The sequence below is a fragment of the Rhododendron vialii genome, chromosome 4a (assembly GCF_030253575.1).
Source record: "Rhododendron vialii isolate Sample 1 chromosome 4a, ASM3025357v1".
NCBI classification, from domain to species: domain Eukaryota; kingdom Viridiplantae; phylum Streptophyta; class Magnoliopsida; order Ericales; family Ericaceae; genus Rhododendron; species Rhododendron vialii.
The window spans coordinates 1,089,085-1,144,460 of record NC_080560.1 but is presented as its reverse complement, the minus strand read 5'-3'; the positions used below and the strand labels follow the sequence as shown (position 1 = coordinate 1,144,460).

Sequence of the window (55,376 nt, the reverse complement as noted above, 5' to 3'; positions counted from 1 at the left end):
GGGTGTTGGGTTTGTATGGATAGACAAAAACCGCTCTGTCTATGTTATTTTTCTTTTTGTATATGACTTTAGGGAAATCAATCTAGAAAGAATCAAATTAAAAGCAAATATTGAAGGGAAATGATATTGGCACTCAAAAACTTGATGCAGACACTCCAAAAAACAAAGGAAAGTGGCTTTGGTGTTACACTGATTTTGGAGTGCCTACATCAATTTTTGGAGTGCCAATATCATTTCCCATATTGAATTGAATGTAAGGGAATCAACTTTAGACAGAAATCAATTATTGAGTTGACTTAAATTCAAAAAAATAATCAAATTTTTTAATGAAACAACCTGAAAGCACTCAATTGAAATAATTTACCGGTCATAAAGTTAGGAGGTTTGTATTATGAAGTATGCTCTCAATTGGACGGATATGATTTATTGAAAATTCGATCCGATGGTTGTAGAGGGTGTTGTTTGTATGAATAGACAAAAACCGTTGGCTATGTGTTTTTTTTTCTCGCATATGACGATAGAGAAATCAATCTAAAAGGAAACAAATTAAAAGCAAACATTAAATTGAATGTAAGGGAATCATCTTTAGACGGAAATAAATTATTGAGTTGATTTAAATTCAAAAAAATAATCAAATTTTTTAAGGAAGCAACCTTGATTTACATAAGCAATAAACAGGGTCTAATCGAAACGTCTAATAAGCAAAGTCGAATTCTACAAACTTTATTCATAATCTTATCCCAAAACTCAAACCAAATTCATCTGAACAGAAAAAGGTGCTTTTTAACCACACAAAGGAGGAAAAAACCCTCAACTCCCGGTCTTCTTCTAGTCCATTTAGCAGGAATTTAGGCCATTCTCTGATTCCTACAGCACTGCTAAAAATCCTATTGGTACCGACGGTACCATAGGGAAAATGCACTGACGGCCACCGGACGGCCGATCAGAGCCGTCCAAAAATTTTAAAAAATAAAACCGAGTGGGCTCACGTGAGAATAAATGGCATCCGAGGTGTGTAGGGTACTTGATTCGAGCACCCCTTTTTCGTGTATATACACGTATATACATATATACACGAAAAAGGGGTGCTCGGATCAAGTACCCTACACACCTCGGATGCCATTCATTCTCGCAACGGCCCACTCGGTTTTATTTTTTAAAATTTTTGGACGGCTCGGATCAGCCGTCCAGTGGCCGGAGACGGCCGTCCGGTGGCCGTCGGTGCATTTTCCCTACGGTACCGTCGGTACCAATAGCAGCACTCGCTAAATTTAGCCATGATTCTAACTTCAGAAACTACTGGTGCTGCTGGAAACATGAATAGGATCCACAAGTGAGGCACTAAAAAGGTGCACCCCCTGTGATAAAGGCTTGTTATAAATAGTGGTGGCAGCCTCCATTGTTCACTTGAGGGCCTTTGTCATATACTTTCTTTCTTGTTCCACGGAGGGAGAGCTAGGGAGAGATGGCAGATCACATCCCTCCCTCTGAACAGAAGCTTCATTCCGATGTCGCCGTGACCGGTAAAACCCATATCTCTCTCACTCCTAGCTACCATGTCTCCTTGCACGTAATGATTTCATTGAAAACGTGAAGAGCAGTAATGTAGTGATATTCTAGCCGACTGTCGTCTTGAAATTAACGACCATGCCAAGCAACGGTTAGGTTGTGATACGAGGCCACTCTACCAGTTAATTGTGCTGCATACCCAGAAAAAAATTCATGAAAAGATGTTCAAAATGCAATATCATCCAGATGTAACATAGGCCCAATTGACTAAAACTTGCATGCATGCTAAATTACAAGAAAACTACACACAATTGAAATCTAAATTTCGCACAACAGATTCAAATTGAAAATAGTAGCATTTTGAACGTAGCATTACTGATTGTTGTGTTTCAAAATGAATGTCAGTACTACCTACTCAATATTCTGCACGCTTGTTTACCAAATTTCCAGTCTTTACGGTTTTCCATGCAAACACGGAACGTTGTGAACACAATGTAAGATCTTGCAGGAGATGAGGAGGTAAACGATAATCCGATTGAGGAAGTGAGGCTCACAGTACCGATCACAGACGACCCAAACCAGCCGGCCCTAACATTCCGAACATGGGTTCTCGGGCTATCCTCGTGCATCAGTCTTGCTTTCGTGAACCAGTTCTTTGGCTACCGAGAGAACCAGCTCTCAGTAACATCGGTTTCAGCACAGATAATTACCCTGCCATTGGGAAAGCTGATGGCGGCCACGCTTCCAACAAGGCGATTTAGCGTCCCCTTGACAAAATGGTCATTTACTTTAAATCCAGGACCCTTCAATCTCAAAGAGCATGTCCTGATCACCATTTTTGCCAGCTGCGGTTCCGGTGGTGTTTATGCTGTGGGCATTATTACCATTGTCAGGGCCTTCTACCACAGGCAGCTCAATCCCGTGGCAGCATTCTTGCTCGCCCAAACTACTCAGGTACCACGGGATTTTCTATCTCGTCTTGAATACTATTTTGTATCCAAATCATTCCCATGGAAGATCCGGAATCCATTTATTTTTCTTTCCATAATAGAAGTTGACATCGTTTACCATGAAATGCAGATGTTGGGGTATGGCTGGGCTGGGCTGTTCAGAAAATACCTAGTGGATTCCCCCTATATGTGGTGGCCTGCAAACCTGGTCCAAGTTTCTCTATTCAGGTAAAGCATCAAAAATAGAAAGGACATGGAAACAAATAAGTGTTGTCAAACGCTTCATTGTCGGTTTCCAACAACACCAAAACAGAAACAGAAACAGAAAACGAAACAATTCTTCACCAAATTGACCACAACTCTCGCTCTTTCCATTAATAAAATCGGTCTGAACGCATTGCAGGGCATTACACGAGAAAGAGAGAAGAGGAAAGGGAGGACTTACCAGGCTGCAATTTTTCCTGATGGTGTTTGTCTGTAGCTTTTCCTACTATCTAATCCCAGGCTACTTGTTCCAGTCCATAACCTCTCTCTCCTTCGTTTGCTGGATTTGGAAGGACTCCGTCACCGCCCAACAGCTGGGATCCGGCCTCCACGGCTTGGGGATAGGCTCATTCGGCTTCGACTGGTCCACCGTTGTCGGCTTCTTAGGCAGTCCTTTAGCCTACCCAGCCTTTTCCATAGTGAACACCCTCATAGGATTCTGCTTGTTTACTTATGTAGTGGTTCCAATTGCATATTGGTCCAACGCATTTGAATCCCAGAGATTTCCATTGTTCTCCTCCAAGACTTTCGACTACACTGGTCATAGTTACAACATAACAAGAGTTTTGAAAGAGCAGGCCTTTGATCTTGATATACCTAGTTATGATGGGTATAGCAAAATCTACCTCAGTGTCTTTTTCGCCTTCGCCTATGGGTTGAGCTTTGCAACTCTTGCATCTTCGATTTCGCACGTGGCCCTTTTCAATGGAAAGTAAGTTTCTTCCAGTTTTTGGCAATGTTAGTTTCATCAAAACAGGCTGACATAGACGGCTTTCGAGTAGCTAGTAACACTTAACAACTACCTCATATAATTCTCACAAAGAAAAAAATCATGTTTCAGATCCATTTACCAGATGTGGAGAGGCACAACGCAAGCAATGGAAAGGCAGATCGGTGATGTCCACACAAGAATTATGAAGAAGAACTATGCATCAGTTCCCAACTGGTGGTTTCACATTATCTTGGTCGTGATGCTAGCTCTTTCCCTCCTTACGTGCGAAGGTTTCGGCAAACAGCTCCAACTGCCATGGTGGGGAGTTTTACTGGCTTGTGCCATGGCTTTAGGCTTCACATTGCCAATTGCAGTCATAACAGCCACAACAAACACGGTACCACAATCCTGCCCATTTACATAAAGTCCCAACTATTGTCCTTCAAGAAAGAGCACACGTATGCACCCACAAAAATTTATTTTCAACTGTAATACCAAGAAATTAGAATGGATAGATCACCCATTTGCTGAATTGAATGTTTTCTCGTTAATGAGCAGCAACCGGGGCTAAACGTGATCACGGAGTTGGTTATCGGGTATCTGTACCCGGGGAAGCCTCTTGCAAATGTTGCTTTCAAGACCTATGGCTATATTAGCATGGTACAAGCAATCTATTTCGTCTCGGACTTCAAATTAGGACACTACATGAAGATCCCTCCCAGATCCATGTTTACAGCACAGGTATCAATTGTTTTGGACTTTCAGTTTTCTCCATTTGTGTTTTCTGTTTTAAGTTTTATTTTTGTGATATTTTTTGGACGGAAGTACAACACAATTTTTGGACAATTCAATAAGAAACTTAAATACTCGTGGTCTCCGGATCATTTCGTTTTTGTGCGATAAACAGTTCTGAATGATACTATCCTTTTGGTTTTTTCTACAAGGCGTCTTGGTTTTTGAAAATATTCCAAAAAGAGTTTTACGGTAGCAGTTCGCACATTTTCTGTAGAAATGCGAATTGATAACAGAAAAGAAAGAGACAATAGGAAGTCGCGAGAGAATCACCGCAAAATTTGACAACTTCTGGGTGTTTTTTTTCCCCCCATATGTTCATGATCACCAGTTAGTTGGGACGGTGGTTGCTTCTTCTGTCTACTTCAGCACAGCGTGGTGGCTCCTTACGTCTATCGGAAACATCTGCGACCCATCTCTGCTTCCAGATGGGAGTCCGTGGACTTGCCCTGGGGACGAAGTGTTCTACAATGCTTCCATAATATGGGGAGTTGTAGGTCCCCTCCGGATGTTCACAAAATATGGCAACTACGGTTCGATGAACTGGTTCTTCCTCATCGGATTCCTCGCTCCGTTTCCAGTATGGCTGCTATCACAACAGTTCCCAGAAAAGAAGTGGATCAGGCTAATCCACTTTCCAATTCTATTAGGGGCAACAACGGCGATGCCACCGGCAAGAGCTGTGAGCTACATCACTTGGGGAGCTGTGGGTATTTTCTTTAATGTTTATATCTACAGGAAGCACAAGCAGTGGTGGGGCAGGCACGCCTACATCTTATCAGCTGCTATGGACGCTGGGCTCGCATTCATGGGAGTAGTCATCTTCTTCGCACTCCAATCCAAGGATATTATCGGTCCTGACTGGTGGGGTCTCGACATGGACGACCACTGCCCTCTCGCTAAGTGTCCTACAGCACCAGGGATACAAGTTAAAGGGTGCCCTGTTTTCTAAGAATCAATGTAATAATTCATTCCCAAAGCTTGATGATGCTTGACAATAATGGCAGACTGGAGAAGATGATGATGATGATGATGATGATGATGAGAGAAGTGTAATTAGTCCAGAACTGTGAATGTATATATATTGCATCTAGTCGTTTGATTGTTTTTCAGTTAAAATTCAGATCCAACTCCATACCCATAGTTCTTGAGTTTTTTTGTTAAACATAATAATGTCAGAGGTTTGTAATGGTAATTTGTGAGAGTTATATTCCATCAACAAAAATTATCCACATCACTCAGCATATGTTATTGGAGTATTTTGAAATGATTCAGCTGCATACCTGATGTGGTAGCATTGTAGCAAGAGAATCTGCTGCCAGTGCCAGCAAGAGCTACAAACCTTGGTAGCAGGATCATTCTAATGGATTCGCTTTCAAGACGGGAGCGCCGAGATATCTGGGAGCTTGCTCTCCTCGAGACGAGAACTCGCTCCTAACTAAGATGGGAGCTTATCAACCGTTAAGGCAGTTATTCTCTTACTTTTAAGGGAGTAATGCCATTGTGAAAATAAGAATATGAAAATCAATCAATCAAGAAGTTTTGCAAATTGGAAATATCTGACTTCAATTAATTATCCTTTAAGATTAAGAAAAATCTCAATGAATATCACTTGTCCTGCAATGGTTAAGTATTTAAAAATATTTTTTATATGTATTCATATATAATCTATATAAGCTCCTTAGCCACTCCCAACCTTAGGAGTTTCTAGGTGATTCCACTTCCGCTCCCGCTTCGTGCTACTAAGCTACAAACATCTTCGAATCAATGGAACCTTTCAATTTTGAAAATGGCGATGGAGGTTTCATTTTCCTCCAGTGAGGCCAGAAAGACGCAGCAAGAAGAACGGCTAAAAAAGTCAAAACGAACCCGCGCACGACCACAAAATAAAGCTGGTAACGGGAAGTACCGGACAACTTTTCCTGGACATGGCCAAACAGCCATTGAACAACTACTACAACCAGAAAGGGAGATATCAACGTGCCCTCCCTATCTTCACCTGCAACTCGAATTGGTTGCAGCCTTGCAGGTTAGGGAAGTTAAGAAAGAACGTAAAACTCGCATGGATCCGACTCTCTGGTAGTCGCCAACTACAGCTTGCACTTACAACCAAATAAACAACCATCTCTGGCTACTATTATCCATGTACAATCAAACCTTTAAAAAAGTTGGCCTTAAATTGGGTCGGTATCAATTTTTCAGCTATTTTCTGCTACGAAAGCCAATAGATGACCACACCCACAGCAGAGTGAGATAGGTAGCAGCTGCACATTCTTGCCCTCACGGTCACTGAGAGGCTGATTAGCGGTTACGAAACCGTGCCACAATGCAGGTGAGCATAAAACTTGTCACTGTGAGCATCCAGTACTTATCCAGCGGATGCGGATCTTTCATTCCACAACGAAGACCGAAAACTTCAACTAAAGCATTCATAAATCAAAAGACAAAAGTTTATAAATAAACAATCTTCAGCTGTCAAATATTCGGTTCGTACATCCACAAAATTCCCCAAGAACCATGAACTCTCTCAGCTGTCAAATTTATGGGCCAAGGTCGGCCAAAATTGAAGCACAAGAAACTACTGAGAATAATCAGTGATGAAAAACTGCACGTTGTGCCAGATGCTCATGATTACTTGAAGAGTTCTGGATTCAGCCAGTCCCTGCAATAGAAACGAAATGCAACCTTAATCATGCCAAAGTAAATTGAATGGATTGCTGCCAAGCACAATGGTGTATGGAAATCGACTCATGCTCTTACTTGCTAATGTCATCGAGGTGGTCATCAAAATCAACGATATCCTGCCATTTCTGAGATGAAATATAGTCCAAAAGAACTATATTTGCTGACGGTTCCTTGATGGCCAATCGGCTGCTTCCATCTGATCCGACTTGCTTCCAACTCTTGGATGAATCTCTTGTATAAAGCTAATTGATGAAGAGGTAATCAAAATAACAAATCTTCTTTGGAAATAATTGCAGTAAAATTGACAACAAACATCCATGACTGCAAAGATACATCAGCTTTCCAATGTAAACAAGTCAATCGGGGATGCCAGCCCAGATGGTCTGCCAAGAAAAAAAAATCTGCAGCAAGGACAACTGAGACTACAATGCCAAATGACAAAATAATTGAATTGTCGGCAAACTTATGCGAAACATCATAATGGATTTTCAGAAACAACCCAAGATAGATGAGCAAGGATAAGTTGAGAATTGAGATGACATAAAAGACAATAAATTAACACTGCTGCGTCTGCATGGAAAAGGGGGTTGAAATACATGACTGTATAATGCCCCAGGTTTAAGAAATCCAGCAATCTAATCCACAACAAATAATGGGTAAGTGTAGCAAATTCTGTTAATAAAAGTGTTTTTCACGAGCTCTAGAGGGAAATGGACCAAATGGTGGGGAGCAAATCCAAATCACATCCAATTTTCTATGAAAACCATGGAAGATTCATATAGCTATATGCAATCACCTATTAACTTGCAACTTGAAGTTTCCACAGGGACTTCTGCAAAAACTAATAGCAAGAGGAAACACCCCTCATGGTATACACTACACAGTGCCCAATACCAGTTTATATTTCTACCAGTCCAAGATTATCCATGTCTTTAATGGAAGGGGTATTTTAGTTTTCACACATAACTTCTAGGAAGTAACCATCAATCAACAAGTTGAACAATGAACAAAGAGTGGATGAAAATGGATGAGCTAATTAAATGTAATGGCATCTACAAGTCCAGCCAAACCACAACTAAACCCTTCAACCGGCCAACATCCCCTATGAAAACATGAACTGAGATTCAAGTAAAGTCACCTGCACCACAGGGCTCCTGTCCTTCCCCTTTGATAAAGCCTCAAGTTTCTTGTTATCTAACTGAAATTTCACATAATAAAGGTACAAATAATATAATCAATAAACAAGTACTAATAACTGAAGGGCGGACCTAGTGCACACAGGTAAAGCTAACCCATTGTTGCCTGCAGGTCACGGTTCAATTCTTGAAAACAGACTCTCTGCTTGTAGGAGTAAGACTGAGTACATCAACCCTACCCCAGAGCCCGGAGATGTGTGAACTTTCGTGCACTAGGTACGCCCCTCTTTAAACAATTACAGAGAATTATGCATAAATTGACAATTATCTTGCAATTGGAAACCTACCAAAAGCAAAGCTGCTTGAGGGAAGTAACGATGTATATGATCCCCGATGTTCCTAGCAACATTACCTAGCTCGATGTCGTCGAACCTCTCGTTTGCGTGGAAATAACCAACTATATCCAAACCTTGAGCTCTATAAAACTCCTCGATCTGCTCCAATCATCCAAAACAAATCCATTGAAAAAGAAAAACACTACTCCCTCTATCCCAAATTGTTTCCCTCATGACCAGTCATACAATTTTACGAATAAAAAAAAACCAAGTATTCTCGTACATAATTCTTTAAGATTTCTTTAATTGTACGATTAAAAAAAAACTTAGCATTCTCGTACGTAATTCTTTATGATTTCTTTACCCCATATAAAATAACTCATAAAATTAAAAAAATAATGCATGGAATAACTCTATTTTTTTTATCAGAAAATTCTACAATTTATCATTCTTTTGCACCTTTAAAATTTCTTTACACCATATTGAAAAATAAAGACCTCATAAAGAATTTTAATTTACTATAATTTTTTTTAAATAATGCACGGAATAATCAGGAAATTGCAAGAATTTTCATAGGAGTATATCACGAAGCATTTTAACTGGTGCAAGAAAATCCAAAAATAAATAAATAATGCAAGGAATAACTTTATTTTCCGATCAGGAAATTGAGTGATTTTTCATAGGGGTGGGCATGCCCGACATGAAAAACAAAATAAATTCATATAATTGAGCTAAAAATAAACATTTTTATGGGTAATTCTATACATTAGACATTAGTTTGATAAACTGTCAACTAAAAAAAATAAAAATTTAGTGAAAAGTTGGACTTTTTGACAGGACAACACAACCCAAAAATGACACAAAAGATTTGATGAGTCTTTTGATGAGTTGAAAAATGTTGTGGGATTTCATAAATAAGATTTTGATACATAACACGAAAATGACACGAAATTAACCGAAATTAACTGTTGCCCACCCCTAATTTTTCATAGGAGCACGAAGTATTATAATTTGGTGCAAGTAAAACAAAACATAATACACGGAATAACTTTATTTTCCGATCAGGAAATTGCATGATTTTTCATAGGATCACGTCACGAAGTATCTAACGTAGTGCAAATAAGTCAAAAATAAAAACACGGAATAACTTTATTTTCCGGTCCGGAAACTGCACGATTCTTCATAGGAGCAAGTCACGAAGCATTTAACGTAGAACAAATAAATAAAAAATAAATACACGGAATAACTTTATTCTCCGATCAGGAAACTGCACAATTCTTCATAGGAGCACGTCACGAAGCATCTTAATTTGGTGCAAATAAATTCAAAAAATTAATGCACGGAATAGATCTATTTTTCGATCAGAAAACTGCACGGTTTTTTGTGGGGGCAAGCACTTTGGGACGGAGGGAGTAAGATCCAAAAGTGTTGTGAGAGAGAGATAGAGAGAAGAGAAGATTGAGACCTGAATTAGGGCGATCTCGAGGGGAGGGAGGAGGCCGATCTGGGAGTGGAAGAGGGGGACGGACTCGGTGATTTCTACGACGTCGTTGTTGTTGGCAGAGAGGCGGCCGAGGAGGAGGCCGTTGACGGCGGAGGTCTTGTGGTTTAGGGCGTGGAGGACGAGCTTGATGTAGGCGTTTTGCCCGATCTCGTAGCGCACGTCGCCGCCCATTGTTGTTCAGCGACTGAGGGTGGAGTTCAAAGTTAATTACCCTTGCGAGAGAGAGAGAGAGACTGCGTTTGTGTTCGGTGGGACTGTGTTCCGACTGGCGACTCCGTTCTTGTGAACTTAACTTAAATTTAACTTACGGAGTAGTTTTTTTTTAATTTTGTTCTTCTTATTTAAATTTTTTTTACATTTATTAATTTTATATCAAACTTTTGTATGTTATTAATTCAATTTTTTTTGCATTAATTAATTTTATATCAAACTTTTGTATGTTATTAATTCGTCTCGATGAGAGAAATCGAAAAATTAAAAAAAAAATTACTTTTATTTTTTTTTGCTATAAACTCTCTTCGAGAAGAATCAATAACCCACAGAAGTTTGATACAAAACTAATAAATGCGAAAAAAATTTAAATATGAGCAAAACTCACAGATTTAAGTTAAGTTTATAAGAGCATCCACAATGTGTGTGCTAACTAGTGTTTTTTTTTTTGTGTGTTAAAACTTAGCAAACAAAAATGTATTTTTTTTGCCACAATACTTGTGTTAGTTTATGTGCTAGAGTGTCTTAAATCGCGTGCTCGCATGTGTGCCAAGTTTGGAAACCATACCAGCAAACAATAAGTGAGTCTCACCTCTATAATTCAAACTCCAACCATGTCTCACCTCTATAATTCAAACTCAAACCATAAAATATAAATATCCACCACTCATAATACAAACTTGTTGGGCCTATTTTTATCCTAACAAATATTTTAACACACAAATTTATCAAACTCATTGTGAATGTTCTAACACACTTCTATGTTATAAATATCTAACACATACTTGTGGGATCCATTTTTATCCTAATACATCTTTTAACAAACATTTTAACACACAAATATACCAAACCCCATTACGGATGCTTTAAGAACGAAGTCTCAACGAACGGCATTCATTTTGTGTAGCAAATCTCATGAATACTAGAGAAACATAGGAAATGACGACGTTATCAATGTTTTTTGTCTTGTTCACTTCACTACTCTACTCAAAAAATATCTTTCGACTCAATTATTACTCATATTTTTCTATCATTACTCACATTCCTCACTCTATCTCTCTCCCCTTTTTACGTATTTCTCTAGTCATTACTCTTATTTTTCTCTTCACTCATTATCAAAAAATACTACTTAAATCACAAACCAAACAAAGTATTAAATGGTTTTTACATCTCACACAAGTGATAGTAGGACCTTACTGTGGCCCATGAGAAAATACATACGAATAAATGTGCACTTGAATGTGTATCTAGGATTTTTTATTTTTTTATGTGTATATTTTGTACTACAATGTTTATTAGGGTTTTTTCACCTCGCATTGATACGCAGTCATCATATATTTTTTTTTTAAATCAACATTGTGAGTATTGTGTCGACTAGTGTGCTGATTTTCCTACCACCGCTATCAGTGAGATATTGGGTATCGAAATTGACAATCGACTGATAAAGCACAGGATTCAGAAATTTTTCATACAAATTGCCCCTATTAATTTTGAATCTCATATCATAAACCTATACAAATGCGTGATACAAATTGCCCCTGGAAAGTTTTTCCCTTTCCCTCTGTACAAGTGACTGTTTAGATTAAAATGACATTGGTTACATTGGTACGATATATATTATTTCAACCAACAAGAAGGACGGTAATGTCTATACTATTTTAGGGAATACGTACAAAATCATTCTCAACTATAACCATTTCATTTCTTTCCTCATGAAACCCATCCATCCAAAGGGGGGGTTGTAAATGCTGGAACAATGAAAAAAGCCTCACGCAAAAGGGATAGGGAGGGGGAGGGGGAGGGGGAAAGGAAGAAAACAAAGATGGTCCATCCTTTTAGGAGCATGGCTCGGTCATTCACTTTCTCATGTACTCGCAGCTTGGCTAAGAAGAGAGGTTGGTGACAAAGAGAGGTTCTGACTGGTCACAGAGCAAGCCCTTAGCCAGAAGCAACCGGGGGGGCGCTGAAATCGAATTTCCAACCAGTTACCCAGAAATGGAACTGAATACTTCGTTTGGGGGAAATCGAAATTGATTTGTTTAGCTTTTGAAGTTTTAACCTACTTGAATTAGGTATGGTTGGTTATTGTTTCATTGGGTCAGATTTTAGTCTTTGTTAGTACTATTTTTTCGTTCAAGTTAGGCTAGGTTACCTTCTGCTGGCCCTCTAAGAGCATCCCAAATGGGGATGTATTTTAGAAGGGGATAGATAGGTATTTTAGATGTAAAAAGTGGTTAAAAATTAGTTGGATGTAAAATAGAACCCACCCCTATCCAATGGTGAGATGTAAAAAAAAGATGGATAATTAATTAACTTTCCCTCCTCCTTAATTTTCCTCAACTTTCTTAATCCTAATTCAAATACTACTTCCGTTGAAAAATAATTTTGGTATCCGGTAATCGATGACTTAAAAAAAAAAAATTACTTCCGTCCCATATTTTGTTTTTTTCCTGTTTCTCATCTTTCTCAACTTTACTCTTTCTCATCTGTTCTTTCTTTCTCTATCTCTACGAACATAGACAACCCCCCCCCCCCCCCCAAACTAGACGACCTATCTCACTCTCTGGTTCGTAGAACCCAGCCCTCCTCTCCCTTTCTCTAAACCGAACGGATATCACAGCCTGCGAGAGTTGCAGAAGGGCACAGCCGGCGGCATGCATCTGCGCCGTCCATGGATCGTCAAGAATTGGGGTAGGAGACGGTCATCTCCAGATTCCGACGTGTTCTACCAGATTCTGGCGTGTTCTTCCAATTTTTGACGACTTTCCGACGAAATCAGGTAACCTCTGGCTGTCCAAAATTTTGGTACAATCGGTGATGACCTGTCAATTTATAGCTGCAGCCAAAATGGGATGCAAATATACATCTCCCTTTCCATTTGTGCTATTTTTCATCTTCGAAATTGTTATTTTACATCCCCATTGGAATAATTTTTTTTACATCTGGGTGCTATTATAACTATAGCACCTGGTTTTACATCCCCATTGAGATGCTCTAACGGAGATGACGGTCCTAGTTAATAAGTTGAAGAATTTAGACGGCTGGGCTTTAATTGAATAATAGAACAATAATTTAGGAGTAAAATTGAAGTTTAAGGAAGTTTGGATGTCTATGAGACATTTTGTTTATTTGGGTACTAAGAGCATCTTCAGCTTTGACCCATTTTAAGACTCAAATTTAAAAATGGGGCAAAAATCTCTTTCCAATCTTTGACCCAAACCCTTCCTCATTTTGGGTTTTACCCATTTTTTTGCCCAAATCTGAAACAACTTTTGTATTGACCCATTTCTCCAACAGCTAATTAGAGAGAGGGAAAGAGAGAGATGTGTAAAATTTGGGTTTGATGGTTGGAGATGTGTCTACCAAAAATGGGTTTTTACCCAAAATTTGACTCAAATTTGAGGAAAAATATGGGTGAAGGCTGGAGATGCTCTAAAATCCCTATGCATGGCCCCAATCACTTATTTGAAATTTTAAGCTAAGAAATAATAGATTTACTGAAATATAAAAATATATGATATGGATTTTGTTTGAAATTTCTCAATGAGATATTTTAAACGATGAAAAAAAATCATAAACCTATTATTTTTAAGCTTGAAATTTGTAAATAAATACTTATTTTTTAAAAAAATTTCTGGAACGGACAAAATTCTTTATCTATCTCTTTTCACTTATTACACTTTAAAATCTCAAACCTGATCAGGTTGAAAAGTATGGGGGTATTTTGGAAAATTTTCAAATCTCAATAGTAAACTGTTAAAACACTTTCTTCCTTTATTTTCCAAAATCCGGAATTTTATTAAAGCTTGCAAAGGGATGGGGGAAAACCCTAAAAGCGAGCCCCCTGTATAAAATACCCCACCGGCAGTCTCTCTCTCACCAGGGGCAATTGTCCTCTCTCTCTCTCTCTGTACCCTTCTCCTCCATACCCACATCATTGTTGTGTCCTTTCCCCGAAACAAACCCTAACCCTTCCAAAACCTCCGCCTCCCATGCCGTCATCCAGCTCTGTACATGCACATTGATGTTTGTTCGACACACATGCGCGCACATACACGCCCATGAATGTTGAATAGTTTGTAGGGTTGCTTGACCAATCTCTGCAGTCCTCTCGGTTCCTATCTCTCTGTCCTGCGAAACATGAGCAGCAGCAGCAACAGCGGCGGGTCTAGGGTTTTGATTCCGAGCAGTGTACGGAAAACGATCCACGACATTAAGGAGATCGCGGCGAAGCACAGCGATGAGGATATTTTCTTAATGCTCAAAGAATGCAACATGGATCCTGACGAAACCGCTCAGAGGCTACTGTATCTTGGTATAATTCGTATCTTCTCTGTTCATGTTTATACAAGTATACATGTATATGTGTAATGTAGGAGTAGTCCCCTTTGGCTTAAATTTTCCGTGTTTAAATTTACATATTTTGTTGTTGTCTCTTAATTTTTTACTGATTCGGGTCAAGTATTTTAGATTAATTGTTCGTCTTGAGGGATGGAATATACAAAGTAAAAAATTATGACAAGAAAGTCGCATAAAGTTCACTTTAAGTCCAAAAAAAATCTGAAAAAGACAGTTTTCACTGTTCACTGTCCTCGTGTCGTGTAGTCTCATAAGAACTTTTTCTCAACTTTGGTGTATATTTTCGTACCTTCTTTTATTCCTTTGTGATTCCCCGCATAGAGGCGAATGACTAATGTAAAAATTATGACAAAAAGCTTAAAAAGTAACTAAAACGAAAATAATAGCAACTGCCTTTGAGAGCATTTAATTTAGACTAAACTCACTTATACTTTTTATTATTATTTTGTTTTTCGTTTTCTGCCTGGTATGGAATTCTAGTAGGGCACGTTTGATTTCTGGAGTAGTTTTAAGCAATAAGTGGATCCACGTATAATGGATGAGAATTCACGGAGCATGATTACTTATACTATGTATGGTTTGCATGGGACAAAGAATACAATGAAGGAAAGTCGATTATTTTGGATTTTTGGATATAGAGCGGTGATGGTCCAGAGGGTGAACTAGCTATTACCACTTTCCTGATGATATTAGCTTAGCTTAGCATAAATATAGGACTAAATGAGTGAATAGGAAAGGGTCAGTGGCTTATCGCGTTAATTATCCTGTTCAACGTACGGCAGTTTAACTAATTTGCCTCAATCCCTAAATAGTTATTCTACGGACAAATGAGGCCTTGTGTATATGATATGGTGTAATTTTATGGCTAGGGTCGTCACTGTTTTGCAGGCCATTATCTCGGCAATACTCAGCCAATTTGTTGAATGTTGTGTTGTTTGGCTACAAGTTATCTTGTATGTTTTTATTTTGTTTTCACTTGTTGCTGTTAGGAATCCCGGTCTTTTTGGTATATTTCTGCCTGGCCTCTTTTTGCTTCTTTAAGACTTGTTATCTCTGCCTTTAAGTTGTCTGATGGCTGTTATATATTTTACAAGAAACTCCAAATTGTGTTGGAATTGAATGGATGGTTCCATTTTTGTGTTTTACATCTTCAGTTGGCTCATTGTTGATCCTGCAAAATTAGTATTGAGACCACATGGCATTGTGTTTTGTCACAAATCCACGAAATATTCGTTAATTCTTGTGATTGGATTAATGTATGCATTTGTACTTGTCTGTGCCGGCAATTGGCTGTTACATGACGCAGCTAGTTTTTGCAGTTCATAATCCTGATTGTTGGGTGAGGTTTTTGATCAGTATGTTTGTATCTCCACAAGATAAGCTTGGATTTTTCTGCGCATACTTTCTTTTGGTTGTGTATTTTTTCTTTGAAGGTTTTGTTAGGTAACCTAATGCTATTTAGGGTGTTGTTGGAGAGCTGAATGAGTTGTTAACGAAGACATTAATACTTAGTTGAATGGCGCTGTATTTGTAAGATGTCGGTAAACCTTTTAAAGGGCTTCAACTTTCATATCCGAGCCTTGCAATAGTGGAATCAAAGTCGGGAGTATCAGGTGTCCCCCCATAATACACACCTTAAACCTGAGTACTTGAAGAGTTGATGTAATGAATGGATAGCAAGAAAATTTACCAGAAAGAAATAAGAACTGTTCACTGATGAATTGAAAGAACAAACTTATGTATATGGAGAGAGAGACTATGATTTATCTCCCGATGTGCCTTGCCTTCCACATCATAATAGTTTTCCATTATTGTAACCTTGGAGATCACTAAATAAGTAGCCTATGGTGTCATTAAAATATTAATTAGCCTATTGTATCAAGTATCAACCATCAAGTAGGCTGTGTAGTTTGTTTTGTCAAGTGATTACGAGAACCTGGGTTTGCACTTCACATATCTTTTTTGTGCCATGCAGCATTATCTCAATATATCTTTGGGAACATGTATTATGACTTCACAAAATCTTGTGTTTCCATCCTTTATATCATTTATTCTGTTCTTTGAACTCTCCAACATATGGAAGTGGTAATTGGTCTTGTGATGCATAGGGATTATCTAACAGTTACTTGATTGTGAAACTTGTTTTCTCCCGGAAAATTCTTGAGGATAATAATGTTCTGTTTGATCTTGCAGACACATTTCAGGAGGTCAAAAAGAAACGCGATCTCAAAAAACCGGTGAGCTGTACTACCGAGCACTGTTTCTTTGTGTTAAAGACCAAGCAGATATTCCTTTCCCCTTTACTAGTAGAAGATGACTTAGTTTGAGGTTTATAGTTGCTGTTCGTTTGTTTAGTTTTGACTTCTACGCCTGGGTTAGTGGCAGACACTATCAGACATCAGCATAACTCTTATCCTTTTATTTACAAAGTGGTTAGAGGGCTGATGAAATGTTCACTTGAATTTTATAACCTTCTGCGCGACGGGTTTTGGTTCTGTTGTTGGTCCAAATAAGTAACTTGTGTCCATACTTGGCTTTGGGGCGCCGCTTCACGAGTTTTACTCGTGTTCGTCAGCTCTCAAAATTGAAATATTCTAAAGCTTCTTGATGCAGCCTAATATACTTGTTCAAATATGTGTTCTTCTGTTAGTTGCTATTTTCATATCTGTTTGAATCATTGGTTGATTACTAAAATTCTAGCTAAGACTTCGACGCTATCTGACGGGTAAGTGTCCTCATATACTGTATATAGTTGATTTGTAGCGCCGTAATTTTTGTAATACCGGTTATATCATCCAACTTGGAGAAAAATTAAAGAGAATCCATATGCATATTTTGGTCTCCATTTGGGATGCTAATGCATTTCCAGACAGCTTATTGTTTTTAGGTCTAGCCAGCTTGTCCGTCAATTAGTTAGTGTTTTATCAATGCAGAATGTGAACAGCAGAATATCTGAAGAATCCAGGTGGAGAATGGGAACACAGGGGCGGGGGTTTAGGGGTGGTCGAGGACACTATTCTTCCACTATTTATCATGGTATGCCCACTTTCATTTGAACTTCAACTTACCCATTTCTGTTGGATTCATACTTGTTACCTCAGATCTTAAAATTTGTTTTTCTTTTCCCTGGTGCGTCATTGATTGGTGCCCTTATAATGGTGTAATTTAGTTTTCAAAAAAGTTGATAAGGTGAATAGGGCATAATTCATTTCTTTGGGGTTAGGCATTTGAGCGACTTCAAGATCCACGTTGATGGTGACTGCTTTAACTTATCTAGCCTTCTGGTTGAAGCAATGACCTCCCTAGAGCTATTTGTTGTAAATTACTAAGTTCACATTTGACACGTTACTGGCAATTGTAGATGATGAACCAGTGGTTGAGGAGAAATCTCAAATATGTTTGCCTTCTTTCTGCTCTTTTAAAAGTTTTTCATTATTGCCCGTTTCATTCTGCACATGGAATCACTGTGAGAAGCAAAATAGTTTGATCTTAATATCATCTTGCATTTGATGCAGTTGATTATGTGTCTTAGAGGGTGAGACCAAGAGCTTCTTGTTTTTAAGTCCTAGTGTTACAGATTTTTTTCAACTTAAATTTGCAGTCTCTGATATCTGCATATCAAAATATTATTCCCCCTTCTCTGTTTTTTCTTATCTTATGTGTTTTGCGTTTGCATTTTGTTGGCCTATCACTACTAGGTGCCGGTGGTGGAAGGAATGCGAGTGCCCCAAAGGAAAATGGAGTCAATAACCGCGTGGAGAGAGGTTTTAACCCCCTTCCGACAGTTCCAGAGAAAACAGAAAAGAACACGAACTCTCGTGTCACAATGTAAACATGTTGATTTGAATTTCAAGTTGCATCATCTTCATTTATTTAGCCAAATGACCCATGACGTTGCAAAAACTTTGTGCTTCAATTTGGAGTTTGTTTTATGTTACAGTTCTTCAAACATTTCAGTCAGTGGGCCCACAAGTATTCCGAATGGGAGTTCTGGCCATGAGCATGCCCTCCATCAGTCTGCAGGTATTACATGTAATATTTGTAGAGGTATATATTGGTTTTGGGTGCTTGTAAACAATGCCTATTTACAAACTTTTTCTGTCAAACAAACTCCCCCTCCTCTCCCACTCTTGTGGCTGGTGTTGGAGTTGAACAAGGGAAAGGGGTCATCCGCATTTTCACCTCTTGGCCTGCTTAACTAACTCTGTGTTTGGTGTCTACTTCTCTGCTTCAGATCCTGTGGTGGTGCCGCCTCTCAATTCCCGAAACCCTGGTGTTGGTGCAATCAAAGACGAAGTAAGCAGCCAAAGGATTGCTTCCAAATCTGGTGCCAGTTGCCCAGCTGTGAACGGATCAATTGCGGAACATACCATAGCAAATAGTGTTCAAGCAACCTTGGGAGATGTGACCTGTGTGAACACAGTGCTACAAGAATCCCTGATTTTCGAAAAGAATGAGCCTTCAGAGCATTCTCAATCATCACCTACAACTACTTCGGAAGTCATCTCTGTCATAGATGGCCAATCATCCCAACTCGTTGGCCTCTCCGAAGGTATCATTATGTCATCATTACACTTCACATATTTTCCTAGTAATTTTGGAAAAAAGGTGTGTTCTCACCCACATTTCTAATCCTGAGCTTGTGTGTGTTTTTAATTACTGTATTTCTTCGTCATCTAATAATATTGCAAAGAACTAAATAATTAAATCCCAGTTTTTTCTGTTGAGTCATGTTTTATCATGTTCTGCTTCTAGTAATGAATAATCAATAACGAGTGCTATCACTGCTATGCTTTTTTTTCCCTTTTATCCAGAATGTTAAAAATTGTGTATCTTGGATTTATAGTCAGTCAAATGTTTTTTAATCTTGACCTTTGTTTCCACTTATTGAGTATCACATGAAAGTGTAGAAGCCTAAAACATATTTGTGTTTTCGCTGGTGGTGAGAGTGTCTCCTATGATTTTTGCTCTTGGTGGGAGTCACCCTAGCGACTTGTACTTGCAAGGCACTTACCAAGTAAAACTATTTGGCTGTATTTCTTCAGTAGTTTCACAAATTTTCATCCTTTATTACCTTGTTAGCCAAATTCACGAATCTGTCATCTTTTCATCTCTTGCAATGTATCATATCCTTGTAAAGTGTTGTTTTTAATGTTGTTCATTTCATGCTTTCAAACAGTGGTTGCATCTGAAGCTGTAGCTTTGGCATTGGAAGGCGGTTCTGAGTCCTTTCCTGAACAAGAAGTGTCTGTTTTGAAAGATGCAATCTCAAAGCTTGATATGAATCTAGAAAAGTTAAAAATTTCTTGTCACCAGGCTGTTATTTTTCCTGATCATCTCCAAGTCCCTGAAGATATTAAGAATGGATTGACTTTTGGAAGTCTGGATTTTGAGCAGAGTCTAAACAGTGGTAACAACCCAGAGGACTCCAATGACTCTTTGCCTGTGCCTGTCCCTGAATTCCTTCTTGAGAATGACAAAGCTGCTAGTGAAACTTCACTGAGGTCAGTATAGCCTCTAGGGATATCTTTGATACTTTTGGCTCTCTTGTGCTCTTAGTTCTATTTTAGTTGGTGGTATTTGTTTTCTTTTTTTTTCCCCACCCCAAATGATTGGGACATAAGGCTCGGTTTGGTTTGGTTTGGTTTATATAAAGTACTAGCGTTTGACCCCGTTCAATGCGCGGGACAATAGAAGAAAGTTTACATCAATATTCTTTCATGTTGTGTTGGGCACTGAGCGGGCATAATGTTAGTAGGGAAAAATGCATAGCAATGTCGAGAAATTAAGGCATGAATATTTGAAATTGAGAACTACATATGCATATGCAGATATCCATGCACACCCAAACCAGCAATAAAGTTAAACAATTAAAATTGGACGTAAAAATTTAGAGAAGCTTGAAGATTTCACTGGTATGTATACATAACAAACCCCCACTACAAACTAAACACCAAACACCAAGGAACCAAAAATGAAAATAGACACCAAAGTAAGTTGCAGTTAAACAAATTCCCTTTAAAAGGGGAAGTGGGGGAGAGTAGTTAGTTCCCACTCCCACGTTGCCCTTTCCTCTAGAAATTTCAAAGAATTACAAAAAAATCAAAAATCTAGAAAATTAGAAATGAGGTTTTGGAGGCTTTTGAAGGCAAAACACATTTGTATAGAGTGTGTATTAATTGTGAATTTGTTTTCTTGTTGTAGAACACTTTTCAAGTTTTGTTGTGTACATTGGATATGTGAAGATTATTGCTATATTTTCTGCTGGAGGACCTAGGGTCTCTCATTTGAAAATGTTTGCTTTTTGGCATATGGGAATATCCATCAGTGAATTTAGGTGCGTTGTGATTGTTTTTGTGAATCTGTCACTTTCTGATCTCGCTTTTGTATTAATAACGATTGGCTGCAGCAACCTAAATGTATCCTCAAGTGCTCGAGAAGGAGATTATCTTGATAATTCACATTCTCTGCCACATGTGCCCGACAGTAAGGCACATCTGAAAGACGTGTCTTCAGGCCTAGCTCCGATATATGACCATTCAAAACAGGATATTATGTTTTCTCAAGGAGGTCTTCAGTATCCATTTGTTCACATGGGCCCTCACTATGGCTTTCCTTTCATTCAACCCGTGCTAGGGAGCCAGCTTGTACAATATGAAGGAGCTGAGACTCAGGCATGTGATCTTTCGTGCCTTACCACTCTCTTTCTGTTACTGCTTTTCTGTCTTTTGTGTCGTTTTTGTTGCAACAAGCTTCATTTTTCTTTACATGTATGGTTATACCGTTATATTACCAAGTCATTGTTATGCTATTACTTTAAGTACCTATTCCGTGGTGCGATAGTTTTTTTTTATCAATCTCCTCTATTAAATTTAATGGATGGAGTGTACTTTTCATTTTTACTCCGAATTCTAGGGTCATTTAAATGGAAGGCTGGTCTTATGGTCTATTTTGGGTGATTTTTTTTTGCCTGTGCAAGTGTCATAGCATGGGTTAATGCCTCAACTTTACAAGCATGATTCTGTTGCTTAAAATCACACTTTTGACGATTTTAGGTTTTGGGGTCATGGATAGCTTTTTGAGGACACATGTTGAAGTTCTTGTTGCTTAGTCCTCTTGTACTTAAGAGTTGCAGTGGATATGTAATTCCCACATGCTCAGTATGGAGTTTCGTTCTATTGAGGGTACTCCCAAACGTACCTAGAGATCATTTTTCTTCAACCTCCCTCCCCACAGTTCCCACCTAATAAAAAAGGACGCCATATGCACAAACACCAAACTTAACTTGGTTTTCATTTATTCCAACACATGGAAAACCCCTAGTTTTTCATTCGCTGATCAAATGATGTTAAACTAAACAGACCAATACCACCAGTTTTGTTTCCAATGCTATTGTTATTTGCTTTTTCTAATCTGTTCTCACCTTTGTTCAATTGTAGAGTGGAAATTCAACAGTTTCATCTACATCAGCTACAACACAAACTGCTACTCAACCTGCAGGTGTTGGACACAGTTCTATTCCGTTATCTCCTCCACCATTTCCTGTTTTCCGGCAGCCTTACCCTCCCTACTACTTTCCATTTGGCCCCTATTTTCCCTCATTTTTTGTGGCCTCAAATGCACAACAACTTTTAGGACCCGGTGGGTCACCTCAGCAGACTTCAACAGGAAATGCATTTCTATCACCACCACCACCAGTCCCGGGGACTAAATTCTCTGTTCCGCAGGGGAAGCCAGGAGTTAGCGCAGACAATCTTCCCCGATTTGGAGTTCCATCTGGCTATAATTCATACAGCCCTAGTCCAGCTGCGACTTCTGGAAATTCTACTGGCAGTGAAGAAATTGCGGCACCTGGGTTGAAGGAGAACAGTGTTTACTCAACAGTCCCACAGGTTTATTCCCTAATTCAATAGCCTACTCACTACACAATTATGAAATTGGTTTTATTTGACCTGCTATTGTAACGTGAAAGCTTTATTTTTATGGTGTTCTGTTCTATCTGCGAAGACATAATAATTTTGATTTTGCTAGTTTGCCACTATGCTTCATTGCTTTGCTTGGAAGAACCAGATATTATTTTCACAACATACCTAACGAGCCATATATTGACGTAAGAGGAATTTCCTTTTTATCTGGCATACGTTAGAGGAATAGCCTTTTTATATCTGCTTTTGTACTACTATATTTTTTCCATATGTATGCTTCTTTATGGATTTACCAGTCCTAAGTAGTGAAAGTATGGTAACTTGGTAGGATAATTTCTCAATCATTTATTGTGGACTGCAAAACATGTGTTGTTGATTATCTTATGGGGCAGAGTTAAAACCTTCTACTTGTCTTTCTTTTGCAACTTATTGGAATCTTTCCGGTTATCATACATTTTCTGCTCTAAACTTGTTTAATAGGTGCATAAATAATAAGCACTTCATTAACACAAGATCTACAGGGATGCCAAAAGATAACCTCTCCTCGTATTTTGATTTCTACGTCATAGCCTGTTTTCTATCATAGAGTATCTGGCTGTTCCTCACGCTTTTCATTCATTCCTTTCAATTTTATACCACATTCTTTTAACTGCTGCTTTGTTCATTCTGTTTGAATCAGGGTGAAGGCCCGCTTCTCTGGCTTCCTGCACCTGGCAGAGAGATCTTGCATGCCAACGCTTTCTACAACCACCTTCCTCCAGGGCAGCACGCTGCTTTCCCACCTCCGCCGGCTGGAATTTATCATCCAACCCAGACCATGGCTGCTACTTCAACTGGTCATCCGCATTTGTGACAGTATTATGCTACTGTGGGAAAACTACGGGGGTTATCAATAGCCTCAACGTGCAATTAATTGGAATCCCAACTTTTGGTTCCTTAGACAATTATACAAGTGTTCATTGAGGATGATCTGAGTGTAAATAGAACGGCGGCCTTGAATATTTTAGAGTAGTTTATGCGCTAGTAAAGAGTATATGTTCACTGGTCATTTGACTCATTTGATGTTGAAAACTTTTAAGTTCATAGAAGAGAGGTGTAGGCTTTCTCGCTCATGGTGGTTTCGATTGCATTTTGCCCGGCTGGACTTTGTCTTTGCAGTTTTTCCATTTTGAGGTCAACGTCAGAATCGGTGGGATGTCGGGTTCTTTCCCATCTAATGTCCAACTTATATCAAGTTTTGGTAGCGAGAGTTGTCGGTGACTTTGTAATCGGTAGAAGAAAATTAGTACTCCTACATATTTTTTGTTGTTACTTATAAAAGCTTATGTAGTGTTTAGAAGCTTTTGTTAAGAGTTTTAAGTCTTCTTGTTTTGGCATGTTTGTGGAGTCTTTTTTTTCTCACATAGGTTCTACTTTCTGTGGCCCAAGCAAAATGCTGAGTTTGTTGAAAAGTTTGTGTTTGGATCTAACATGTGCGTGGGCATTTGAATTTTGAAGAAGGCTAGGGAAGAATCCACTTAAGCAATTTATCTAAAAAACTGTGCTTATGCTCGTCTCTGTGCATTTTGGATACAGAGTAAGAACCAAACACAAAGGAATTACCTCTCAACTGATGTTTTCACAGCAGAATTTGTGAACAAGAGGCAAATATCATATACATTTAACTCTTTGGGATAAAATGCAAACTGACTTAAAGCAACCAAATCCAATTCCAAGACGGACCCAGCAATGACCAGAAGCTTGAAATTGATACGTCTAAGCAAAGTCATCACACATGGGAAGAGCAATGGGAACGATGGTCAATCTGAATGAACACTTACAATGACTATACGGTTTTACATCATCAAAATAACACCTTTTTTGCAGGTAAGTTTGATCTACAATTACAGGTATAAGGTCTATGAGATCAGAAAACATCGGATTTTAAGAATTACAGAGGCGGTGCTCTAGAAACTCATTCTCTCTCCTGATGGCATCAAGATCAGCTTTTAGTTTGTCAACATTAAAGCTTCGGCGGGCCAAGGCTGAGAGTTTGGCTTCGTGTTCATCTGCCTCTCTTTGTAGTCTATCGGTGGTCAGAATTTTATCCGAGATCTGCTCAAAGCTCTCGTGAATGCTACTTAGGAGCCTATAAGCTTGCCGCCCCACCATGTCTTTCTTTGCTTCCCTGCATAAACATACTGCTTATATTGGGCAAAAGCGGACAACAGAAAATGGTTTTGCCTTCCTACCCAGAGAAAGAAAAACGTATTTAACTGGGTGCAAAACAATTTTGCAAAGAATCCACTTGACTAGAAGATGTTACCTTCAATGAGGCCAAACACCCACCCGACCCCACCCCCACAAGAAAATATAAATAATAACGAAAATAAAAAAAAAACCCAGCAAATATGTGGCTATAGGAGGGACTTTAGACCCATTTTATGTAATACCTGAAAACTGTCTCGTCCACCACTGCATATGTTCGGTGTAGGCGTTCTTGGATAGAATTACTCTCCAATTGAAGCTCCCTGGTTTCTTTCAAAATACGCTCTATGTCTGCATCCTGTTTCCGACTATTCTTTGTGATCTCGGTGATGCGCTGAATATAGGATCTTCTAGATGCCAGTTTGGGCTGATTGTCAAGATCTGCTGACAGTTTAGAATGTTCCTCTTCCCTATGACATGCCAAGGCACCCCATTCAAGAGATTACAGTTTAAGCAACCAACTCAAGATTAGAAACCTAATTTGAACTCTATAGATGGATAGAGTCATCCAAACCAGGCCTTAATTATTCTGCAAGCTGTCTAAAACAGTCTACGGGTATTAGGCTAGTCTTGTCCTTCTATACATGTACAACTCAGCAGTCTTTGCAGAGCAATAGTTTGGAAGTTTGAACTTCGGGGTCGCAGAATAAACACCTTGTAAAGGACATAACAAACGGTATATCTTCCTATATATGGCCTGTTAAGTAAGCCATTAAATGTACAACCAATAAATGATAAATATTCATGCCACGTGCAATTAGCAATGTAAGCTCATCACCCTGTCCAACGTTTGTTGATGTGGTCATTATTCATTATCGTATTTACCAGCATATTACTAACAATCTCTGTAAATTTCCATTTAATTGCCTAAGAAACAAATAAACTGAAGCCACCTGCAATTAAAGTAATTAAGTCATTACAGCTTCAATAGAAACCTGAAGTGGATTGTTTCAGTAATCCACGAAGTAGGCCTCAACTAGAGGTGAAAATATCAACAAATATGAAGGGAAAAAATGTTGTTCATAACAAGGTCTAAATGAAAGAAGGGGAAACTTTTATGTTCTCAAAACACACAAAACTCCATTTCTGTGCCGCATGCCTGCATATGTAACACTATTCTTCTAGTTATTGAAACTTTGCTCAGAAGGAAAGGCTAGAATTGAAGAAACTATTGGCTTCACCCTACAGGAAGAGCACGGAAAGCAAGAGCTTTGTCGCACTCACATAAGTATTCATAACACATTATTGTTGTCAACGTACCTCTTTTTAGTTTCAGACAGGACAGCTTCTATTTCCAGCTCAATCTCTTTCAATTTTTTCAGCTTTCCTGCAGCCTCGGGTTTTGCTGCAGATAGAGCCTCCTCAAGGCTTCTCCTTTTCTCTCCCAACGGCTTTATGAGAATATCCCTGCAAAGTCAAATAAGGAAATCGATATTTGCATCTGCTTGCCGGCATTACTTAAGAGCGTTCATACATTGTAACCACAGCGCACGCGTAAGTAAAATAAGGAATCACAGGCCAATCCTTTCCTGATTACAACACATACATTTCGATGGGAGCTACGAGAACAACAAAATCCTACCGTTGTCTCTCTAATTCGATAAGATGATTCCTTATTGCATCTACTTGCTCGTTGAGCTGCACAATGTACGATTCAGCGGTGTGTTGGTCATCAAATGCCATTTGTGCAGCTGATTTCAACAACTCATGCTCTTCTTCTAGATGTTGCACTTCTAGGGCCTTGGAACTTGTTTCCTCCATCAGCACTTTTTCTTGAGTGCGTAATTTCCCAATCTCGTGTCTCATCTGTATGAAGCACGAAATCACAACAAATATTCACTACATGCACAATTCAGGCTATGCACCCGAGTAAATCAGTAGCATTAGATCAGCTGCTGGCCAAGTCAAGGGTTCTTTATAATATGAATTAACTCAAACATATACCTCGGATGATTGCTTTCTTGGATCAATTAGTTTCTGCTCAAACCCTAAAACATGCTTATCATCCATTGGACCTCCGGATTCTTCATTTTCGGATGCTTCAATTGCAGAATTCACAAGTCTTTCCATTGACTCATTTTGATCTTGTACACTTCTCATATCCTCCTCGTTATGGCCAATCCTTTGTTGAATAAGACTAGTCTTGTGAGATCCACTGATAAAAGTATCTGCAGACCTGGTACTGGAGGATTCTGGCAGTTCAGTATTCAATCTCAGATATTCTAATTTGGTTCTAGCATCATCAAAATTCAGATCTGCCCTATGAGCATTAGCATTCTCAGTCAATTCCTTAGAAGATGAGTCCTCAAAGTCATTTTCCTTTGTTATTGTACCAGTAGTAATATTCACTTTGTCAGCAGCTTCTCCATGTTCTTCTGGTAATTCAGACAGACTCTTCACTAAGAATCTCACCAACTTATACAAGTCCTCTTCTGATGGATACAGGAACTGCCGTATGCAACAAATATATTCTGTAACTAAGAATAATTTGAGAACATTATAAAAGAAAATCATATCCAGATTCAACAGAAGAGGAAGCAAAAGCAACAAGAGAATACAAAAAAAAAAAAAAAAAGAGGTATAAAAGAATTAACAGGAAACCATGGAGAGAACCAAATCAATCCCTTGTGTCCAAAAACCAGTTGGGTCTCTGACTAAGTTCACATAAAATAACCCTGAAAAAAAGATCCAATGCCACAATCCAGGGACTGAAAATCCATGGGACCACAACTTCACGAGCTTCTATAGACTCTCTTTTTCCTTTTAACTTGTACACCAACGCCCATGTAGTCTCACACAAATTGTCCGAAACTTACTTCCCAGGATGCTATGACTTCTAAACATAACTGCATGCCTCAGTTTCAAACCATTGAATATTGACCTACATAACCTCAACAACCGCCACTCTGGTTCTGGTTCTTTATAGTGGATCACATCCTGGGTAAACATCCTGTTTACCCAGGCACCGTAGTCTTGCCTAACCGTTCGGCCATAGATGATCCAGCTGCAGTAAAAGCAGAAATTTTGGGTTTTTATAAGTTGTTTGGGTGCTAAGTTCACCTTGAAGAGGGATACTACTGGTATTCTTTTTTTTTTAACCTCCTCTATCAAACTTGCGTTCCCCGGGCGCTATGAAATGGGGGATTCCCGTTCAATAGCAAAGAAGTAGCTACTTACTTATCTAGGATCAAGGGCTTGGAACTCTTCTTGTCTACCAGCTGCTTCTTGCACAGAATCATAACCCACAGTTGACATCAGACACTGACAATTAACAGAGAAACCTATCAAAAGAGAGATTCTCATATAGCACGATTTTTACCACTCTCAACAAACTAGTCAGATGAAGACCATATTGCTATCGAAAACCTTAATTCCACGTCAAACACAGAGTAAGCACCAAAAGAAGAAGAAGATGAAAGAACAAGAGAAACTCATACAGCTTTCCCTAACTACTCTTGTTAGTGCAGTTTAGTCCATATCGCAGATTTAACCTAGATGTTAGCGAATTAATAGGGATTTGTACAAATATCTCTAGCAAATATATACAACCCACTTGGATCGGTTGCTTGATCACAAACCTCCCCACTTGCTTGTGTATTCAACCAGTCAAAAAGAGAGACTACAAGAGCCCTCTTATTATTCCACACTCTAAGATCTTCGCACTTTTGATGGTAAGGCTTAAGAGATAGACCAAGAGAGAAGAGAGTTTACACACTATATCAAACGAAACGTTTCTCTTTATTGCTCTCCTTAGTGCAAGAACATGGGTGCAATATATAGCCACTTTTTGTCTTTGGATGCAAGGCATGGAAGAGACATGTATTACATGAAGTGGCAAAACCCGAACCAAAGGGTCAGAAGGGAATTAAAGTTTATGTCAACCACCCACTGCATGGGTGGTGACTCGCATTGCTAAAGATAGTGGAAGTGACTTGCCTCCTTGTGGTAGTGCACCACTAGAATCAAATTCTCAAGGACCTCAATTACGTAGAGTGAAAGTGGAATAATTCTGCATCTACATTTTGGGATTGAGGGGAACACTTTCATGTGCAGAAATCCTATTGGTACCGACGGTACCCATAGGGAAAATGCACCGACGGCCACCGGACGGCCGTCTCCGGTCACCGGACGGCCGATCCGAGCCGTCCAAAAATTTTAAAAAATAAAACCGAGTGGCCTAACGCGAGAATCAATGGCATCCGAGGTGTGTAGGGTACTTGATCCGAGTACCCCTTTTTCGTGTATATACACGTATATACAAATATACACGAAAAATGGGTGCTCGGATCAAGTACCCTACACACCTCGGATGCCATTGATTCTCGCGTAAGGCCACTCGGTTTTATTTTTTAAAATTTATGGACGGCTCGGATCGGCCGTCCGGTGACCGGCGACGGCCGTCCGGTGGCCGTCGGTGCATTTTCCCTATGGGTACCGTCGGTACCCATAGCAGTACTCCTTTCATGTGTGCTCCATCAGACTGTGTTGAGATCGATGAACCTAATTTTGAGATGTGAGTCACCACCCATGTGGTGGGTGGTTGACAACTTGACATAGACTTTCCCTCTGACCTTGTGGTTTGGGTGTTGCCATTTCATGTATTACATGTCTCTTCCATGCCTTGCATGTAAAGACAAAAAGTAGCTATATAATGCACTCATGTTCCTGTACTAAAGGAGAGCAACAAAAGAAAAACGTTGGGTTTGATGGAGTGTGTAAACTCACCCTAGATAATCTGGGGAACACCACAATTGCTATCGAAAACTTAAATTTCCAACCAAATACCGTACACATGCGAATACACAAAAATTAAAACCAAAGAAATCTTATGTGGCTTCCCCCGATCACTATGTTTGTGTAGTCTAGTCCATATCACAGAGATGTATATCAAGAAATTTTCCCGAACTCCTCTTTTTGGCCAGTTTAGTCCACATTCAAGAATTAACCTAGACAATCTGAGGAAGACCATCATTTCTATCAAAAACCAGAATTTCCCAAGCAAATATAGAATAACCTATCACTATGTTTTGTGCCATTTAGTCCATACCAAAGATAGCGATACCAAGAAATTTTGCATTTCTTTTATAGTTCGAATGATATCTCGGAATCTTAATCGCATAATCCTTCATTAGGGTCATCTGCTCCCGCTCTCAATTCTCGCTTTGCGCTCACGCTCTTAGAAACACCCTTTCATGCTTGCGCGTTCTCGCTCATGTGACTTTCGCATGATATCTTGGAATCTTAGTCACATAATCCTCTAGTAGGGCCTTCCGCTTCTGCTCCCGCTCTCAATCCCCGTTCAGCCCTCGTACTCTCAATTCTTGCTCTCCCGAATTTTAGAGTACTTTGGAATATTTTCAAAACACCCTTTCACACTCGCTCGCGCCAACGCACATGAGTTGACTTAGCTCGGAATCTTAGTCCCGCTCAAAGTCTCAATTCTTGCTCCATCCTCGCGCTCTCAATACTCGTTCTTACTAATTTTTAGTACTTTGGAATATTATTAAAAGTCATTTTCACGCTCATGCGCCCGCATATTATGTGACTTGGCTCGGAATTCCGAACAGAGTATTGAATTGTACCTTGTGGAAACTCAAGTCTCCGATGAAACCCAGGTCAGAGACGGCGGCGGCGAGGTCGGTGCAGATCTTGAGGCGGTCGGCCATCAAGTCGGGAAGGGAGGCGGGGAGAGAAGCGGTGGCATCGACGAGGCGGAGCGACTGTGCGCAGATTGAGAACAACGTCGCCGGCGTTAGGTCTCTGATCGAAGACACGCCTGGTGGGATCGCAACTCCTGAGTTCGCCAGCGACTTCAGTAGAATTTCTTGCGATTCCTCCATCTCTCTCTCTAGATTTGTGAATCACCGAAGTGCAGTACAAACTACTACAAAAGCTTTTTCTCCATCCCTTGATTATTAGTATTATTATTTTTATAATGCAGGATGTCTCGGGCCAATTTGTTAGCATCGTGAACTAATCCACTACCACATCTGTTTTGCGTAAGGTGAAAGAATCGAATCTACTAGTTCGTTAGGAGGTAGCAAATAGTAGGGGTGTTTAAGAAAATCGCTCGAACCGTAAAATCGGATCGATTCGGACCGAACCGTTTTATTTGGTTCGGTTCTGTAATTATGTGGTCAGGTTAAAAATAAGAACCGTTAATTTTGGTTTGGTTATTGATTCTCAATTAAAGAAATATATATATAAATATAATTATATAAAAATAAATATATGTGTAGAGATTGGTCTACTTTTTGAACGTGAAATAAGTTAGTTCTGCTGATTTAATTGATGTTTTGGGTATTGGAGTTGTTGTTCTTTACTTTAAGACTGTATTTTATAGTTTATGATATAGTTTTAATTTTAGTCCTAAATATAATGGGTCATTAATATTTTTCTCTCGCTGAATTTAATTATTGCATAAGTGGTTTTGGCTACTTTATTGGTGATTTTTGTCAATGTTTTTTGGTCGAGTGTCAAGTATTTCGTGAACCATATTAGGTTTTGATTCTTAATAAATTATGAGTTATTTGATGCTTTAAATTTTTAATTTTATGAGTTTATATTTTGTGAATAAGTGTTTGAATGCTAATTGAATAGAACCGAAACCGAACCAAAATCGGACCGGTTTTGCAGTTTGGTTCTGATTAGGTTCCACGCATATATTGGTTAGGTTCTGGTTCCCAATTTTCTAGAACCGTTGAAAATGGTCCGATTACTGATTTTCTAGAGAACCGGACCAATCCGGACCGTGTACACCCCTAACAAATAGCTACGCCAAGATCACTTGGCCAAAGTTTGTGTTAGAAACTGTATTTTTTCTAACGCCGATTGGCCGATCGGAAAAATGTTGTTATGATACATAAAAACAGTGAATATTAGCTATTGATTTCCATTTCATGGATCCTTTTCATATATCCTATCAACCCTAGGTTGCTTACCCGTTTTATCATTTTGCTGGTGGTATGAGATCAAATGGCATTTTCTCGGGCGGTATGAGATGGAACATTTTAATGTGTTTTTTTTTGGGTGGGAGAGCAAGAATTATATTAATAACAACTATATTACAACTCCCACCGTGTGAATCTAATACTTTTTTTTTTGTCAAGCCGAAAATGAATCTAATACTACTCCTTCAATTCTTTTCAAAAAAAATTAAATACAATTGAAAAAGACTAATTGCACTCGAATGAAACAAATAATATATGCAAATCAAACGAAGGTTAAACTAGCGATAAATTAATCAAACGGTCAGATATCGGAGATGTGCGTGCAAGATATTGATGAGCAAAGCAGCTATCACTGTAGTCTGACTATTGACGAGGCTTCCTAGACTGATACCAACCAAAGTGACTGAATGAGCAGAGCAACTATCGTGGTAGTCTGAATATTGACAAGGCTTCCTAGACTGATATCAACCAAAGTGACCGACCGATACATTTATGCCTTTATTTGATTAGGGTGAAAAAAGGACAGAAATTACGAGAGGAAAAAATGACAATCTTAGCAATAGGCTAACAAGGAAATGGAAGGAAGTGCTGGAAATTGAATTTTCTTGTACAACATAGTTTTCATTTTTGCGCTAAACAAAAATACTTATTTATTTTGGGAAGTTACAAACTCTTGTGGACTTTTCAGTCTCCCCATAGTTTGTTTTTACTCTCCTGTCATAGTATTATTAGTATGCCATGGGTAAATACTAAATAGTATGTCATGGGTAATATTTCCAACCTTTTTGTAACACCTCTTATGAATCTTCTCATTTTAGCTGAACACATAGAAGAAAATAAGATTTCCATTCACCTCTCATCATAATTTTCTTTCTAATCAAATAGACCCTCGTCCAATTTTGAGGCCCAAATGGATTACAATAAATCAGATTGAAACGCTACGATGCACAACGGTTTGGTTAAGTTAAAATTTTCATTATCGCTTGGTTTTGGTTCACCAAACTACAAAATCGCCAACAATCGGTTGGGCGCAAGATTGTCTTAATTACGGACCAAACCGAACCTTTTACATCCCAACTTTTATGATGTTGTTTTATTTTCAATTTTCTCCGTTTTGGTTTTCCATTTGAACTCCAAAATTTGATGTGACAACTTTGTCAAATAAGTGATCTAACTACAATCATTTCCTTTATTGATGTTTTCCAATCTTCACAAAAGATCTCCATGTTGCATCATCTTCCCATGAATTCATACTTTGGATAACATATATAATACTCCAAGTCAGTTCCTTTTCCATTTTTTCAAAATAGAAATAAGCACCAAAGTGGTCAGACCGTTTTTTCACCATCTCTCCTAAAACCGATTGGTGTTAGGGAGGGTTTCAATTAAGTCTTTTTGTGACATTCGACATCGCACCCGTAAGCCTATTTTAGAGCAGTCGCAGGGAGTAGCATTATGTAATCAAATCTATGGGGCACTCCGGGCCTAACAAAAGTCATGCTTTCAATTTTTGTAAATGAAAAAGAAAGAGGAGGAGAAAAGAGAGAAAAATCCTGGACTTATTAGTCATGTTCTTGGCAAGCAATACAGTGTTGCACCAAACTACCAAGAACAGGTTTGAAGAAGGTCCATTTTGTCACTTTGAGTTAGCACAGAAAGCATGTGTCCCAACAATACACATTCTTCCCCCACTATATAGGCAAGATTTTGGTTTGTCACAGTTGATTCACTACATCACACCCTTGATGGACTACCCCATTAAAAAGAAAGTTTTCAACTTCTTCAAGCTTTGATCAATACTCTTCCAAGAAAATGGAAGTCGGGAGGCAAGATGAGATCCATGACGTTTCACTAACCGCTCCAAACATGGGTTCCATGCACATGGAGTTCATGTCTCAAGCCTACCTCAGAAACAGAAGCTGCTCAGAGATCGATATCGAGGTCGAAACCCCAGAAACAAATCTAGATCACCCCCTCCCCATATTCCTCAAGGTTTTTGTCAATCTTCGTATTTTACTTTTGTTTCAACACAAGCAGAAAGATACAAACCCGTAATTATTTAGAAGTATTGCGAATGTTGTGCTAGCGGAACTGCATTCGTACGTTCTGGATTGGGCCTACAACCTGCCATATTCTTTGTGATTTTTGTATATCACACCTTTGTGCTGGCAGTGCCACATTCATCGCGAATGGAACTGTACGTATTTCAAATGCTGTTATGACAGTGATCCATTCGTCCTGAATGGGGCCTGCAGTCTTCCACAATTCAATCATTTTTTTTTTTTAATCTGAAAGTTGATCTGACAGCATTGCATTTGTTTTTATTTGAGGATCATGACATTCTTGCATTTTCTCAATGGAATTTTTTTCATTCGAGGAGATTACTAAAACTATTCTTGGGCATGTCTATGAAAATGCAGTTTTTTGATGTGGTGTACAAAGTGAGAATTAGGCAAGCTTCTTCCGAAAATCCGGTGAAGGCAGTGGTTTCAACGGTGGCCTCACAGCTGAACATGGAACAGGACAATCACAAGCACATACTCAAGGGGATAACAGGAAGCATTGGCCCTGGGGAAATCCTTGCCTTGATGGGTCCTTCTGGTAGTGGGAAAACTACTTTGCTGAAGATACTAGGAGGAAGATTGCATGAAAATGTTAGGGGAACCATTACTTACAACGACATTCCGTATAGTCCTGCTCTTAAAAGGAGGTTATACTTGTACCACTTTTTCTCATTAATTTTTTTTTTAATGTTTTTCCCATAATATTGCATCAAATATCTTTTATTTGCTTTGCAGGATCGGATTTGTGACACAAGATGATGTGCTCTTCCCACAATTGACAGTGGAGGAAACCCTAGTTTTTTCTGCATTTCTAAGGCTTCCAAGCAGCATGAGCCGACGACAAAAATATGAGCGAGTTGAGATGATTATTAAGGAACTTGGCCTTGAAAGGTTTTTGCTGAAGTTTTGCTTAGAGTTTTTTCCTTTTTGTAATAGAATTATATATGGCAACTGATATGAACATGTGTTTCCGAATTCCCCATCCGATGTAGATGCCGCCACACAAGAGTAGGAGGAGCATTTGTCAAAGGGATTTCAGGAGGAGAAAGAAAAAGGACCAGTATTGGGTATGAAATTCTTGTTGATCCTTCACTACTATTGCTTGATGAACCGACTTCAGGCCTTGATTCAACCACTGCAAATAGACTCCTTCAGATCCTTCAGGGTCTTGCTAAGGTATAACACAATATTGGTCACTAGATACACTGTTAGTTTGATTCCGAGTAGAAGTGTGATTACTTTTTCCTACATTTCTCTTTTCCTGTACTCTCTGCATGCATTTTCCCACTCCACTGGGATTCATTACTCGTGTGCTCGGCCCCTTTTTGGGTTGTTTTTGCACCAAAAATGACAGAAAGTCCGTAAATTAGGTACGACATCTTTTGTTTCGTGATAAGGGGGTTGATGTTGATAATAGTTTGCGAAAACAGTTCCCAAATAAGTTTATTCAGTGTGACTCTACAAACTGGCATCCCAACCAAACTTTTGACATTATGATTTGGGCCAACAGTGAGACATATTTGAAAAGATATATCATTTCTATCAATTTATAGGCAGGAAGAACAATAATCACAACAATCCACCAGCCGTCCAGCAGGATGTTTCACACGTTCGACAAAGTTCTGCTGATATCAGAAGGCTACCCTGTGTACTATGGTAAAGCTAGAGACTCGTTGGACTACTTCTCGTCTCTGAGATTCATCCCAGATATAGCCATGAATCCGGCAGAGTTCTTGTTAGATTTAGCAACTGGACAAGTGCTTGACATTAGGGTGCCTGAGGATTTACGCGCATCCCAAGGCACTGCTGATCCCGAGAGGGCTGTAATCAAAGTGAGCAAAGTTTGTCATGTTTGTTGCTTTTGCAACATTCACTAGAAACTGTTCCTAAAAACTAAACATTTCATTCCTTTTTCTAGTTGAAATAGTTTTCAAATTGAATCATCTTATCAAAATTTTCTCAAAAATAGTCTTACCTTCGCAATAAGTCCAAGTTTCTGATCTTCTGCAAAACTGGTTCTGAAAATGACAACCGAATAGAGTTGCCTCACTCATTTCTTGTTTCATTTGTTTCTTTCCTCTCACAATAGTTGTTTGTGTTAGTATCTACAACTCAAGTACAAATCTTTATTGGAGCCGAAAGAGAAGGAAGAGAATCATCAGAAAGCCAGGGCATCAGATCAACTGCGCTTCGGAATTCAAGTTAAGAAGGATTGGACAATAAGTTGGTGGGAACAGTTTGTGATTTTGTCCAAGAGAACATTTATAGAGAGATGGAGAGACTACTTCGATAAACTACGTCTAGTCCAAGCACTTGGAGTTGCACTCTTGTTAGGCCTACTTTGGTGGAAATCAAAATACGGAACCGAAGCTCAACTCAGAGATCAGGTTTGCGCTCCTGTTTGGTATTGTTCCCATTTTCTGTTTTCATTTTCCTGGAAACACAAAAAGAGTAGCTCGTCGAACTGTTTCCAAAAAAACTGTTATCAAGAAAGTTCTCTCAAGACAACAAACTTCTCAGAAACTAAATTGCAAGATCTCCAAAGTTCCAAAGTTCTTATGATGGTTGTTTCTCAAAACCCGAAAACAAAGAAAAACAAAAACATAGTACTATGGTAGTGTGTTTGTCCTGTCTTTTCTCTCTTCTTTTCTACTTCTTTTGAGGATCTTTCCTTCAACATAATTCAGCAATAATTAACCCCCAAAATGCAGATTGGTTTGATGTTCTACATATGCATTTTCTGGACATCTTCCTCGTTGTTTGGAGCTGTGTACGTCTTCCCATTCGAGAAGACCTATTTGGTGAAAGAAAGGAAAGCCGATATGTACAGATTAAGCGTGTATTATGCGTGTAGCACCTTATGTGACATGTTGGCTCATGTATTCTATCCTTGTTTATTTATGGGCATTGTTTACTTCATGGCTGGATTCAAGAGAACAGTCACATGCTTCTTCATGACCTTGTCTGCAGTTCTTCTGATAGCTATTACAAGCCAAGTAAGTAAAAACTTATCCAAGTTTTAGTCGAAAGATATCCAAAATTTCTTCAATTCACCACTGCTGTTATTACTGTTGATTGATTTTCTTGTTTTCTAATTAGGGGGCTGGAGAAATGTTTGGTGCTGCAGTTCTTAGTATTAAAACAGCTGGGATGATTGCTTCTTTGGTTTTGATGCTGTTTCTTCTCACAGGAGGTTACTATGTTCAGGTATTCAAATATATCATATCAAACACTTAAGTTGAGTGAGGATCATGGATCATTTGGCGCAATTTGCAGAAAGAAAAGAAAACATAGGGAAAGAGGAAAATTATCGGCTTTGTAAATCGTTTGTCTTTTTTTATTTCCGTCCACAAATTCGTCTAACAACCAAGATTCAAAGACAACTTAGTTACTCAAATAACTGTTCTCTTGTCAGCCCAATGAGGATCATGTTGGTTTTTTTTGTTTACATTGCTCTTGGATCCGATGTTCCATGAAAATTTACAGCGGACATCAACAGATGAGAATTGTATTTTGTTACTATCTTGGAGTAATTCCTGTGTCTCGATGGGTAATTTTCAAGACGTATAGGATTATACAAATGGATATTTGTACAAATTTCTCATAATATAGAATCCTAAGGCATTTTTTTTTATCCTTTCCGTTCAAATCCAAACACCCACCAGTCACACTCAATACTTTTAAAAATGCTACTAGTTTCAATCATGCTTCTAAAAATGCTATTGCCCACATCATTTTGGACGTGTTTTCACCACAAAAAGATAATTTTTCAGACGATTTTCCATTTGAGAATGAGACATGAGATGTGACTGATGCCATTATTTGCTTTGGTCATTTGCAGCACATACCAAAATTTATGCGCTGGATGAAGTACGTATCCTTCATGTACTACGGATTTAGGCTTCTGCTGAAAGTGCAATACTCAGGAGATGAACTATATGATTGTGAAAGCAAAGGAGGATGCAGAAGTTTGCAGAGTTCCCCTTCATTCGACACGGTGAACTTGAGTGGTGGACTAGAAGAAGTCTGGGTCCTACTTGCCATGGCTCTAGGTTACCGCCTCTGTGCGTACATTTGCCTTCGCAGAAGAATTAACGCGTGTAATCTCTGAATTGGTTGCAAAGTTAATCAGATTAAGCCTTGGGGCCTCCACAAGAAGGCAGCAAAGACAATTCTGGGGATGAGCATTCACACTCTAGAGTTTTGCTTTTAGTTCAGTTCTGCCTAAAAAGATCACATACAAAAGGCTGCAAACTTGTAGATATGAAAAACAAATAAAACATAAAAGACAATCCTTTTTTTTTTTCGACTTTTGCAATTCCTTTAGTCGAGGTGAACTGGGAAAACCAACAAAGTATTCTTTTTGGCTAGAAATCAAGAAAGGTTAACAAACAAGACAAACAAAGAATACGAAAAACTCATCGCTTTAGAGACATCCCAAACACATCAAAAAATGTTGGAATCTTGGAACATGTTCGAAACGAAACTTTCTAAAAAAATGGGACAGGACAGGTTATTTTCAAGACTTTCGATGGTATGCCTCCCCTTCTTTACCTCCTTTTGATGCTGTTATTGGTCATAAGACGTGGCGAATGGCATCTTTAATAAAATCAGTCTATCTTGATTTAATCAGTCTATTTTGATGCCGTATCTAACACCAATCAACTCTTAGTAACCATCAGCACCTATGTTTCATTGGTTAAAGAGTAACTTCAAATTAAAAACAATAACTAATAAGCAAAAGTTAGGGGTGGGAATTTCCGACATGACACGAAAACACGACATGAAGTTAGCGGGTTAGGGTCGGCTCTTCCTTATACGGAACACGAATATGACACGACATAATAACACAAAAAGTTAAACAAGTCGGGTTAGGGTTGAGAGAATTTTGACACGAACACAAGATGACACGACACGAGAATTTATGAAAGGACACGATAACACGACACGAACCCAACACGAAGTTAGTGGGTTAGGGTCGGTTATTTTTTGACACGAAACATGAATATGACATGACACGATAACACGAAAAGTTAAACAGGTCAGGTTAGGGTTGAGAGAATTCTAACACGAACACGAGATGACACGACACGATGCCCACCCCTAAGCAAAATTGCTTTCGACACAGATTGTCCACCCACATCTCCAGACACATTGATGTGACTTAAGCCGTTTGATGTTTGTAGGACCCATGTGCGTTAGACGATTACAGACACATGTATTTTGACCTATACCCTAACATTTGTGTCCGTCTGCTCAACTAGTAATAAATAGTAGTGTTTTTTCCATACTATTCCTTAACCTAGAATACTAATCATAGTTTTCTAACCACAAAAAAACAGAAGGGCCAAATGTTATTTGCCTTAACCAATTTCCTAATGCCTCTAAAACTGCACTTATTCTTATAAAATCTGGGGCTCCCTAGAATGGATAATGGCTTCCCCAGCTGCAGCCTTGAAAGTTGATTAAATTTTCTAACCAACACATGCCGACCTAATTTTTACAATACATGCCATAATTGTAGCTGAAAAGGTTTTCTACTAATTTAATATAGACACATCAAACTTGCATGTATCTGTTAATGTGGGCTGCTCTTCTCTCATTGGATGGTTTAGATGGTGCTAATTTAATCTTGTCATTGTCAGCCTATTAACCATGTTTCATGTTTTTACAACCTTTCTCCCTCCGTGAGAAATTCTACTAACACAACAACGTGCACAACATATCGATACCATGACATTGTATCATTGACATGTAGTACCGCATGCCGCATGTTGTGTAGATTGTTGTACACTCGTTATTGTGTTAGTGGACTTGCTCATTTCCTGCATCAACCTTTGCTACTGCAAACTATGCATTGAAGTATATAGTTCGTCTAGGCGGCTGGATACGAGCATTGAACTAGGCTTTATATTCAAGAGGCTACATATTCGGTATGGAAGTCATGCATCAGATATACAACCACACAAAGTGTAAAACGTACAACGCACAACAGAGGTATAAGTGCAATAATATTATTGATCACATCCGTGTTAGTCCAATGAGATTACATATCCTATGAAATAATGTCTCTTTTTATGTATCAGTTGCGCGAACACAAACGAGCCCATACATGGTAAGTTTATTTTGGTGTATACGGCTATAAACCATGTCCTGATAAAACTCCTTGCGTGCTTTAGTTAACAAAACCCGCATGCTTAACTAGAAGTTCAGGACCTACTAAGTTTGGAAATAATATTGATGGTTGAAGTTAAAATATTACTAATATATAAACCCTTTAATTCATTTCAAAAAAAAAAAAAAAAACCCATAATTGACATGGAAACAGGTTTTCTGTCAGCTATCAGGTGGATACAAAATGCAAATGAGTCACATGTACACTAACCAAGAAAACCTATAAAATTCTATGGTTTTGGACTGGCTATGGAGGGAGGAAGCTTCAGAGAAATTTCTCTCCTCTCTATCTCAAACACTTCTCCATCTTTAACACGCGAGTGCATGCTTTATATAGCCCCGTCAGAATAAAATCCAAACTATGCGGGGAAGATGTGCCTTCATTTGTTTCGACAAAGATATGGAGGAGCCCAGCGCGAGGATTGAGTCCAATCCACGATCATCAACGGACATATCGTGGAGGGTCAGGTTGAGATCCTATTCCTTTCGGAAGCGTAACTCGACCCCTCGGAACCACAATGGTGGTCGTCGGCCGGTTGGCCGGTCTGTGTCTTTTAAACATCCCCTATCATCTTGTCTGAACCAGAGTCCAACGGAGTATAATAGGCCTGATGAGCAGACCACAAGAAGACCTCTTCTCCGGAGCTCCTTATCCTTAGATATTCCTCATCAGGTTTGCACTGTTCACCTTTTTTGATAATTTCTCATAGACTAACATAGAAGTGTTTCTGATTATTGGAAAGCAGAAGTAAATCTGCATCAAAATTTCACTTATTTAAGAGATGGGTTTAGCTCAAAAGCCAAAAACAAAATCTGGGTCAAGCAGATTTAAAGCAGCAAACAAACACCTGCCAACAGTACTCCATTTGGATGGTGGACAAGGGTGAGAAAAAGACAAGAAATGGGAACAGTTCCACTTGTATGGATCAGTAAAAGAGATGAAAAATGGTGAGACAAGATGAGAGATAAAAGAGAAAGTATGAGTCTTTATTGGACCATTTTTTCCTCACCAAATCTCGTTACTTTTGGTGAGATTTGGTGAAAAACCACAACTTTTCTTTTCTATCCCTTTCTCATTATTCTCAATAGAAGTTTGTCCATTTTGACGACGAAACAGAAATGGTTACAGAGTTAAACCGATAACAATGGGACTATATTCAATCTTCAATGGATCATATCATATCATATCAATATCAATGTATAGAAGATATGACAATAGTCACCAAGGACTCACCCAAATATATTTTATTCTGGTGTTTCTTGTTCAATTTTTTTGCCTTTTTCAAAAAAATTATTTGAAAAACACTAATGCTTCGTTTAGAACTTTGTAGAAAAGAAGAGAAATGAAGGGAATTTTTTTAAAAAAAAATCTCTCATTGTTTGGTTTGGAGAGAAAGAGGAGAGATAATAGAAAAATCTGTGTGCACAATACAATTTTGCTTTCATTTTTCTTCCCTTTTCCTTTCTCTTCGTCCTCCCATTTTCTTCCAGTTCCAAACGGAGCATAACAAATTTCACTAGGGGAAGCATTTTTGCTGTATTCTCTGTTTTTTTGTTTTTAATTTTCATAAAGGAAGTGTCTTTTTCTGGTAGAAATAACTCTCTCTCTCTCTCTCTCTCTCTCTCTCTCTCTCTCTCTCTCTCTGTTTGGCAGGGAGATTTATCGAAAGAGTTAGAATCAAGCAATGACTTATCATCGGTTCAAAAAGACAATGACTTATCATGGCGAGCCTTGTTTCATTCAGCTTCTTTCCAAAAACCCACTTCATCACCAATTTCTCCTGATCAACCAAACCACCCTCCGCCGCCACAAAACCACCGGGTTCCACCGCCGCAGGCATCGTCCAGTGAAACCCTAGATCACAAGCAGAACAATGCCTCCAGCCATAACCATGTAAATTACCATTTTACCCATTGTCAAGTTTTTCTTATGTTTCTTTTCCATACTTTTCTATGGGGACTTCTATTTGTTCCCTTGCTAATCCTCCTATTAAGAAGCAGCCAAACCTCATTGTTTCTTTTTCGGATATTACAATTGGAAAAGGAATTGAAGCCTAAGCCAACTCCAAACAAGCCGAGCCGAGGCGAGCTTTATTGTGTTTGAGCTTGGCCAAAAACTTGAGCTCAAGCTCGGCTTGACTGTAAACAAGCCGAGTCCCTACTGAGTTGAGCTTACTTTTTCGAGGGAAGCTGAGCTTTAGGGTGTTAAGCTTGACCAATTTACTAAATGACCCCAAACCTTGAACTCAAGCTCGACCTCGGCTCAAAAATTATACGAGTCATTGAGCCGAGTCAAGCCGAGCCTTAACGAGCCGATCCTTGAGCTGCTCTTGAGCAGCTTGGTTTGCTTGCAGACCTAGCCAAAAGCTTTGAGTTGCGATGAAATTTGTTGATTGGGTTGAAGAAAATCTCCCTTTCAAGTTTGAAATCAAGAGTAAAAAAAATAAAATAAAATAAAACTTAGCGAGAAGTAGGAACCAACAATTTTGGCAAGAATATTTTCTCGCCAATCTGCTCTTTAAAGGGCATCTTTGTAACTCAGAATATGGACAATATTTTTCCATATTGATCATTTGCTTTGAAACTTTGACCAAATAAAAAATATAGAAAATTTTATGGAAGTTGGGATTCTCCCAACTCAGTTATTAGTTTTGTACATAAAAATAAAGAGAATACTGACTCTACTTGGCAGGTCATATAAATCTTCTTCTGGAGGAGGGCGGTGCCTAGATAGTGGAATCATATAATATTGCAAGTCAGGAATCCAGAAGTAGGAAGTAAAATAAACAATTTTTTAGAGATTAAAGTTCATGGAACATGCTAGTCTTCAATTCTTGACGATTATGCCCAGAAGGAAAAAAAAAAAAACATAATTGAGCACCTGGCAGCTGTGCTTGGTCTGGACCATCTCATTTAAGATGCTCAAATCTCATGGTCTGGAACATAATTCAGTATCATGCTGCTTTAGCTGTTTTTTGGCTGGTACCAGTAAGTGGTGTCTCTTGTTTTATTAAGTTGCCAATCGCTGGCTCATCTAAAAGCTTAAGTTGTTATTGATACATCACCAATTACCGTAATAAGTTCATGTTCAACAAAGTGACAAAATGCAAATCGAGACTAAATTAAAAAACCCAACATTAGTGTGGTTGGCCGTTAAGCTTTGCTCTCCCAGGCTGCATGTCCTTTGCTTGCCCATTTCGCATGGGTATGCCCGAGTTCGGTTCTTTGCATTTTGACTTGGTTTAATTAGTAGTGGTCTACCACAGAGTATATATAAGCTGCTTTGCTCGAGCAAATTTGCTCTCTCTTGAAATTTATGCATGCAAGCTGGAACAAGAATCAAGCCCAACCTGTTTGATGCCATGATTGGTATCATGTGATTTCGACAATACTGACATAAAAATGTGATTTTGGTAATCATTAGAATTTCCCATGTATGGCTATCGTTGCTTGACAAAGTTGACAAGACAAGATGAAAGGAACTTTTCTATTTTTGTAATGACTATTAATTAGGTTGTGTTAGGCATTCAAACTGAAAGCGGTCAACAGTGCCTTTGTAACTATTAAGAGGATGAAGTAAGAAGATGATCTAGAACAAATATTTATGATAAGTAGAGATAGAGACCCTATTTATATTAGTTTGTTGAGAATTGTGCTTGTGCGGCTTCACTTCTAGTTATTTGAAAGTAGAAATGGGAGGCTGGGAATGGATTACCTCTCTGATTCTGACTTGTGGCCGATACTGTTTGACAATTTTTGGCAGGGTGGTTTATCAATTGAGCTCGAATCCAAAAGTGACCTCTCTTGGCAAGCCTTGTTTCGTTCAGCTTCTTTCCAAAGACCAAGTTCATTGTTATCATCATCATCATCACCTGATCAAAACGACAATCCGTCACCAGAAAACCATCAGGTTCTACTGCCACTGGGATCGGCTAGTGAAAACCTAGAGCATGAGCCGAACACCGTCTCCAGCGATACACACGTAAGTTCCAGATTCCAATTTACCCCATCTTCAGAGTTGATGTTTTGTAGGGAATTTCTTGACTTGTTCCGTTGCTGTTTCTTTCAATGCTCGAAATAAGAACACTAGAAGGGTAAACCACAGTCTCCATCCCTTTTCGGATAGAAAAGAGCAAAAGGTTTAATTGAGGTCACTGCTGAAGCCTGTGAGTTCAGTTGAAGTCATGTTGATTTGGATGAGAATGATTGGATTTTTCAGCTTTGAAATCAAACAGAAAAGAAAGTGAATGATTTAACTATAGTTATTAGGAATCAGTCAACAGGAGAGGGGATTTCTATTTTACAAATAAACTTCACAAGGTTACCTGCTGCAGATTGTTAACAGATCTTACCTGTAACATTGACATTCATTTTTGTGGAAGCCCGGTATTCTAGTCTTATAGAGTCCCTCTTAATGTTAGTGTGCTGGCAATCGGGTATACATGGCTTCACTGCTAGTTATCTTAACTCTAAAGTACAGAATGCCATGTTAGGAATTGATACAGTCCTCTATATGTACAACTTACTGGAGTAAAATCTTGTGTTTCTTGTTTTATGACTGGTCTAGCAGGTCCAGAGTGATGGCTTTCACCAAACAGATCATGCTTCTGAAACTGGTCATGGTTCTTCCACCCTCCCATGGCAAGTCATGTTTCGACCAGCTTCCTTATGGAATCCCAATCGCAGTACATCCCCTCAAAACAACGCTTCTTTGTCTGATAGCAATGTTCAGTCACCACAGGAGCCAACCACCACTCCACCAGAGACCAACCAGAATAACCCTTCAGGTGATCCTCTAGTACGCCTTGCTCTCTATACAGCCACGGCCCACGCAGGTCTTGCCTTGACCTTATTCTTGCTTTACAATATCTACAATCCACTTGGCGAATATCTCGAGCCAATTCAGTGGGCAGTGCTATGTTCCATTCCTTTGAGAGGAATCCAACGTGCTCTTGTCCTCTTTTGGTCAGAGCCTTTGAGATTAGGTTTTACTGAAACATTTTTAGCAATACCAGTCGCTTTGTTAAAGGCTATCTTGAGTACCCTTGTAAATGTCCGTGATCTCTGGTTTTCAGTTGTTCTTCATCAAACGACATCCAAGTTTTCTGGCCAGAGTAAAAATGGGTTTGCCAAGGTGATTCAGATGCTTTTATCTTTTGGGGTCTTTGTAATTACATATGAGCGAACTGGGAGTGTTGGATCCGTAGCGCTTCTTGGTTTAAGTTTCACGTGTACCAGCTTTCTTGAATCGACAGTGGATGTATTTTCTTCGTATAGGAGTAGGAGCAGTGGTTGTGGTACAAGTAGCACATTTTTAAGGGAAGTGATTCTCAAGAGATTGAATACCCTTGTGGCAATTGGGTTGATCTCTGGAATGATTGTGGGGGGTTTGGCCGGTGTGATCTTTTTTTCTTGGAAGATAGCAGTTGAGGGCAAAGATGCGGTGATAATGCTCCAAACCCATGTCCAGGAGAGTAAATATGCAGAGAGGATGGGTATAAAAAGGTGGATGGAAGACAATGATATCGCCCAAATACTGGACTGGTACACCAACCATTTTTACGAAACAGTCTCTCAACATGTCGATAATTGGGCTTCACATTACAATTTGACTGATTTCTTCAGTGGGATAAAGCACTTTGTGACAGCAGCCCCAACTGAGTCTTCTGATGATCAGGCAGCTTTGATAACATCTCCTTCCGTGGAGAAATTTCTAAGTCTAGGAAATCACTTTAAGAGTCGTGAGTGGGGAACTGCTTATAAGGAACTTGAAGCGATATTCTGGGAATTAGTTATCACGAGGAAGGATATATTTGAAAAAACGAAAGAGTTTGCTGCCGAAGGGATGCATTTATCGCAAAATGCATTTTATAGCAGCATATTCTTCCTGGCAGGAAGCGGAAAGCTCTTGTTTTCAATTGCTTATTCTGTTATTTCTGGAGCAATGGGTGTTCTTAACTTTGGGTTGCAGTCACTGATTTTCATCTGGGTGCTGTATTATCTCATCACATCCGAATCCGGTGGGCTAACCGAACAAGTTATCGGTCTGCTTCCGATTACAAAATCCGCGAGGATTCGGTACATTGAAGTTCTGAACAACGCGATTTCAGGTGTTCTTTTGGCCACAGCTGAGGCCGCTTTGTTTCAGGGTTGCCTCACTTGGCTTTTGTTCAAACTGTACTCTATACATTTCTTGTACATGTCAACTTTGCTTGCTTTTATAAGCCCTCTATTGCCAATCTTTCCTCCTTGGCTTTCGACAATTCCAGCAGCGGTCCAATTGGTGTTGGAGAGAAGATTCTTATTAGCTTTGAGTTTGCCCATAATTCATCTTGTGCTTATGGACTACGGTGCATCAGAAATTCAAGAGGAAGTACCCGGTTATAGCTCGTATCTTACAGGGCTTGGCATCATCGGTGGAATGGCGTTGTTCCCATCTCCTATTGAGGTAATTTGAATATTTTCATATATGTGTGCTTTTAATTTTCCTTGAGCAAATACTATTGTCATTAGATCATGTTGTCTTTGTATGCTCTCTTTGTTATTTGTTCGTAGGGTTAGTTTCTGTAGTCTTCTGTGATGCTTCTTGCTGAGAGTATTAGTGATGTCTATGAAAAGCCAAGTGGAAAAACAATTTTAATCACAGAAAAGTTACTACTGAACTGGCTTTGAAGGATTTGAGGTCAGTTTCTTTATGAAGGAAGGAAAACTGACGGATATGCTGTTCTTCTTTTTGGGAATATACGAGTACGCTGATTGAACCTATCTCAAAAATCCTTCGGGTCTGATCAGTTTGTGCGAAAACTGGCCGGGACATCCGGTTATCAAAATAAAAAAACATTAGTTAGTTGGATCATTTCGGCTTTGAAAAAATATTGTACTCTCTCAAAAGTTTATTAACACACATAGAGGCTACTAGATATTTCAGTTTTTTCCTGCTCCTTTGCATTGTGTTTAGATGAGTTTTAGGAAATACTCCACTATTATTCAATACTCTTGGATCAATGCTCCGAAGTCCGGTGTGAAACCTACCATAAAATTTCCTACCACAAAAAGTGTGTATAGGTCATGCGATTATTTGCTTCGATGGAAAGTGCGTGAAGCATTGCTCCAAAAGTTAATGTTAAAGATGACTACTTCAAAAAACTACTCCGAACACAACTGTATGAATAACAGTTCGATATATATAGGCTTACATACATGAGACGGGGCTCCGAATACAATTGGGTCCGGAGTTTTTTTTGGAAAGTTGTGTTCATATGGCCCCCCTCCTTTTTAGCAACATTATCTTGGAGTAGTTGTAGGAGTACTTTTTTAAGTCTAAGATCTGTCTTTTTCTGCACGTGTTAGTTGTTACAGTACTTACTATAGTTTGTTCATAACCAAACGAGCCCCAGAAGATATCATTCGGTGCTCCCAGCCCCCACCAATAGAAAATTGCTGATGGTCCACAGCCTCAGAACATGCCTTGTATAATTTGTAAACACGTCCTAATCAACGGTCCCCTTTTGCGGGTCCCTTTCCATCGATAAGATTAAAGTGTGGTGACCTCTCACTTGGCAATTTTTGAAAGTCGTTTTGGACAGGTAAATGCTATTTTCGTCATTTACTCCATGGTCCAAAAGACTCCAAACCCAAACGGGCCCACATTCCTCCCCATCATTTTCCCACGTAATTTCCTCATCATTTTCCTCCAACAGTACATTCCTTTGATCATCCAACCATCTCTCTGCAGACTGCAATTCTCTCTCTCTCTCTCTCCACAATTCCAAATCCGTCACAAACTCACAGCACTCTGTTTCTTTCCCCAATTCAGCGCCAGTTATAACGGCCTTGTTGGTTTCTAAATTTAAAAAAAATTTAGTTTCGGTCTTGATATTGTCAGCTCAGTGGACTGACGATAAATACATTAGAAAATAAAAAAAACATATATTTCTGTTCACTTTTTACATCCTTTAATACACATTCACATACTTAATATTGTCAGCTCATTAGACTGATTTTAAAATTTTCCTTTTAATTTTGTTCTGTAATTATTATCTTCTTCTTCTTCTTTTTTAATTATTACTCTATTTTTTCTCATTTCTTTCTATCTTTTCTCTTGTCATTCGTCTCTTCAATTATTATTTTATTTCTCTTCCTGCCCCCGGCCAAAATATCCAAAACTACCCAAGGAACAAAGTCTCATCTTCTCTCTCTCCTGAAAATGGAGCTCATCCCATATTCAGAAACCAACAATTCCACAAACCCAACCCCCTCCTCTCCCCCCTGGGAAGAAATGTTCCGATCAGCCTCCATGCAAAAACCCTGCAACCCCTCGGCGCCGTCCCCGGAGAATCACGCTCCGCCGCCTCCGGCTGCCGCCCACGACCCACACAGGAATGCCCTAACCGGCGCCCCCGAGGTACGTCTCGCGTTGTACATAGCCATGGCCCACGCTTTTCTCGCCTTCACCATTTTCACAGTCTACTTCGTGTGTAAAATCCTCGAAGGATACCTGCGCCCGATTCAGTGGGCCGTGCTCTGTTCAATCCCCTTGAGAGGGATTCAACAAACCCTAGTCGGGTTTTGGTCCGAGCCCTTGAAACTGGGGCTCACTGAGACTGTATTAGCAGTTCCCGTGGCTGTTTTTAGGGTTTTTATGGGTTCCCTTTTCGACATTCGTGACATTTGTGCTAGAATTGTACTTAGAAGAAAGAAAGATCGAGTTTTGCGGCGGAATCGAAGTGGGTTTTCGAAAATAGTGCAGTGGCTTGTGTCATTTTGGGTTTTTGTTATGATTTATGAGCAAATTGGGGCTATTGGGTCGATTTCGATGATCGCTTTCGGATTTATGTTCAGCTATAATTCGGTTGAGTCGACAATGTCTGCTGTTTCGTCGTTTAGGAGTCATAGTTTTCGCCGCACTGCTATTAGTGCATTTTTCACGAGGGGGATTCTAAAAAGGTTGAAGACAATTGTGGCAATAGGGTTGATAGTTGGAATGATAGTTGGGTTTTTGGCAGGTTCGATTTTCTTTTCGTATAAGATTGGAGTTGAGGGCAAGGATGCAGTAATCTCGTTGAAGTCTCACGTGGAAGAGAATAATTATGCGGAGAAGATTGGAGTTAAGAAATGGATGGATGAGAATGATGTGCCTGGGATGGTGGATATGTACACTACAAAGTGTTACGAGACGGTTTCCTATCAGATTGATAATTATGCAATGCAGTATAATTTGACCGAGTTTGTTACTGGAATCAAACACTTTGTCATCACCCCTCCGGTGAATTCTTCCGAAGATTCCACAGCTTTGACAACCCAATCCCCATATACTGAGAAAATGTTAAGTTTGAAGAATAGGGTTAGGAATCGCGAATGGGGCCTAATTTATACTGAGTTGGATGCAATATTTAGGGAGTTGTTGATCACCAGGGAGGATTTGGTTGAAAAGGCAAAGGGGTTCGCCGTCCAAGGAATGGACGTCGCACAACGCGTACTTACAAGTAGTATATCTGTTCTAGGAGGGAGCACTAAGCTTATGTTTTCAATTGGTAACTCAATCATCTCTGGAGCAGCAGGTGTTTTGAATTTCGTGTCTCAGTTGATGGTTTTCTTTTGGGTTTTGTATTATCTCATCACATCAGAGTCCGGCGGGGTAACAAAGCAAGTTATTCATATGCTTCCCATTTCAAAATCCGCGAGGATTCGATGTGTTGAAGTCCTTGACAAAGCTATTTCTGGTGTTTTGTTGGCTACTGCTGAGATTGCTTTCTTTCAGGGATGCCTTACTTGGCTTTTGTTTAGACTATACTCAATACACTTCTTGTACATGTCAACTGTACTTGCACTTGTCAGCTCTTTCTTGCCAATACTCCCGTATTGGCTTTCTACCATTCCAGCAGCTTTGCAATTGGTGTTGGAAGGTAGATATGTGCTGGCAATCAGTTTGTCCATTATCCATCTTGTGGTTATGGATTATGGCACATCTGAAATTCTAGAAGATATTCCTGGACATAGTGCATATCTTACTGGCCTTAGCATCATTGGTGGAGTGACATTGTTCCCATCTGCAGTTGAGGTAGACTGCCAACGGTCCTTTCCCTTTTGTCATTCCTCATACATAATTCTTCATTACATCCTCTTCCTTTGTCTTCCTATGTTCTCCATCATGAAATAGTTTAGGAATTAATACCCTTGTCCTGACATGAATTAAGGTTTATGATTTGCTCATACGTGAAGCATACCGAATTATGAGTTCCACTGTTTACAAATGTGGTAATTTTCTGTGTAGAGATTTAGTTATAGAACTCAGTTAATGATTTATTTGATTGGTAGCTAAAAGCATCTCCCGTAGATGCCTCAAATACCAAGAGTTAGAAAATTTCGAGGTTCAGCATTAATAAAACTCGCTCTTCAAAATTCAATGCAAGATAGCAACCACGGTTTTGGTGTTAAATCTTGATGCCTCTTATCAAGATGCTCTAATAACCTCTACACTTCGCGATGAAAAAGTGATAAATCCTTATAGGAAGTGAACACAGCTCATGAAACGCTAAGTAACGGTTGTTGTTGATGTTAGCCTCGTTTGAATCGCGTCCATTCACTTTGTTGATAAGTGACAACATTCGTTTCCTTGTGTTTCCTCATATTTGTTCTTCATTTACCATTTGATTAATGACATGGGAAACGGTTTTGTGCAATCTCTTATGGAAGAAGTCTTCATACTGCTGGCATTTAATTTTGATTTGAGTTTTCTGATGAATGGTTCTTGTTGGGGTTTATTGCACAGGGAGCAATAATGGGACCGCTGATAACTACAGTTGTGATCGCTCTAAAGGATTTGTATGCCGAATTTGTTTTGGATGAACCAAAGGAAACTGAGGAGTAGAGCGTTGTCCATGTTCTTCGTGCTTGCTTCCAGTGAAAGTTTCCGCGACTGCCTCATGGAAACTATGTACGTAGTTGGTTGAGATAATCGAAAAATGAAGAAAAACTATGTACATGGTTGAGATAATCAAAAAATGAAGGAAAAAAAGGGGCACGGAGTTGGGTTTGAAGGGAGTGTGTACTTCTACAAGCCTCGCTTCCGAACAGTGCTTGGATCAAGTTTTGTTGATTGTGTTTCCTATTTAGGCAGCAGGTTTTTTTTTCCTCCCTTCTTTTCTTCTGATTCTTCTGTTTATGATGTGAGAGTGCTTGGAAAGTAATAGGTTCATGTATTCTCATAGTGGATTGCAAGTTGTTAAAAGAAATCTGTACATTTCTCATGTGATATACTACCATATATACGTATTGTGCCATATAAAAAGAACATTTTGAGTATCATCTTTTTGTGACTTTTCCTCCCCTCACTCTGAACTGATGATCATGCTTAAATCCTCTAAACAGAGCATGTTGAACCTGAGGGCCAGGCTTGAAATGGTACCGGATGGACCGGTTGGAAAGCTTGGTCCACCTGGGTGATTTGAGAACATCTTTTAGGCTTTTCCTCGAGCAGATTTGTATTTTGTTTATGCAAAAAGTTAATTGAACATCGATGCTTATATAATTGGATCCCGGTTGCCTAACAAAGTTAGTTAGCAAGTATGACATCATAGAAACCCATCAGTCGATGCGATTTGTTGTACAAGGATCGCGCTTCATCACCTCACACGATATCCATATGTGGTCACCGTATCATTCTTCTTTTTTTACCCCCTTGCAAATACACACACAAACGTTTCAGGGTATTAGTAAGAGAAATTCGCTTGCTCTCTCTCTTGGTTTTCCAAGCCCAAAAAAGGGTTCCAAAAAGTATAATGTTTGGTTGCAGTACTTTAAACCTCAGAGTCGAAGGCTTTGAGCATTGGTATATGATACATCATACATTGGAGTTTTTAGTTTTTACCTCGTCAAGACATAACCATTGGTTACGGGTGTAAATTTGGCCCAGTGACCCCAAAGCCTGCCCGAGCCCGTTGATATTTAGCCAGCCCGGGCCTGATGTCATCCCTATAAGTAGGGCTTGGTCTAGGGGTTTCAAAGCCTGGCCTGGCATGTTGGGTTACCCAATCAGCCCTGCCGTAAGTCCAAAGAATTTAGCCTGAAAGAAGCCCGATTGCAGTTTTGTTCGTTTTTTTTTTTTTAAATTTTGGTCCTTATTGCAGTTCGTGTATAAAAAAAACACAGACGGAGGAATGGGAACCTTTTTCAATTCATTTTGATTGTACAACACTACAAGTGAAAGACAAATTTGATTTAAAAAAAAAAAAAGTGAGGACAGCGGATTCAAGGCTCCAATAGCCTGATGGCTTCTTTGACACTTCGAGCATAAACGTCCAATGGCTAATTTGACACTTCAACAACACATACCAACGGCCCAATGGTAGCTTGGACACTTTGACAACTGATTGGTAATTTTTTTTCTTATTGACTGGGAGATGATGATTTGCACATCTGGCCTTTTCATTTCGGCAAGCAATGGTCAGGATTGTCTAGATGGTTGGACGGCTGAGATTACGTAGAACATCGATCAACCTGAATTATTGATTGCCAAGACGGACGGTCCGGATGTGTACAACGCCATCCTCCAATCCTTTTCTGAGATGGTGTAGACAAGTGTTTGTCAAGCATGTAGTTGTTGGGATATACTACTCGGTCTTTAGTGATGCGATTTTATCCACTCTCATGTTAATTATAATTTTTTTTGTAATGTCTCGTGGTTTGTTTAATAGAAAGAAGTTTTTTGCGTACAGTAATTACTCAATTATATGTCACCCACATTGTGTTGAGCCATGCACTCCAAAAACACTTTTATTCTATTCATGTAATCAAAAAAAATACCTTTCATTGCCGATTAAAAAAAAATACTTCCTCCGTCTCTAAATAAATGTCCGACGCGAAAAACTAGACTTTACAAAACATGCATATTTTTTATTAAAAAATTTAAACTTTTTTCACAATCTAATAGAACTCATTGCTATCTATTGATTTGTAAAAAAAATTAATTTTTTTAATGAAACAAATGCATCTTTTTGAAGGCCTAATTTTGCGTGCCGGACACTTATTTAGGGACAGAGGAAGTACCTTTCATTCAAGCAATTAATATACTAAGAATTTGCTCAAATATTTTTTATTTTGCTCCTATAAATGAATGTTCTTAGAAAAAGGTCCTACAGAGCTCAGGTCCGAGCCCATAGCCTGAATATGTTAGGGTTGCAGGTTGGACCTCAGCATGTCCTTGACGGATATTAATTATCAAAACACTTCCTAGGCCGTCATTTTTCCAATTTTTAAAGTTGAACGGGCCCGGCCCGGCCTAATTATTTATGGGTCGGGGCTGACCCGGACAAATTTTACACCCCTACCTTTGGTATGTATAGAAAAATGTTTTGGAAACTTTGTTTAGGTGCTTCTCCATACTTCAGCACTCCTTTGTTGAAACCCAGACCACTTTCCTTATACTGTACTTGACCAAGTGACATACTAGTAGTATATATTAGCCCAAGTTACAAGTTTCCATATTTGACTTTGAAAGAAGCCGCCTTGTTCTGATTCAATCTTGCCAACCCAAATTACTATTATTTTTTTTTTTATGGGACCAATTTACCCAACATTAACCATTGTGATTTCTCATGGGAATTCCTCAAATAACTATAAATGGATTCGCAGTCAAGTTTGGATGCCGAAGATGATTGACAAAAAGCTTGGATGCCGACGTACAACCTCGCTCTAATTCTTTTGTTCATTTATTTTATCTATTCCAATCTCCGATTCGTTCTTCAGAACGAAATGTTTTGATTTCATTATCACAGTCACATGATTTTATTATAATTTTGTTCCTAAGAAACATAGTAGTCTATAAGTGTGATTTCATAATCGCAGTTACTGAAACAATCCGAGTCGTTCATTAAATTCAAAACATGCACGTCCACGATCCGAGTCGTTTGTTCATTAAAAAAAATGTTTTAAACTTCAATGAAAGAAGCGGATCGTTTGTATAGGATCCGTGATGGACCCCACATCTCGATGAACAGATTGTTTGTGTCTGACAGACTTTCTGTATTATTTTACTCTAAAGCAAGGCAATTGGGTTTGGTCCTATTCAAAAAACCCCACCATTTAACAAAGATAGGTATTGTGTATAGTGGTCAGAAGTTCACATGCCCATTGTTGGTGCGATATGCTACAAATTACCCTTCCTCAAAACTTTATACTGGTCAAAAATATTGGTATGGTTTCACGTGATATAACCAGGAGAATCGAATATGCCAGACAGGCGACCTACGTTAACATCATGGGCACCTAAAACTATTGCTCCAAGGTCCATTTGCGAGGAGCCGAGGAGGACATGAATAATAGTGATTGCTAATATGCTATAGCTGTGAATAAGATATTCTTCTTCGCCTTTACCCGGCATTTTGTCACTCGAATAAAAGGAGGGGTTTTATCATTCGTCCAGATAATATATCCGCCAATAGCGACCTAGGAATGCATACTCAGACTATTATAAGAGGTACTTCAATCTTCAACCCAAAGATCAGATAGTAGTATGGCTTGGAGGGACATTGGAGCACCGGACAATTTTCTCTGAAACAATCTTGTACCTTGATTCTACCTTTTATAGTAGTAGTTATTTAGAGGGGTCTGATATTCTCTGTTCCGAAAATTCATGTGCTTTTGTGCCGAGGGGTTTTTCGGTCGTTGGATTGTATATTTTTTTTGTTATGTTTCAAATCCAATGACCGAAAAACTCATCAACACAGAGACACAAGAGTTTTGGGCACAGAGGATCCTAACTCGTTATTTAGGTCCTTTCAAAGTCAAATTTGCGGATAAAAAAAAAAAAAGTCAAAGGAGTATAGGAATCCTATTTTATGGATATTTTGATGAAAGCTTGAATATCTTGGCATTTTTGGCATGTTCCTTTAGTATGTGAGGACTAAAATCTGGTTTGGTAGGTGGGGATTGAAAATTGGGACTGGTATACTATTGGTATTATCGATTATTTATGTGGTCTCAACTGAGATTATGGCAGTGAGCTGTGAAAGCCATAGAGAGGAGCACTATAGGTCATTAAAATGAAACTTCAAAAGATAACTCTTTTTTTTGGTCATTTTTTTTTCTCTATAATCTTAGCAAAGGGAAAACTTAGGTTATGGTTCGAGTATTTTGACAGACAGGATTTCCTTCTTCGGATTACAAACCGTTCTCGTAAAAAGAAAGAAAAAAAAAAGTTTTGATGACACGAGGATATCCTTAATCCGTCAAATTGATAATAACTTGTTTTTTAATCGGAGATTCAAATTGGTAAAGAGTCTATTTTTCTAGCCACAATCTCAATTGTCGTTTTTTGTGTGTGGAAGCGTAAAAAATTCTATTAGTGGAGAATAGTACAACAGTGTTATCGCGGTAAGATAGAGGGCGCCGGCAATGGACGAAGCCAAAATACAAGAGCGTAAGAAAAAGAGCAGAAAACACTGGTCCGCTAAACACAAAACACAATTGTCATTTATACCAACTATATACTGGCTGTCTCCTTTCATTCAGAAATTGAGGGGCTGTAATTGTCATTGGTGATACATTTCTATAAAGACGGCG

At 39.0% G+C, this 55,376-nt stretch overlaps 6 protein-coding genes across 12 annotated transcripts; 4 read left to right on the top strand and 2 right to left on the bottom strand.

The window, feature by feature from the left end:
• The first annotated feature begins 1,368 nt into the window (after positions 1-1,368).
• On the top strand, positions 1,369-5,464 carry LOC131323268 (oligopeptide transporter 1-like). Its single transcript, XM_058354974.1, has 7 exons — positions 1,369-1,523; positions 2,018-2,463; positions 2,590-2,687; positions 2,863-3,435; positions 3,565-3,832; positions 3,994-4,176; positions 4,559-5,464. The coding sequence occupies exons 1-7, from the start codon at positions 1,466-1,468 to the stop codon at positions 5,177-5,179; spliced, it is 2,247 nt and encodes a 748-aa protein (XP_058210957.1). The 5' UTR covers positions 1,369-1,465; the 3' UTR covers positions 5,180-5,464.
• A 1,178-nt stretch (positions 5,465-6,642) lies between these two features.
• On the bottom strand, positions 6,643-10,193 carry LOC131322593 (ER membrane protein complex subunit 8/9 homolog). Its single transcript, XM_058353960.1, has 5 exons — positions 9,849-10,193; positions 8,396-8,542; positions 8,051-8,110; positions 6,988-7,154; positions 6,643-6,889 (listed from the first exon to the last, which is right to left on the bottom strand). Exons 1-5 carry the CDS (start codon positions 10,056-10,058, stop codon positions 6,859-6,861), a joined length of 615 nt encoding a protein of 204 aa, XP_058209943.1. The 5' UTR covers positions 10,059-10,193; the 3' UTR covers positions 6,643-6,858.
• Positions 10,194-13,909: 3,716 nt separating this feature from the next.
• On the top strand, positions 13,910-23,757 carry LOC131321918 (GBF-interacting protein 1-like). 2 transcript variants are annotated; one of them, XM_058352945.1, is made up of 10 exons: positions 13,910-14,412; positions 16,650-16,693; positions 17,390-17,492; positions 18,155-18,284; positions 18,397-18,479; positions 18,748-19,008; positions 19,636-19,960; positions 20,866-21,130; positions 21,896-22,348; positions 23,061-23,757. In XM_058352945.1, the coding sequence occupies exons 1-10, from the start codon at positions 14,238-14,240 to the stop codon at positions 23,232-23,234; spliced, it is 2,013 nt and encodes a 670-aa protein (XP_058208928.1). In that variant the 5' UTR covers positions 13,910-14,237; the 3' UTR covers positions 23,235-23,757. The 2 variants fall into 2 exon arrangements, with proteins under 2 accessions (XP_058208928.1, XP_058208927.1); XM_058352944.1 differs by having other exon boundaries at positions 13,911-14,412; positions 18,691-19,008.
• Positions 23,758-24,109: 352 nt separating this feature from the next.
• Positions 24,110-30,533, bottom strand: LOC131321919 (uncharacterized). The gene is made up of 6 exons (XM_058352946.1): positions 30,211-30,533; positions 26,573-27,076; positions 26,211-26,434; positions 25,889-26,035; positions 24,814-25,038; positions 24,110-24,548 (listed from the first exon to the last, which is right to left on the bottom strand). The coding sequence occupies exons 1-6, from the start codon at positions 30,466-30,468 to the stop codon at positions 24,305-24,307; spliced, it is 1,602 nt and encodes a 533-aa protein (XP_058208929.1). The 5' UTR covers positions 30,469-30,533; the 3' UTR covers positions 24,110-24,304.
• Positions 30,534-33,276: 2,743 nt separating this feature from the next.
• Positions 33,277-37,752, top strand: LOC131322707 (ABC transporter G family member 26). The gene is made up of 9 exons (XM_058354129.1): positions 33,277-33,570; positions 33,999-34,288; positions 34,377-34,532; positions 34,634-34,817; positions 35,195-35,473; positions 35,744-36,028; positions 36,353-36,637; positions 36,741-36,848; positions 37,483-37,752. Exons 1-9 carry the CDS (start codon positions 33,391-33,393, stop codon positions 37,750-37,752), a joined length of 2,037 nt encoding a protein of 678 aa, XP_058210112.1. The 5' UTR covers positions 33,277-33,390.
• A 2,308-nt stretch (positions 37,753-40,060) lies between these two features.
• On the top strand, positions 40,061-51,119 carry LOC131321718 (uncharacterized). 6 transcript variants are annotated; one of them, XM_058352618.1, is made up of 6 exons: positions 40,061-40,412; positions 40,446-40,488; positions 41,470-41,709; positions 43,579-43,797; positions 44,383-46,263; positions 50,587-51,119. In XM_058352618.1, exons 1-6 carry the CDS (start codon positions 40,177-40,179, stop codon positions 50,683-50,685), a joined length of 2,718 nt encoding a protein of 905 aa, XP_058208601.1. In that variant the 5' UTR covers positions 40,061-40,176; the 3' UTR covers positions 50,686-51,119. The 6 variants fall into 6 exon arrangements, with proteins under 6 accessions (XP_058208601.1, XP_058208602.1, XP_058208599.1 ...); XM_058352619.1 differs by having other exon boundaries at positions 40,061-40,488; positions 44,383-44,602; positions 44,891-46,263; XM_058352621.1 differs by having other exon boundaries at positions 40,063-40,488; positions 44,386-44,602; positions 44,891-46,263.
• The last annotated feature ends 4,257 nt before the right edge of the window (positions 51,120-55,376 follow it).

What these genes read in the sequence shown, in the direction of transcription:
- LOC131322593 (XM_058353960.1), bottom strand. Translation starts at nt 10,058, where the DNA reads ATGGGCGGCGACGTGCGCTACGAGATCGGGCAAAACGCCTACATCAAG. An exon ending in ACAGGAGCCCTGTGGTGCAG is followed by an intron (nt 7,155 to 8,050) that starts GTGACTTTACTT and finishes TTCATCAATTAG; the next exon opens with CTTTATACAAGAGATTCATC. An exon ending in CACCTCGATGACATTAGCAA is followed by an intron (nt 6,890 to 6,987) that starts GTAAGAGCATGA and finishes TTTCTATTGCAG; the next exon opens with GGACTGGCTGAATCCAGAAC.
- LOC131323268 (XM_058354974.1), top strand. Translation starts at nt 1,466, where the DNA reads ATGGCAGATCACATCCCTCCCTCTGAACAGAAGCTTCATTCCGATGTC. An exon ending in GTGGCCCTTTTCAATGGAAA is followed by an intron (nt 3,436 to 3,564) that starts GTAAGTTTCTTC and finishes ATCATGTTTCAG; the next exon opens with ATCCATTTACCAGATGTGGA. An exon ending in GATCCATGTTTACAGCACAG is followed by an intron (nt 4,177 to 4,558) that starts GTATCAATTGTT and finishes CATGATCACCAG; the next exon opens with TTAGTTGGGACGGTGGTTGC.
- LOC131321919 (XM_058352946.1), bottom strand. Translation starts at nt 30,468, where the DNA reads ATGGAGGAATCGCAAGAAATTCTACTGAAGTCGCTGGCGAACTCAGGA. An exon ending in CAAGAAAGCAATCATCCGAG is followed by an intron (nt 26,435 to 26,572) that starts GTATATGTTTGA and finishes TGCTTCATACAG; the next exon opens with ATGAGACACGAGATTGGGAA. An exon ending in ATCGAATTAGAGAGACAACG is followed by an intron (nt 26,036 to 26,210) that starts GTAGGATTTTGT and finishes TTGACTTTGCAG; the next exon opens with GGATATTCTCATAAAGCCGT.
- LOC131321918 (XM_058352944.1), top strand. Translation starts at nt 14,238, where the DNA reads ATGAGCAGCAGCAGCAACAGCGGCGGGTCTAGGGTTTTGATTCCGAGC. An exon ending in TCAGAGGCTACTGTATCTTG is followed by an intron (nt 14,413 to 16,649) that starts GTATAATTCGTA and finishes TTGATCTTGCAG; the next exon opens with ACACATTTCAGGAGGTCAAA. An exon ending in TTCTTCCACTATTTATCATG is followed by an intron (nt 17,493 to 18,154) that starts GTATGCCCACTT and finishes TATCACTACTAG; the next exon opens with GTGCCGGTGGTGGAAGGAAT.
- LOC131321718 (XM_058352616.1), top strand. Translation starts at nt 40,177, where the DNA reads ATGCGGGGAAGATGTGCCTTCATTTGTTTCGACAAAGATATGGAGGAG. An exon ending in CCTTAGATATTCCTCATCAG is followed by an intron (nt 40,489 to 41,469) that starts GTTTGCACTGTT and finishes TCTGTTTGGCAG; the next exon opens with GGAGATTTATCGAAAGAGTT. An exon ending in TGTTCCCATCTCCTATTGAG is followed by an intron (nt 46,264 to 50,586) that starts GTAATTTGAATA and finishes TTTATTGCACAG; the next exon opens with GGAGCAATAATGGGACCGCT.
- LOC131322707 (XM_058354129.1), top strand. Translation starts at nt 33,391, where the DNA reads ATGGAAGTCGGGAGGCAAGATGAGATCCATGACGTTTCACTAACCGCT. An exon ending in CCCTCCCCATATTCCTCAAG is followed by an intron (nt 33,571 to 33,998) that starts GTTTTTGTCAAT and finishes ATGAAAATGCAG; the next exon opens with TTTTTTGATGTGGTGTACAA. An exon ending in TGATAGCTATTACAAGCCAA is followed by an intron (nt 36,638 to 36,740) that starts GTAAGTAAAAAC and finishes TTTTCTAATTAG; the next exon opens with GGGGCTGGAGAAATGTTTGG.